Here is a 72,089-nt window from a genome sequence, read left to right as displayed (position 1 = left end):
TGTGGAAGGCAGTCTGTGGCCGGGGCAGCCTGTGTGACCTTTCTGTGTTTGTGTCTCTCAGATATAAGCTCAGCTTTGCTACTGGTTGAACATGCAGAGAGGATGGTGACAGCCACGTTCCTCATCCTGGGCAGAGACCCTGAGTCCAGGGGCACCAGGCTGGGCCACAGCAGCCTGGCAGAGTGGTCCTGGGCTGGAGCGGCTGGAGGAGGTGGCTGCACTCTTCACTCTTCACCTCACTTAACATTTACTTAACAGCAAAATCTGTAGCTCACTTAGATAATACATATAAAGCATATTGGTTTGCTATACATGTGCAAGCTGAGCATAGAAAAATACAGCCATGGAAAATGGTTAGTTATGGAATTAATTTTTTTAATTAAGTTTTTGACTTACTATTTGGCAGTAGTACTTGGAACAATGGAGTTTGCTATAAAGCTTGTTTTAGATTTTCATATTTGAAATTACCCCTCTCCAAAATTTATTTTTCTATTACAGAATACATCACATTCCTCTTAAAATCATTCAAGGGCTTTTGACCATGGGTGGCTGAGCTATTATTTTCTAGTTAATTTTAGATCCCTTACGACCTTATCCAAAGATTGGAATATTACTTTATTTTTGTAATAGTTGCGCCTTCACTAGAAGAGTGTTTATTTGTTTTTATATAGACACACACTAATAGAGTTAATTTGGGGGATAAAATAGGGACTTCTTAAAATTGATCAATACTTGATATTAACATGGTTATTGTGATCTTTAATGCATAATTTTTGTGGGCTAAATCATCAGTGCTGAAGGCAAAAACAGAAAGAATACTGTGATTCACTCTAAGAAATACTCACAGTGTTGTTATAAACCATGGCACTGACTGTTTTGAGACAAACCTACCAATTACTTTCAGACAGACAGGCTGGCTACAAAACTGTAAAATAAAAGAGCAAAGATTGAATAAAAAATGTGTCCCAATGTTAGGTTAGGTAGACAGTAGAAAGCTAGGAGTGAGTCAAAGACCCTGGAGAAAAGAGAGAACAGAGAGAGCAGTGCCGAGGAAAGCTGAGCAGTAAGCTGACACCAAAAGGACTAATCCACCCCTTCTGCATCCAGCTTTTCAATACCAATTTCTTCTCTTGTGTCAGCATCAATGGCCGTCTTACCCCCACAGTACACTGATACAGACAACTAAACGAGCAGAAAACAATTCTTCACTATTACATTGCCAGTTCTCAGCTGAACTGTCTCACTTGAAACTATGAATGCAAGCTTTTGAATTATCAGCAGGTAGACTTCTTATCAGCAGGAGGGAGACTGCTTCTTTCAGTGACAGATGCCTATCATGTTAGATAGAGGCTTAGCCTAAAAGGACACGCCTTTGGATGCAGCAGATATATATATATATATATATATATATATATATATATATATATAAAATATATATATAATATATGTATTTTTTTTTCCTCCAACACTAATCTCTGCTAAGATAACAGATGTAAAAATGGCCATGTTTAGTGCTGTCAGAGACTCGATGACAAGAGCTGTGATTGCTCACTTCTCAGGGTCAGATGAATCAGGGCTAACAGTGTCCTATCTCAAGGCCTACTTTAAGGCTGAGGAAAGAATAGTGTAATACAATCTCATGCAAAGTAAATTAATGATGTCTGAGACTCGAGAGAGGGAAATTAAGGGGGACAGAAAAAAATGTGTCTGTGTAACCCAGCTAAGAACATTTAGCTTTAAAAGACTTTACTGAAGTGCATGTGCTGACTTTAGACAACTCATAGAAAGTGTTAAACAATTTCTGCATAGAGAACATTTATATTGAATATCTTATATCTTTTTGAACATTTGTTTCTATGAGGAAAAAAAAAAAAAAAAAAAGATAAAATGTATTTGTGCCTGCCTCCTAAAGGAGATACTACAGCAGTAGAAATCTCTACAAGGAAGTACAAGAGACTTCTAAAGTGAGTTTGCAGGTCTCTGTATGCACTAAAACAGGTGCTAGCAAGAAATATGATGGATGCCATTCCAAAGCATATATAAAACTGAGATATATCAATGTGGTTTTGGAACAGAGAAGGAAAAAAATAAAAGTTTATAGGAAAGCCTGTGCCTGATGGCTGAGTCAATAAAATAGCTTTGAGGTGATATATGAATTTCCTTGTGTGTGACAAAGCCTTTTTCTGGATCCTAGTCCTAGCCCAAAGTCTGTCTGGTCTGTACCTCAGTCATAGGAGACAGGACTCAAAGGTCAATGAGTGTCAAGTCTCTGTACGTGTATGGAGTCAACTAACATATGACCATGATGCACACTGAACTCTCATTCTTGGAAGCAGGTTCTCTAATAGAGTTGTTCATTCTACAGGAAAGAACATTTTAATAAAGACTGGAGTCTGGGACAAAAAACAAAAACAACAGCAACAACAAAAACTCCAAGCAGGACAATTCTGTTAGATACAGAATTAGTGATAAGACTTTGTCAAGTAATGAAAAGTCTCTCAGGCCATCCTAGGGCCTGTGAGCAGCCAGAATCAGTCTGTTTATCACTGAGATTCTTAATATCATGTAAAAAAGAGCTGTAGGCCATAGCTAAATCTGAACCCAAAGTCAGAAAACAGTACACACAGCTACTTACAGTGTGACAATCAATTCTAGCAAGAAAACACAAAACAAAACAAAACAAAAACAAAAATAACAACAAAAACAACACAACAAACCACAACCCACCCTCGATAAATATGCACGAGTACATTGTTTTCCAAAGTTCTGAAGGCAGCAACAGTATGCACAGAATAAACAAAGACAGTGATAACAGAACTCTCTGTGCAGAATTTCCTCCTTTGGGGAGAACTGGCTGAGAACTGCAGCAGAAAAGGGAGAGAACATCAAGATGAAAACAAACCGGGCATTGTTTTGTCTAAATTGGACACTGTCCTGCAGTCACTGCCAGAAATATTGTTAGTAACCCTAAAATAAAAGCTGTTAATAGAGAAAGCAAATAGATAATTCCAGGGAATGTAGTGCTGGATTGTCTCTTGTACAAAGAGTAACTGAATGTGTATATGAGTCAGATAGGGAAAAGAAAAAAAAAAAAAAAAAAAGGAATAAAAAGGTAATCATTCCAGAGAAATAAGCTATTTAAAATAAAAACAACAACAACAAACCCTTATGATGTTTTCAAGATGATGCACCCTGTAGAGAGGGAAAGGATAAAAATAACTGAAATAGATTTTAAAATATATATATCCTTCAGGTAGAGTAGAGATGAGGGGCTAATTTTCCATCCCTTTCTGATTTCTGAAAGAACAGAAGATTTCTTGAGTGGCAAACTGTTAGAGAAAGATCATGATGAATACAGCTTCCAGAGCAGCTTTCTGTATACAATTTTAAAATGTCCTTTACATACAGTATACACTTAGCAAATTTGAGTAATGGGACAAATTATTTTTGCAAGTGCTAATGCTAAGATACTATGATAGCAAATAAATTTGCATCAGAGATCTTATTTAATATATTTGTTGGAAACTTTGTGATGTTTTTCATCTATAGGGATTCTCTGACATCTAATAGGAGATAAGTAAATGTCTAATCTTTCCCTTGGTGGATTGCAGTAGCAGAACGTGTTAAAACAGTTTATCTGTTTTCAAGAAACACAATGTTTGTGAAACTTCTACTCCTTTCTTGTGTTTGACTGAAGACAGTTTTGTTGGACAAAGTATAAATGTGCACCTGCTGACAGAAGCAACATGGGCACAATTTCATATTCTTAAGAACATAGGCTAAAAATAATGTATTTCAGAAATGTTTTTCAGGGTACTAACAAACTCAAAACAATGCACTCAAAACAATGCAAGGCCACAGGATATTCTTCCTGAGTTAAGAGTGATACCAGCAGGCCCATATCTTTATTGGTGGTCATTCATAGAATCACAGAATCATAAAGATTGGAAAAAACCTCCAGGATCATCTGGTCCAAATATCACCCTACTGCCAATGTCACCCACTGAACCATGTCCCTAAGCACCATGTCTAACCTTTCCTTAAACACCCCCAGTGACGGTGATCCCACCACCTCCCTGGACAACCTTTTCCAATGCCTGACTACTCTTTCTGAGAAGAAATGTCTCCTAATTTCCAAACAGAACCTCCCCTGGTAAAACTTGAGGCCATTCCCTCTGGTACTATCACTTCTTAACAGTAAGAAGAGGCTGACCTCCAGCTCCCCACCACTTCTTTTCAGATAGCTGTAGAGAGCAATAAAGTTTCCCCTGAGCCTCCTCTTCTCCAGACTAAACAACCCCAGTTCCCTCAGCCTTGCTGCAATTGTAAAATATGTATCTTATTCCTTTTACTATGGAAAATGTACTTTTTTAATACACATACTTTATCTGACATCTGAATTTATACCTAGGAGAATCTTTGTGGCAGTAGACAAATCCTTAATAACATAGTGCAGCACAGCAAAGCAGAACTAAATGCTGTACATTTCATCTGAGTTCAATAATGCTACATGATCTCAGAAGAAACATGAAAACCTACAGAATAATGTTTCTCCAGGAGGAGCACAGATGATGGGTAGAGAATATAAGCCACATAATGGATACAGTTCTAGTTCCATCCAGTAAATCCAAGTCTGGCAATGATTACTGAAGTTATGATCCAAGATAAGACCCTGAGGAAAGTGATTAAAGCTGTTATCAGAGTGTGGCCAATACAGCAACTGTTACTAATTCAGAATGGATATTTTGATGCTGGAGGGAATTTCTTTTAAAGAACTAGATTATTTATACCAAACATATTACAAAAAGCATTTTAAAATGATTACGTGAAGGCCAATAGAAACTGCAAAATCAAAATTAAAAAATGAGAACTCCTTCACAATAGTCTCAAATAAATGATGATTATGAGGAAGATATAAAACCTTTCTTCAAGAAAGACAAATTAAGATAAAGAACTCCATGTCAACAGCAAATAAAAGCTCTTTCTGTGAAGTAAATTAAGTAATTAAGTTGTTTATTTTGACTAGGCATATGTAATCTGTTCTATGCTATATTTCTTGTTATGAAGTAACTTCCCTAGATATTATTAAAACTTAAAAGTGTGAAGTCACATTTCAAATCTGCTTTTGTTAAACTAGGAGATTTCTTATTATGGTCACTTCCTTGAAGGCATGTGATGATGAACATTGAGTGTAATGGGTTTTTTCTGTGTCTAGCAGAGAACATTGTAGTGTCCTTGCTTATCACAGTACATCAGTGTTGAGGACCGTAAGTGTTAATGGATTTGTAGAAAGATAGAAATGGGAAAATTTGGTATTGTATTCCTTGAATTAAACAAAATGAATTGGTCAGATCTTTATTACAGAAAGTAACAAAATGCCAAGGTTACCAGTTTGATACTAAATAAGCTAAACTTTTCTTTTTAACACAGATAACATACTTACCTGGCTAACCTTTTTCCAGCATTTAAGTTAGTACTTCTGTTCTTCTCAGAGTATGAATGTGGTCTCAATAAATCTGGCAGAAAACCAAGGGCTGGAGGAGAAAAAATTGTCCTTCTGGAGCAACACAATACTGACATGGAAGGTAACGAAAAGCTTTTATTGGGTATTTACTTTCAATGTACTTAAATCAGTGGTTTTATCTTGTTATCAGAATATAAATATATAGATTTCCAAGCCATAGTTAACTACTGTAAGCTGTAACAACCTACTTGTCTGTCCTTATGACAGACATCCTCCCTTCCCTCCCATCCTCCCAGACAGTCCCACCTTTCTGGGGAGGGACTCTTTGTCAGGATGTGTAGTGACAGGACAAGGAGGTTTAAATTAAAAGAGGGTAGGTTTAGATTAGATATTAGGAAGAAATTATTTACTATGATGGTGGTGAGGCACTTGAACAGGTTGCCCAGAGAAGCTGTGGAAGCCCCATCCCAGAACTGTTTAAGGCCTGGTTTTGATTAACCTGATCAAGGAAGGGCCCCCTGCCCATGGCAGGGGGGTTGGAACTAGATGATCTTTTAGATCCCTTCCAACCCAAACCATTCTGTGATTCTATGATTCTATGACTCTTATATGATGTCCAACGTTATGGTAGAGAAGAGCCTCCAGATTTTTTCTTTAAAAATATGTTGCTGAATTGCCATGAGTATTTACATGGATGAATGTAGTTTCAAAGCTCAGATAGTAATCTACATATTTAAATATGATTTTTCTTTGTGAAAAGACTTAATTTTAGTAAACAAACATTCAGTTTACCTGAGTAATTGGAAATGTTGTTGGCCTTCTACCTTGCTTTCAGTCCCACAGGAATTCAACATCTCTGGCTGGCACAGTGTAGCAACATTTTCAATTAATTTGCCAACCTGGGTTAATCTGTTTTTATTTCTTTTAGCAAAAAAATAAAAAATAAAACTGGGTTTCTAGCCATATATGTTAATTTAGATTTCATGACATTTTTCAACACATAAGGGCACTAATCCTTGCATTTTACACAAATTGCAACTCAGTTTCATCGGGTCTTCTTTAATTCTGGCAGCTTTAATTGATTATGTTATACAACTGGAATACAGGGGAGAGGAGGAGGAGGTCTGCAGCCTGTTGAACTTTGCTAGAGTGCTGCCACAAATGTTTAAAGAACAGTAAGGGGGATTAACTTCAGTGGGGAATGGGAGTTTGAACAAATTCCTATTATGTCCCTTATGTATATCACTTGCTGTTGTAAGGTGTGTTTCATTCAAGTTGAAAAGCACTTTGAGATCTTCAGATAAAAGGTGTAACAAAATGAAAAGTGATGGTGTTATTAGTTTATGTATTCCAAATCCCGCAAGGACAGCTGCAAAATCCACAAGCTAGAATCTCTGATCAGAGATAAATTCTCTGTCTTTGAATTACTGGATTAAAGAGACAAAAGAGAAACAGTCTTTTCTGTGTATTTAAGTCTTGTTTACACCCTCATGCATTATTTATAATAGCATGTATATGTTCTTGACACTCTAAGTTATTCATAATTAATGAATACTATAATAAAACCCATCACATCTTTGGTATTAGGATACTAAAGTGGTTTATGTACTTGAATAACATGACACCATGTTATGTTCCCATTTTAGGTACTTGAAACTGAGAGAAGCATAAACAAAAAAAAGTTTACGCTGCTTGAAAAAGAGCATAGCCTGGAATTACATACATGAATTAGATTTTATACAATACTCTCTGTTATTGAAGCATTAAGACTTAACCCATCTACTAATGCAGGTGGTGTCCCAGGTGTTTAATCTCTACTGCAGAAAAATACTGTGTTTGCTACTTCCATTATTTTATTGTTACAGTGCCCCTTAGGCCAGTACTTAGCTCCTTGCCCTACAACATAAATGGAAGGGGTTATAATTTTAATACTTCAGTTGCTCTCTATAGTATTCTCTCTCGAGTACATTTATACATACTGTATTGTAAATATTACACATAACAGAAAGTTGTATAAAAAAGTAAGTTGCAAGGTTTTTAGAGATATATTTGGGATCTAACAGTGGTAAATTAGTCACAAAATGCAGACAAGAACCCAAGTATGAAAAAATGGCATTCAAGTACACATTCTTTTTTTTTATTATTTTATTTTTTATTAAAGAATATTCTCTAAATTGGAGCATTAGCTGCACTTACAATCAGATTTACATTGTGCTTGCCATCTCACTTTAATATTTTTCTTTCAGTAATTTAAATGTCATTTCTCAGAAACAAATAACCAGAACAAAAAGAATGCATTGCATAGTTGGATGATGTTTAAAGGCATGCAGATAAACAAAGTCCATTGTAATTATGCCAGGGGCATAATTTTGACTGTTATGCTCTGCCTTCTATAATTAGTCTTGGAAGCAGATAGTGTTATATTCAGCCATGAAAAGAAATAGAAGAGCTAAGTTTACTGGAGATTAATAAAGTCTTCATGAACATTCCTAAAAAGCTTCTGAACCCTTAAATGGAGATTATAGGTCAGAGAACATGGCTAGTACTTGCTCAGAGGGCAAGAAGTTGCATACTCTATGTCTATTAACTACAAAGAGACTGAATAGACTGCTGTTGAATGTTAATGGGAGATTTTAACAAATTACACCACAGGAAACAAAAACAAAAACAAAAAAAAAAGTGTGGTATTTTTATTACAACATCAAAATGTGTTTTTAACAATATCTTATAACTGAGATGTTTTAAGGAAAAAAAAAATCCACAGCTCTCATTACTGAAATTCATTACAGCAATATGTACATGCTTAAGTTTAATTGCTCATTTTTAATACTTTTTCATGTATTTTTTTTCTGTAAAAAATTTTAAACTATATTACCAAACTATATAAAGCCCCTACATTTGAAATGACTACTTTTTACTCCCAGCTACCTTCTCAATGGAAGTGTCATCTAGTGAGAAAATGTTTTCACTTTTCATTTTATGAGTGGTAGACTGAATACAGAAAGTGGTAATGCTATTGTGTAACCTTCTCAGAATATACATTACTGCAAATCTTGATCGCTACCTCATAAAGAACAATATCAAAGAAAAATGGATACCTTACAGAAAGAAGGGAATTGAACAACATGCTTGCTTCTACAGAAGCTGGAAAAATGGATCTTAAAGGTATACCTCAAGGTCTGTTTCTGGTTCTGTTTCAGTCCTAGTTATTATGTTTCCCACAGTCCATTTCTCCCTGTTTACGCAACTTATTTCCATAAAACTGCTTAAAATTTTCAAAAGATTTTCCAATCATGTTAATCTTCTGATCCTTTCTGTTTCATATTATGCACAATAAGCATGGAAATATTAAGAAATATTTGCAAATATCTTGCAAATCTGACATCACACAGACCTCATGGACAAAATCAAAGACTTGATGTCCAATTCTTTTACCTACTCTACTCTGTTATCTCAATTAACTTTATGATCCTGTGCTGATCACACAGCTCAAATGATAATTCATTTGATTTGTCAAGTCTGAAAGTTTCTATTGCAAACCTACTAAATCACTGTTGCTCTGAACAAAGCAATAGTTCTGAAAAGACAAAATGGATATGATGGATGGAGGATAAAAGAGATTTATTTCTGCTCTGAGAGAGACCTATCTATGAGTATGTTCTTGTGATGTGACTGAAGAGATCTTATTAAGTATACAATTAGAGAGTATGAGTATCATTCACTGCTATGTCCAAAGAGTCTGTTTAAATGAATATTTGATTATGTTTTTGTCAACTTGTTCAATTCATTCTGTACATATATTGACTTTCACTGACTGTAGAGACCAAGAAATATTGTTTTTCTTTTATTTATGTTTCACCACTCATTTAGTTATTGGAAACCAGACATGACTAGAAACAGGTATTGGATGGGAGTTCTCTCATGCTTCCTGCTGATTTAGGCTATGTCTGCACAGGTAAAAGTATTCAGGTATGGGCTTTCTCCTTGGTTCATAGGGTAGCAAAATGATTTCCATATACATTGCTCAAGACTATTCTTCCTTTTAAAGGACAGAGCCTCATCCATGAAGCATATAATTTGACTCATTATGTATCTCATGGGATGAATAATTTACTCACGTGCATCTCTTCAAAATAATGTTTTCTTGACTTTATTTATGCCAATAAATAAATATTTCTAAAATATTTCTATAAGTGAGGCTTCTCCTCACTTACAGAAAATGATGACTTCCTTTAAATCCATCATTCTTGAGGCTGCCATTGATCCTCCTACTTTATTTGCTTTTTTTTTTTTTGAGGCAGACAAACTATCTCAGCCATTTCATGGAACAGCCTCATTCCAAAGATGAGAGGAAGGGAACTCAGTAAATGCACCACTCCCAAGAAGTAAGACAGTGTTTCAATGAAACCACTGTGAACTAGAGAATGGGTTGATGCTGAAAATACAGAGTGGCAGTTCAGATCTATAGTTTTTTCCTAGAAAGATTTTACCATCTCCATCCCTAAAGGTTTTCAAGATCAAATTATATAAAGCCTTGAGTAACATGATTTGACCTCAGAACTGACCCTGTTTTGAACTGGGATATGGATTAGAAACCTCCTAAGGTCCATTCCAGCCTGAATTATTTTATTATCCTATAGACATGGTATGTTGCAGTACTTGTTCTTTTGGACAGTGTGTTTACCATGGATGTAAATTCTTTCAATGCTTCACAGAAGGTAATATATATATTTAAAAAATAATAATAAACAAAAATAAAAAAATAGGGGAAGTTTTAACTTCCAGATGTAGAGAGGTACCTTTCAGGCTCTAAATAACTGGTGGATATGGCCACCCAGCACCAGGAACACTCCATTTTAGTAGTCTTCTTTATTGTTGTAGCACTGAGGTTTTGCAAAATACAAAGGGAAGTAGTGGGCAACTTGAATATATTAATGCACAATGTTCTGGTTAGTACAAAAGAGAGAAAGAATTTGGTTACTCAACTACAGGAGCATTAGGTCCTTGATGTAATGGTACTAGTGTTGCGTTAAAGGGTAAGGAAGTTTGGCAGGACCTAAAGCCCCTTGTGTTCCAGCTTGTGCTTAGGTATCAGAGGGGCTAGATGTGGCTGGGCTTAGATTCTAAGTGATGCCCAGTTTGGCACTGTAAATCTGGTCTTATTCAATATACTAAATTATATAAAGTTATTACAATCACAGATGCACAAATAGTGCAATTGGCAGTATAATCCAATTGCATTAATCACTATCATGGATTTGCAAATAGTGCAATGCACTTTCAGTATTGTAAATGACTAGTGTAGTTTATTGAAGCAAGAGGAATACATGTTCTTTTGAATTGCCAGTGATAAATACACTCTCTGCAAAGCACATGCAAATACCAAGATTATGACAAACACAACCAACTACACGTGCTAACTAATGAAACAACACTATAGAGAAAATTATGTTTCTCAGGGAAGCACTCAGTATAAATGAGTTTGAATCTCAGACAACAGGCATCCCTATGGGGGTTCAACCCATCAACTGATCACAGAAGTCAGCAATGTCCTTCAAACTTGTCTGAGCTGGTGTCTTCTGATGACATTTTCCTCTCTTGCGCGATTTTTTTTACTGTTTTCTTACTTGACTGACTCATATATGTATTTGCTGTGACTGGTATAGATTTTCTTGCTTCTGTTTGAAGGTATAGGCTTAGAGTAATTCAGAGTTCATGCTCAGAGAGGGGTGGTCACATCTTGGAGGCAGGAAGCCTTTAGGGTGGTGTTCTGCTTTGGCATTATCATGAAATTATACAAGCAAAGTTCACCCAGAGGACATGACTTGGTTATCCGTTAAGAGTCAGGGCTGGCCATGCAGTCTGTCAGTTCCGCAATACCATCCAGTTCCCCATCCTCTTTAATATCTTCATTGATGATCTGGATGAGGGCATTGAGTGCACCCTCTCTGTAAGTTCGCAGATGACACCAAGCTATGCGCGTGTGTCGATCTGCTTGAGGGTAGGAAGGCTCTGCAGGAGGATCTGGATAGGCTGCACCGATGGGCTGAGGTCAACTGCATGAAGTTCAACAAGGCCAAGTGCCGGGTCCTGCACCTGGGGTGCAATAACACCAAGCAGAGCTACAGGCTGGGAGATGAGTGGTTGGAGAGCTGCCAGGCAGAGAAGGACCTGGGAGTGATGGTTGATAGTTGGCTGAATATGAGCCAGCAGTGTGGCCAAGAAGGCCAACAGCATCCTGGTTTGCATAAGAAACAGTGTGACCAGCAGGGCTAGGGAGGTGATTGTCCCCCTGTACTCGGCTCTGATGAGGCCGCACCTCAAGTACTGTGTTCAGTTTTGGGCCCCTTGCTACAAGAAGGACATCGAGGTGCTTGAGCAGGTCCAGAAAAGGGCGATGAAGCTAGTGGGGGCCTGGAGAACAAGTCCTACGAGGAGCAGCTGAGGGAGCTGGGCTTGTTCAGCCTGGAGAAAAGGAGGCTCAGGGGTGACCTTATTGCTCTTTACAGATACCTTAAAGGAGGCTGTAGCAAGGTGGGGGGTTGGTCTATTCTCCCAAGTGCCTGGTGACAGGACGAGGGGGAATGGGCTAAAGTTGCACCAGGGGAGTTTTAGGTTGGATGTTAGGAAGAACTTCTTTACCAAAAGGGTTGTTAGACATTGGAACAGGCTGCCCAGGGAAGTGGTGGAGTCACCATCCCTGGAAGTCTTTAAAAGATATTTAGATGTAGAGCTTAGGGATATGGTTTAGTGGGGACTGTTAGTGTTAGGTTAGAGGTTGGACTCGATGATCTTGAGGTCTCTTCCAACCTAGAAATTCTGTGATTCTGTGATCCCTGAAGTAATAGCATAGCTGCGGTGTCTTCACTCTGCTCAACCCTCTGTGCTATAACCTTTAGAGTCAGCACACCAAGCTCACCTGGTATCACCAATAACTAAGGCTGCAGGCTAGGTTGCCAAGGGGACTATCATGGAACAGATTCCTTGCATATCTGCTGCATCTCACCCTGAAAGTTTCCTCAACAATGAACATCCTCTTAAGATATGGACAAATGTTTAGCCTCAATAAGTCACCTCCAGCAATTATTCCACAATGAGGCAATTTACATCACTCATTATTATGCCTTGAAAGGGAGCAGGTCCCCGATTTGCTATATTTTAGGAGATTTTTGAAAGAAAATTAGAAATAACAAAAACAAAACAAAACAAACAAACAAACAACAACAACAAAAAAAACACAGCCAATTCATATAGCTCAGACATTCAGTTTATGACTTACTTCACATACTTTGTGAAGGTTAGATGCACATGAATCCAGTGACTCTGTATCACATTTACAACAGGACTACAGGCACTACTATTTAAGCTAATTCACCTTACCTGCATCAGATAGTGCTGAAATGTCCAGATGAACACAAAGCATAAATTTCTGATTGTGGAGGGGTACCATCTCCAAATTCTTTTGATTTGATATAACTGGAATGATTGAAATAACTATCACTTTTCCTAGCCATCAAAGAAATCATCAACTGACTCAGGTTAATAAGAAAAAAAATGCCCTCATTTACTTGCTACAGTGTCACCTACTACAGAATAAAAGCTGTATAATATGCATTCAGTGACATATACTTTTATGCAGTAATATTTACTCATTTCTTACCACCAGACTGTGTACTTTGTGCTGATACACTGAAGTCAGTATGGATGAATTGCATATACCAGAGTAAACAGATCTCATTTTGAAAGATTCAGACTTCTGTTTGTAAATTCTTTTTGTTCTGCTTGGATACAGGTGAACTTTAAAATGTGAAATCAATTTTGGAACAACAACAACAAAAAATTGCTGAAGTGAAAAAGAAACATTCCCCATTCCCCAACTCTTGATATCTCTAATGATAGCTTTAAAAAGATTGTAACAAGATATTAGAATAAGCAGTATAAATTAAACTGTGGTAAGGAAGAATATCTCCTCTTGCTGCTTAAACAATTACAACTCTAGTTTACCACGGTGTTATCAATATTTACCTCTGTGAATATACCTTACTTCTAAGAAATTTTATTAAAAGTGAGGTGAAGATCACAGCGGGACATATATCAATGTAGCAGCTCCACTGACTCCAGCTGAATTCACCATGTTATGTCACCTTAACCACACTGACATTCTGAAAGATATCAGTTCTTTAAGACTGAAGTTATGAAATAATGGTTATCAGATATATTATTTTTATGAATGTCCTACTTTGCAGTGTTAAGTTATCATTATTCTTTTTCAGTAGTGACTGAGTGGTACATGAAAGTAACACTACTGTATGTAGCCTGAATGCTGTGGCTACCAAAGAAAAGTGGACAAAACGCTGCAATCTGTATCTTGATGGTATCTCTTCATAACTCAGAGATTTTATTATACTTCCTCCTGAAAGAATAATTCTGCATTTAACACGTGATTTAAAAATAGTGTCTCTTTATATCATTTTATACATACATATATACATACCATAATTTCTCAGACACTATAATACATAGCAGAACAGTTAGCTATAGCTCTTTTCCCAGAGGACCAATATTTTTCTTTGTGTATATATGTGGCTATTACTTCATTAATTTCTGTCAATCACTTTGAAGTAACTGGAGGAATTATTCTCATTTAGATTTTTCTGCCTCACAGCTGAGTACTTGATATGCAACATACTTAACTTTCATCTGTGGAAAATACAGGTTTTCTTTTTTTCTGCTGATTTTTGCAACCAGTGTTTGATTTAATTCTCAGAAGTTGCCTGCAACCTTACCTACTATACACCAAATTGATTACAGATAGACATTTTGAAACATAATCAAATTTATTGCTAATTTTAAAATCCCACTTTATGTTGAAATCGAAAGCTTGAAAAGCTATAAGTACATATATACAAACAATTATTTCATTTAAATGGAAAAAAAAAAAATTTTTTTTGACACAATTATTACCTTTGTATCTAAAGCCAAGCAAATGCAATTTCCTGGTTTCTAATGGCTTCTTTCTCTGCTCTTCCTCCATGCTCAAGATGTAAAACTATGACAGCGTTCTTTCGTATGCATATCTAGATGCAGCTCGTGTCTGTGGATCTCCTGGGTTTGCTTTATCACAACAATTTTCTATGTTGTTTTTGTGTTTTGTTTTTACTTCCCAGTCTATAACAGAACCATCTAATGAATTAGAGGTAGGCAAATGTAGTCAAAATCTCACTTGTGTGTACAGTGCTTCTGGATAGGTGTCACCTTGTGACATCAGTTAACTACAGGATGTCAAAAAGTGTTGCTAATGTGGCAGAGACGAGATTTAAATCAGGTGTGGAGAACAGGAAATAGGTTGCCAGATTTGGTCCTGATTGGTTCTAGCCAAAATGCATAACTTTACCCTAGAAACATCTGATTTAAAGAATCTGCTAGTTCTCTTCCCAGCTACAACTTGCAGCATAACCACTAATGTCTTTAAGTACTCTGCTTGCTTGGTGGTTATTTGATTCTCAGAAGCTTGAAAGAATTAAAAGAGGAAGGAATCATTAAATTCAGTAAATTATAATGGTTCACAGTGGTTTTATAACAAGCATAGATTTACTTCTTGAATGCAAACAGTCTACACTGGTCTTAAAAAAAAAAAAAAAAAAGGTGATTTAACACAGAAGATCAGTTATACCCTGCTCCTGACAACTTTCATCATAAGTTCCTCCCTTCACCTATCATTACCCTTAGTACCAGAGACTCACAGATCTATCACTACACTTTCCATTCTGCTCTCAAATATAAATGAAAAATTATTTATTTTTACACAACACATCCCAATTTTAATGGGGGGGGGAAATGAAAACAAAGTCTCAGGCACCTTTATTAAAACAAACAAACAGACAGACAAAAAAAAAATTACTTTGTTGTAAGAGTTAATATAGGTATTTAGCTGGGTTATCATAACTTTCTTCCCTTAATGGTAAATATCCACTGTTTTCTCTGTGCTTGACTGGATATTGGACAGATACCACTACTTCTGAAATGGTGGATGACAGTTAATACATTTTATTTTTTGTTTCTGTCACAATAATTCTGCCTCTGGACATACCTGGAGATAAACCAAACTCATGAAATAAGAAAATCTGTTAAATAGGCACCTGCACTCCTACATACAAGACTTCAGCCAAATTTGATGCTATTCCCAGCCATTAATTAAACAGTAGTATTCCAATATTTGGGACAAAAATTCTGTGCCAGAGCATCTGTTCACTTGTCTTGAAATGCATAATTTGTAATTTCTAATATAGATTTCAGTACAATAGTAAGAGTTTGAAAAACAGATTGAACCCAAAAACCACAATTGTACATAAAGGAAGCAGGCCATATTGGACTAGCTTGTCCATGCTGGAATAGCTAGTATATTTCATAGTATTCCATGGTGTGCAAATTTGATTGATGCCTGGTTTAAAGCCAAAAAAAAAAAAAAAAAAAAATTATATGGGATGGGAGGTGGGTCTTGAGTGGGAGGAAGGAAAGAAATTGTAAAATCTAAATGTTATTTTAATGGCTGCTTTTTAACCAGCAATCTTCTATCTTTGAAACTCTGGCAAAGAAGTTGGTGTCTATCTTAAAATGAAACTGCAATAAGCTTTCTGAGTTCATTCTCAGCTCAGGGTATAAAGTGGAGGAACATAAAAGGCCAGCAGAATATTTTGTTATACTGACTCTCCCTCTTAAGTAACAAAAAATAGTACAGTAGAATGCCATAGTGACTTTATTTCTTCTGTTTATTCAGCATACATGTAGTAAACTCCCAGTTAAACTCTGAACTACCTTTTCAAGTTACCCTTCCTGTGCGCTCTTCCATCAGAGCATGAAAAATTCAGAGTTTATTTCAACTGAATTCTCAGAACATGTATTACTTCTTTTTTCTTCTCTGTAAAATGTCTTTCTGTTCTGTTCAACTTTGGGGTTGGTCTGTTACTCAGAAGAAGTTGCAGTGTTCCATATAAAATTTGTTCTTAAACATGGGATTTTAGCTTTTATCATGGAATCCTAGAATAGCCTGGGTTGAAAAGATCTTAAAGATCACCTAGTTTCAACCCACCTCCCAGCTCTGGGCAGGGTTGCCAACCACTCAGGCTGCCCAGAGATTCGTCCAGCCTGGCCTTGAATGCCTTCAGGGATGGGGCATCCACAACCTCTCTGGGAAACCAGGTCCAGTGCCTCACCACCATCTGAGTGAAAAACTTTCTCCTAATTTCTAACCTAAATCTGTCTTAGTTTAAAACCTCCCCCTTCCCCTTCCCTTTTGTCCTATCCCTATGAACACATGTAAACAGGCATTCCCCCTCCTGTTTAAATGCTCCCTTCAAGTACTGTAAGGCCGCAATGAGGTCTCCCTGGAGCTTTTTCTTCTCCAAGCTAAACAAACCCAGTTCCCTCAACTTTTCCTCATAGGAGAGGTGCTCCAGCCCTCTGATCATCTTAGTGGCCCTCCTCTGGACTCGTTCCAAGAGCTCCATATCCTTCTTGTGCTGGGGGACCCAGGCCTGCACACAGTATTCCAGGTGCGGTCTCACAAGCAGAAGGGACAATCACCTCCCTCTCCCTGCTGGCCACCCCTTTTTTGATGCAGACCAGGACATAGCTGGCCTTCTGGGATACAAGTGCACACTACTGGCTCATGTCCAGCTTCTCGTCCATCAGAATCTCCAAGTCCTTCTCCACAGGGCTGCTCTCAAGTTATTCTTCTCCCAGTCTATATAAATACCTGGGATTGCCCCAGCCCAAGTGCAACACCTTGCACTTGGCCTTGTTGAACTTCATTAGGTTCTCATAGGCCCACTTCTCCAGCCTGTCCAGGTCCGTTTGGATGGCATCCCTTCCCCCTATTGGCAGAATTCCATATTTTATATGGAATATTCTATTTGTATTTAATTATGTGAGGCAGTACAGAATCTCCACAACACAATTTTTTCAAGATGAAGGAGCTCTTTTGCCCATTCATTATTAGTTAATTAACTGTTCAGTTTTCTAACTAATTGAGTCTTTGCAATTACTAAGAACTCATAGTTGATAAACCTTCTTGGCTTCCAGCGAACTCAGTACTTTGATCCTGAAATCCTGTCTAAACCAGTGTGGAGCAAATCAAATGTAAGTTAATGAAATTCTGCATTGGTTTCAATGGATTTTGTATGAGTGCACAGAGAGAAAAAAAACTCCAGGTCCATGCAACAATGGGACATGGAAGCTTAGTCTTGACTTCGGCAAGTCTAGCCTAAAGACTAGCACGCGCATACACACACACACACACACACACACACACACAACGTACTACTTGTTTAAGCAAACTTTTTCTGTGTAAGATTTTTTTTTTTCCTTAGTGCAATTCTAGTCCATCATTTCCAGTCATAATGAGCTATTTTACTTTGTATCTTGTTGTTGAATCTTTTTTATGAGTGTCTTTGCTCTTCCATATCAATAGGTACTTTGTGATTTTCATTCTTCATTGGCTTAAAGGTCATTATCAGTTCTAGTTATTTCCCCCATAGCTCTTTTTTGTTGTCATGCAACTTTCCAGCCCTTCACTGACCTTTGAAAAACTTATAAAAGTTACGGTAATTTTTATCTCAATTCATAGGCTTTGAAGCATAACCGTCTTCCATCATACACTCATAACTTAGCCTTTAGGAACTGTGAATCAAACATATTCATGTTTAAAACAAGTTTAATGCAGAAATGCAATTATTAAAGAAATGTGAACTAATTTAAACCTAGTTTGAGGCATTAACCTTCCCATTCATTCAGCCACTTTGACTGGATAAGTGCTGACTTCGTTTTTTGTTGCCTGTGAGTAGAAAAGTATCCCATCAATATGCAATAACTTTAAGAAAAGAATTGATGTAATATGCTGTTGGGCAGAAACAATAGAGATTGCTGTCTCTGAATTCAAATTACTGAGCAGTTTCTGTGTTGTGCTGCCCAATAACGTAAATGAGAACATTTTGTAGTGCCAAGTATGTAACAATATCAGCTTCATTATTCTCAATGTGTGATGGCTTATGTATATTTTTTTCTTAATATTGTTGTATTTTTGAATTTCTAATCAGAGATGCTACGCATTTTAGGATGCTTTCATTGATATTCCATTAGGTTGGCAGGTCAGCATTTAGTTGCAGTGATGTCAGAGCAAAGGTGTAATCCAGAGTGATATGTAACTGTAGTTTGTTTATGTATCAGAAGGAAAGAAAAAGACAAAAACTAATAAGCTAATAGCTTAAGAATACCTGAGACATTATGACAAAAAGTAAAAATAAAATAATTTAAAAAAAATCTGCATTCACCTTCTAAATCCACAGGACTTTGATGCATCACAAATGAGATTCTACCTTTGCTTACTTGTTGAAAATGTGAAGTAAATATATTGGCTAAAAAGGGGGAGCTTAACTGAAACTTTGTCAGGGAAGGCATAATGATGTTAGGTTCTCTTTCATCTCCTCCCTCTCCCTCTAATGTTGAATGCTCACTTGGGAAATCCAGCTGATCTACAGAAGATTATTTCAAGTAACAACAAAAATGCTATATGTCACTTTCTGCTGTGCTGACAAAAATAAATTCCAGCCAGAAAGGTAAAGTGAAGGAAAGGCCAGCCACATGATCAAAGGGTTAGTGCAGTTAAATTAATTTTACTCACTTCTATTACAGTGCAATATAGTACAAGTCCACTTTTAATGTCCAACAAACAGGGCAAACGTCCCCTGCCAGTACAACTCAGGGGAAAGAAAAAAAGATATTACTGTAGAAATAGCATCTATTTCTGTGGGTATGTGGGACTACAGAGAAAAAAAAAAAAAAAAAAGTGGTAGGGAAAAAAAAAGCCTTTTTTTTGTTGAATATTTTCTTTGGTCTAGAAGGATTTCTGAAATTTCCAGCTTGGCAAATATTACACGATTCCCATTAATATAATCCTCTTTTATTCTCACCTCTTCAAGTAGAGCTTTTGAGCAGCTATCACAAGGGGACAAGAAATTGGCAAATATAAGATGAATCATATCTAAGTCATGCTTTTGTAATGGTGCTCACAATCTTTTTGACCTTCATATATTGGCAGTTAGTCTATTTTCATCACCTCCCAGCAAGAGCTTTTGTTGTCAAAAATTGTCAATGATATGTTAGTCATAACAGGTTTTGAAGAAGTAGGAAAACTTATTCCAGTAGATTACCAAAGGGAAAGAAAGGATACTCCTAACTCATTTTCTAAATAATATCATGCCAAAGAATTGGCTCTTGAGTATCATTGTGGCTTACAAAATCACAGCTAAGTACTTAGCCATTAGACTAAACAGAAATTAAAATCTTCATAAAGACATCATATGTAAACAGATCTATTAAATTTCCTTTTGCTATTAACATTGTAATAATACTAAACCTGTCAATTTAGATATTCAGAATTGAGAAAAATATGTGTTTTAGTCATTGGAATGTTAAAATATATTTTTGTTGAGGGAATCTGGAAACAGCACAGATCCCACGGCCTGCTGCAGCTGAGCAAACCAAGATACCAGGGTAACGGTGAGAAGCTCCTATGACAGTGTTCCCACATCGCACAACTGAGGAGTGCAGAAAAATATTGCTGCCAGCAGCTGATACCAAAACAAGGTCTACGTGACTGCTAATCACAAGGGGACTGTTTTCTTGCAGGTGGGGTTGTTTTCTTGCAGTTGTTTGTCTGAGTGCTTTTGACCAATAATCTTGTGTGAAACACTGTCCACCCCTGTTAAGTTCTCTATAAAAGTTAGGCTATTCGGGCAATAAAATGGAGCATGATCTGACTCTACTGTGTGTCTGTCGTGCTTTCGGCCGTGCTTCCTGCAACATATTTTGTCTTCTCTTTTTCTAATTTTCAACAAGTTTGTTAATTTTTCAGTAATTTATGCAGAAATAAATTATTTTCTAGTATTAGTGCTACTAGCCACATGAAATTAAAAAAAAAAAAAAAAAAAAGAAGTAACACATTTTAACAATTTTACTAACAATATTTCTGATTCAAACTTTTTCAAGTGAAATGTGATTCTTTTTTTTTTTTTTTTATACACTGGGAAGAGGGAGATAAGGAAGGGAAGCACTGATAGAGGCACTGATCTCTTCTCTTTAGTGACCAGCAATAGGACCTGAGAGAACATCATGAAGCTGCATCAGGAGAGGTTCTGGCTGGATGTTAGGAAAAGGTTCTTCACCAAGAGGATGGCAGGGCACTGGAACAGGCTCCGTAAGGTAATGGCACCAAGCACTCTAGAGTTCAAGAAGTGTTTGGTCAATGCTCTCAGACAAATGGTCTTATTTTGTGGTGGTTCTGTGTGGAGGCAGAAGTTGGACTTCATGATCCTTGTGGGTCCCTTTCAACTCAGGATATCCTATGATTCTATGATTATATAAATTTAAAATATAAAAAATATTATTATTTCTAATATGTATGGAATCATCAAGGAATAAGGGGAAGTACAGTCTCTCCTTCTGTGTTTTGTCATGGACATGTATGAGAGTGAGAGTACAAGAAAAGTTGCAGCTTTAATTGCTTTACACTGAGTATCAGGCCAAGAAAAAGAGTGGATGTAAAAGTACTGTCAGATTGTAACTTGAAATTCATTCTCTACCCCATTTTCATCACATATCTGTATGTGTACTGGGAAGGAGTTAAATTTCTTCATAGCAGGCCACATGGTGCTGTACTTTGGATTTATTGGTTTGTTGTGGATTTGTTTCTCCCTCTGCTCTGCAGTTAGTAGACTGGGGTGGGCAAGAGACCAGGAGGTGATACACTTGGGACAGTTGACCCCAGTGAACCAAAGGGGTACTCTGTGCCATACAATGTTGTGCTCAACAATAAGACTGAGAGAGAGTTTTTCTGAAGCAAACATAGCTTAGAGACTGCTTGGTCATTGATCTGTTGAAAGGAGATGGCGTGTAATTGCATTTGCAACATTTTTTCTTCTTTTTTTCTTTTCTATATCTGAAAGAATTGTCATCCAAGCCATTATTTTACTCACATCTGCCTACAGAAAAGACAGGCTCACAAATGACAAAGCTCCTATAAGTTGAATCAGATCAGTCACATGGGAAACAAACATCAAAGCTGCTACAAGCAAAGTGTTTCTTACTCTGAGAGATGAAAGTTGCATTGAAGAGAAGAAGGTGAGAAAAGATTTCCTAAACAATAGATTTATCACCATACTGGAGATATTCATTGGAACTGATGTAAATGACACTGGGTCAGCAGGAAACATTACACTGGAGTGCCAGATCCTTCTAAAATGCTTCTAAGATGGTTTGGTACACATACTTTTTGGCACTTTAATCACTTCTTAAATGTTCAGGACTTCCAAAAAATTAAACACGTCCGTCCCACAAAAGGTTAAGAGAAGGGACATTAAAATATGCCAGGCTGAGAAGACAGTTGGCTTTTATAGAATAAAGATTTACTCTTTGAATTCAGCTTTGGAGTTCTGGTGAAATACCACATTACAAAGCAAAATTAGCTGAAGGATTAACTTTGTGGCGTTATCATTGTGAAGTGACAGAAAGGGAAAGATCAAGGTAAGAAACACTCTCTGCTTGGATTTCCATTAACAGGATAAAGAGAAGCACATCTCTTCAGAAATTCTACATGTCTTTTCACATGCAACAAGGAGAGACAAAACTGTAAAAGGGAACTCAAAAAACACAATTTCATTCTTGAAGTTCCACATTCACTCCACATTTACATCCCTCAGTGAGACAATGCCCTGCCTCTTCCATTAGAGCTTACAGAACAGCTATAAGTGAATGCACATCTTGAAAATATATATATGGTCACAACTAATATTTCCTCAGTCTCAGAAAGCTTCTGCTGCATTACTAATTACACAATATTTTATTATGTATTAATGAGCATTAAAATACTTGACATACTTTAGGAAAGTTCTATTTTCAAGAAAAATTTATGAAGATAAATTCTTAATATAAATATTATTTACAGTATGAAGTACAGAGATTTGTAGTCATATATATTGCTACAGGACCAGGAAAATTATGTTTTCATTGTAATTTACATAAGTACAGAGCCACTGCCTCAAGAAAACCTGAAAAAGAACACATAAAGTATTCATATTTTTACTTAACATTAAAAATAAATGCGTCTCATTACATTGGCTCATTAAGATTTTCAATTTATTCACACTGTATTCTCTCTCTTATTTTTAGCTTACATTTTATTATTTAATAATTTCATACCAAACCTGAAGTTTCCTTTTAACAATCTAAAATTTGATATAGTTGATGAGTAGATGAACTTTATAATATTTTCACAGTGTGCCTCTCCCATGATTTCCACGCAGAGATATACATTAAAATAAATCAATTTTTAACATACTGAAATTGGATGTGAAAATTGGATTAATTCTACATATCCTTCAACAAAGTATAGCTTATTTTGCTGTTTGCCAGACAGAAGTAGGCATAGCATGGATATACAGATAGTTTAAATCAGGTAGTGTATGGTGTGGCTCATTCCCTGGAGATGTGACATTTTATGCTGGTTAGGTAAAACAATCTAAAAGCAATGTGTCTCTGTAGGCAGCTCTGCCATGTAGCTGACCTGGAATGTACAAAATAAGTAAAGAGGAAAGCTATGAGATTTGGGCCTCACTTTGCTTTCAAAAGTGAAAACATGCCATATTCTGCATCAGAATAGCATAAATGAGATCTTTCTTAGGGAAATCCAGTGGAGATTTTCTTCCTTAGAATTTAATGGTAGAAGCCTACTGTTATGGTCTTGCAGATTAAATTTTTACACAGGTCTGATATATCAGCAATTTAAGATTTATTATTTCATTTCAAGCTTGGAGGATTTGTGGACTCGAATGAGGGTGGAAAGGCCTTTGCAGGGGGATCTGGATAGGTTGGAGAGCTGGGCAATCACCAACCGCATGAAGTTCAATAAGAGCAAGTGCCGGCTCCTGCACCTGGGACGGGGAAACCCTGGCTGCACGTACAGACTGGGCGATGAGACGCTGGAGAGCAGCCTAGAAGAGAGGGATCTGGGGGTCATGGTAGACAGCAAGTTGAATATGAGCCGGCAGTGTGCCCTGGCAGCCAGGAGGGCCAACCGTGTCCTGGGGTGCATCAAGCACGGCATCGCTAGTAGGTCAAGGGAGGTGATTGTCCCGCTCTACTCCGCGCTGGTGCGGCCTCACCTCGAGTACTGTGTGCAGTTCTGGGCACCACAGTATAAAAAGGACATGAAACTGTTGGAGAGTGTCCAGAGGAGGGCTACGAAGATGGTGAAAGGCCTGGAGGGGAAGACGTACGAGGAACGGCTGAGGGCACTGGGCCTGTTCAGCCTGGAGAAGAGGAGGCTGAGGGGAGACCTCATCGCAGTCTACAACTTCCTCGTAAGGGGGTGTCGAGAGGCAGGAGACCTTTTCTCCATTAACACCAGTGACAGGACCCGCGGGAATGGGGTTAAGCTGAGGCAGGGGAAATTTAGGCTTGACATCAGGAGGGGGTTCTTCACAGAGAGGGTGGTTGCACACTGGAACAGGCTCCCCAGGGAAGTGGTCACTGCACCGAGCCTGTCTGAATTTAAGAAGAGATTGGACTGTGCACTTAGTCACATGGTCTGAACTTTTGGGTAGACCTGTGTGGTGTCAAGAGTTGGACTTGATGATCCTTAAGGGTCCCTTCCAACTCAGGATATTCTATGATTCTATGATTTATGGTTATTGACAGAATAATTGCATTTTTTTTGTGTGTGGGTGTTGTTTTTTTTTTTGTTTGTTTGTTTTGGCATCACTTGATCATCATTTAATCATTACCTGATTTAATGATTCAATATTGTTTGCTACAATCAAGGCAGTGATTTAGTTAAAGATTCGTAAATGGCAAGGTTCATACACAAGACTTATGGTAAGGTATTAGCAATTTCTGTGCAGCGGGATGTTAGAGATTTATGTACAAAAGTGGTATTGGGGACCTCTAAACTCAGTTGCATGCTCAAGAACTTTTCCTTTTTTGGGGAATTACCCTCCTATACATCAACATAAAAAGCAGACAATTGTATCTCAGGAAGTCTTGCCGTGAGAGGCATCCCACCTCAGGGGGAGATCCTAGGTCATAGCTCACTGTGAAAAGCTCAAAGAAGCTCTTCACTGAATATTGCTCAAAGTGGCAATATTTAGAGCATCACAAGATGACTAGCTTTACTCTGTATTTTTCCATCCTGGCCACAATTCAGGTTGGATAATTCTGATGTTTACCATCTGTACAATTCTAGTACCTTGCAGGTTGTACAGTTCTGGTACCTTCTGGGTAGAATTACAGTTTGAGTAGCAAAAGTTCCAGCTACAGTTAGGGAGTGCCTAATCGTCCCAATTCACTGCACTTGTAACAATAACAAAAATATAATGTTAGTTTATCCTAAGATTGTGGATTGGCTTGGTGAGGGAGGGGTTGCACAACCACATAGAGCTCTTGTAAAATGCAAGCTAAATATGCAGGCAAAGTTATACTCAGTTCATTTGTAGAATAATAAATTATTATAATAAATTACTTTAGGTAAGTTTAATTTCAATTCCATTTAAAATGTTCAATTTAAAATGTTTAAAGGAAAAAAAATAATATATACATATTTGGTCAGTATTTAGTGAAAATTATATTAAATATCTCTCTATTTCTTTTTAATGACATTCTAGCTTGTGGTGTGCTTTAGAATGGACAATTTCTTCATTCCATGCAGGTGATATGTTATGCAGAATCTTGTTCATATAATTAAATGGACATGGCCTAAATGGTGCTTAAAGCTTTCATTTTCTATTAAATATCCACCCTATATATATGTATTTATTTATTTATTTATAAATATATATATTTGATTTATAATATATGTGTATATATATATATATATATACACATATATACACATATATATACATATATATTTCCACCATATATATATGCGTGTATTTTAATGCAAATAAATCTGTCTAGGTATTCTCTGCTTTTTCTGATTTTAGGATATATTTGGATGTCATTCGGGACAATTCAGCACTTTGCAAATTCAGGATCATACAGATTTACACAAACTATATTTTATGTTTTAAATCTGCAGCCATCTCAGATATTTCAGACCAAGATACGCTCTCCAAATGGATTTTCAGCTAAGTATATTTTTTTAATATATGGGATATAGAAAGCTATACAAAGAAATCCTGATATAAGCTATATCATGTAACTTGAAGAATTAGGTAATACCTAATACATATATAGTGATCCTTTATCTGCCCATATCTGCCCTTTATTTATTATATAACTAGGGTCACAGGCACAGAGAAGTTTGTTTGGACCTGAGAGATGAATTTCTGGGCTTAGGATGCTCACTGGGGGGTGCATAGAATACGTTACTCCCTGGGATTGATAGAGTCTCAGAACTACTCCTTTTGTCTATTTTTCATTACATCTCATTCACAGGATGTACAAGGACATGTTCTTGCAACTGTATATCAGTGTTCTATGTGTGTTAATACATACTTAGAATATACTTCAAAGAAATACTGATATTAAAGTACTTCAATTAGTTGATATCTTTTAAAATGCATTGCTATTTCTGTTTTGGTCTCCACGATTAATTACATTTTCACTACAAAATAGTTCCCTTCAATCAGTAAAAGCACACCTCCCTTCGCTAGGTATATGATAGCTCTTATTAGTTGTTATGTCATGCCAACATTTCTTCCCTCTTTAGTTTCCCTTTTTGCCTGCAGCACTGATTTTCATAGGTATGGTCTCCTGGATTTTCTGGTTTCGTTTGATTTATTCTCACTGATTGATTTCCAGCTGTTTCCATATTTCATATGCCATTGGTATTTTTGATAGCTGTCTTCAGAGCTTACCTTTTTTTATTATTTATTTATTTATTTATTTTCCCCATTTTACTGCATGTGCCTCTCTCCTAGATATTAGTATGCCTCCTTGCTCTTTCCTTTGGAGCAGCTTTAAGCTAACTATTTGATTCCAGATTCACAGATTTAGAGATTCATAGATTTAGAGAGCATTTGAAATACAGTGTTTTGTTTTCTTTAATTACTGTGGTGGTTTTACTCAGGTGGGCAGCCGAGCTCCACCACAACCGCTCTCTCACTCCCCCTCTCCTCAAAAAGGAAGGGGGAGAAAATACAACACAGAGAACTCGAGGTTTGAGATGAGAAAAGTTTAATTAAAGGGAAAGGGAATGGGGAGGAAAAACAGAAACAAAAGAAACAATCAGTCCACGCGGAAGCACAGAGAGAGCAAAAATTATTCTCTACTGCCCATCAGCGAGCAGTGTTCGGCCACGTCCAGGGAAGCAGGGCCTCAAACGCATAGTGGTTGTTCAGGAGGAACAGCCCCCTACCCCACGAGAGCCCCCCCTTTTATTGCTGAGTGTGACATCAGGTGTTATGGAATATCCCTTTGGTTGGTTTAGGTCAGCTGCCCCAGCAATGTCCCCTCCCCATCACTTGCCCACCCCCAGCCTGCTGGCTCTTGGGGGCTTGGAAGGAGTCCTGATACTGTGCCAGCACTACGCAGCAATAGACACAACACTGGAGTGATAACAGTGCTGTTCCAGCTATGAGTGCAGAGTACAGCACTGTGTGGGCTGCTGCAGGGAAAAGGTGACTCCAACTCAGACAGACCCAACACAATTACTCTTAGAAATTAGTTAAAACATAGAGAAATATATAAGAATTTTGTTTCCTTTCTCCTAACATTCTGTCTCTTTGTGACAGTTTATAGTTAACATCTTACAAACATTACACAGGGCTTTTTATATAAATTTCATTCAAATTCTGTACTGTTGATTATTTTAACCCATTGTCATTCACTTAAATCCACATCATAGCAATGCATAGAATTTCTGAAATTGGTACTTTGTGAAATAGGCTATGGTGTTTTCCTAGGAAAGATAACATTTTATACCAAGACCTGACTTTCAATAGAAATTGGAAATCATTGTTGTCAAAGAAGTTTTCCTGATTTTCTGCAACAATTTATTTCTGAATTTATATCAGTGTTTAGCGCTTATATTTTGGGAACTGGACTGCAATGTTCCACCATTGTTAAATATAGAGCTACTCAATTGCTATAGGAGGAAACAAAACAAAACAAACCCAGCAGCAACAACAAAAAAGCATTTTTTTGTATATACCTGTTCTTAAAGAAACAGATGACCAGTACTTCAAATCCCAGTAGTTTCTTGGAGTTATAACGTCATATATATATTTCTTTTCTGTGCGTTTATTATACCATGTATTCCATGTGTATGAGTAAACTTTACAGTGACCAAAAAGAACACTTTACATTCTTAACATATTATACATTCTGGGATAATGATAAACATTTTTATGGAGGCAAATAATGCAGTAAGTGGCTTGAAAATTGGCAGAGAGAAAATAAGTTATGAAATTTTAATATAAAGTTATGAAATTACAAATAAAACAGAGAGGGAAAAAAAAAAAAAAAGCTCACTCTGTGTGTGTGTGTGCCATTCTTGTGTCAAGCGTTGAGTTACAAGGAGCCATGGTTTTCAGTCTGTGGTCTTCCCAGTTATCATATTGCAGTGTGAAGCAGTATGACTCTGCCTTTTTTTCTGTTGTTGTAGGGGTCCCTTGTGACAGTTCTTCTCTGGGTAAGGACTAATGTGGAGACTGTACCCACTTCTCAAATGATGAGCATGCCAGCTATTGAACTCTTATATCTGATGAAAACAGTATAAGAGTAATGCACCGAAAGTATATTGTTGGATGATATAAGTGCAACAGTCCAATAGATAGAGAAGAGAAAAGATTAATTTTAGTCAGGTCATGTTTTGTCTGTATTGCTACACAGTGAAATTATAAAAAGAGAGAAAAGTTAACTTCTCAGTACTGCAATGGGAGAATGTTCAGGCAATTTAAGCAGTATTCTTCATTTACTCAATCTTTGAATGCAGGATGAGTCAAGCAATCAATGTGTTTGGAAAGAACATACCTCTTTGCACAAAATCTAAATGAATGACACATTTCAGATGCTTGAAATAAGATGAGATGGGCAAAACTTACCAAGCTGTGATTCTATAGGCTTTTTTTGAAGGCAATGTTAAACTATTTTTAGAACTAAATCATTTGTTGTAGCACAATAAAAAAAAGGTGTACAAAGGTAGCACAATCCAATGTAAAGAAGACTTTTTTAAAGTAATACAAGTAATGCCTTTGTCTTCAAGGAACATAAGGACTTCACTGGACTGGAACATTGGTTTGGTTCTTCCAGCATTACTCTAAGGCTTATCAAATACAACAGTGTTAACAAGATAACATTTTTTTTTTCTTTACAATTCACTTTTTTTTTTTTTTTTTTTTTTTTTTTTTTTTGTCATCAGTAAGTAAGATTTCACTTATCTTGAGCTCTCTAAAAGTTATGTATGTTTTCTAATGGGAGCAACTGTTCATCTAAAGTAAAACAATGGTGCTTGTGAAACCTTGATATCTTTATCTTAAAATTCTCCCTCTCAAATACAGAAGGTCTCTATTTGCATGTTATCTGACACTTTCCCAGGTAATTAAATGACCATTCATTATGTTTTATTATTTTTCCCTATTTAACTGGTGTCAGAACTGATGTAACCAAGAAGAAAACTAATTTGAAGAAGTCACAGCTTTTTGTTAAACCATCTGAAGTTCCTGATTCAATTAGATTGTCTTTTGCTAGCTTATTTAACAGAGATATTACAGCTAGAAAAGATCCATTAGATAGTGTACATGTTTCAGTATTTTCTTACATTAATCCACAGTACACTTGGTGTAGTCCTTAATACCCCATCCCCCCTCCCCCCCATGTTGTTCACACAAGATAATTATTAATATATATATTTATTTTTCAAATGAGAAAATGAAGATGCTCTGTGTGTGATAAATATTTGATAAATTACACTTAGGTTTTGACTAATTAAAATCTAGTGTCAATATGGCTTCTAGTGCCTACAAGTAATAGCAAACAAAGCTCAAAGCTCAAAGTACATGAAGTGGAACTTAAGTTATGGCCTCACAACCATGAGTAGGCCTCACAAATTAGTGCTTGTTGTCATATTTGGAGCTTCATTACTATATTGTCAGGCTTTTTTATCTAGACGTTTGTCTAGATAACACCTGTTAGGCAGAGAAATGCTGGTTTAATTCTATTTAAATAATAAGAAGTAAATGAGCAAGAACAACGTGAGTAGCAAAAGTTCATATTAGAAGCTTCTTAGGGTGAAGAAGAGTATAATTCTGTTCGCTCTTATGCTTGTGCCCTGATTAAATTTTTTTGTATCTTTCAGTTATGTTCAAAGGATGACTCGGGTGAGAAGGAAGTTCAAGTCTTCAGTCCAACCTCCTTCTCACAACATGGCCAACTTTGAGGTCAGACCTGTTTGCTCAAGGATAGGTCTTGAAAGCCTCCAAGGACAGAGACCTCACAGCCCCTCTGGGCAACACTGTCCTCAGGGAGAAAAAGGTTTTGCTTTATATCCTTTATATCCAGCCTGAACAACTCTTGTCTCAGTGTATGCCCATTGTCCCTCTTCCTCCCACCATGCACAGATGTGAAGAGCTTGGTTCCATCTCCTCAATAACCCCACTGCAGGCCCTGGGGGACTGCTGTTAGGTGCCTCTAAAGACATCCCTGCTTCAGAGTGAACCAGCCCTCAGCCTCTTCACACAGGGCAAGTGTTCAAGTCCCGCACTGTCCTGGGGTCCTCTGCTAATCTCATGTCATTTTAACAATACTGTTATTGCATTAGTAACCCAAAACCAGATACTCGTCATTTACCGAAACATCTAGGTCCTTTCCTGCAGAGCTTCTTCCCAGTTAATCTTTCCCCAGCCTGTATTGTAGTAGGGGGCTGTTCCTTCCCTGCTACAGAATTTGACCCGAGGGAAGAACTCTGTGCTTATTGAATGTTATGAGGTCCCTGTTGCTCGTTCCTTTAGCCTGCCTAGCAGACCTGGAGGTTGCAATAGCAGACTTGTCATATAATATATAAACATCACAGCAATTATCTTTATTACAGGCCCATATCTGTCCAGTCAGGCTGAAGATGGATTTATGTTTCCTGTGTGCATAATTTTCGGGTTTCATGAAAAGTGAGTAAAGGTGATTCTCTGATTTGGAGAATTGTCAAATTTCTCTCTGCTAGTGTTGTTATTTCCTTTCCCTTGATAAAGATCTTCCTTCTTAGTTGTATTAAGACTTTAATTTATTTTTTCTTTATCCTTAGATTCCTTCTATGGGGTGACAGAATGGAAGCTGAAGGACATATGCCAGACACCAGTATTAAGAAGTTGCGGACTTTTTGAAATAAACAACTTTCTTCTAGCTCTTTTGGGCCAACATATGAGGATTGCAAAGCTGTAATTAGGACATGACTTCAAATTTCACCTCAATTACTGTTTGGTGACATTTCTTTCTCTCTTGTATATTTACAGAAATTATAAAACCTTAGTTCAACAAAAATCTTTTGTTCCCTTCCACACACACCCCAGCTAAGGGAGGGTCATGCTTGTAATTCTTACTTCATGCTTTAAACTCAGAGGTTAAAATATGATGTTTAAATGGTGACAGAGAAGTCTCAATGAAGAAATTGGGGTCTTTGACCTCAATCTCTGCTGTTTCGGGCAGCGGGGGTGGGGGATCATTCTGTGTTTGCTAGCTGAACCACAGTAACCTGCACCTGACAATTTAACCTATTGGGTTTTAAGCATTTTCAGATCAGATCAAAAGCATCAAAGTCTGTGTAAATAATGCATTACAGTAATTTTTTTCTCATTTTAAACTAATACCAGAAAAACAACTACTTAATTACAAAAATAATATATTGCTGGCAGTGATGTCTAATATATATTTTAATAGTATATATTAGATATATACCACCTCCTAGATAAGTCTCCTTGTATTAGATTTGGGTTTAGCTTGTGTGTGGTCATAGGAGACTGGGCAGAGCACTGACTGTTATCAGAGGAGTACACATGCATAAGACGAGATGAAGTAAGAAAATGATTACATGAAAGTCACGTGTAAAGTAACAATAAATATTGTCTGGAAAACTATTTGAAATACCATTAAAAGCATGGAAAGGTTTGGGTTTTTTTAATACTGTTGTTCAGCAAAAATTCTCTTCTGAAGTGTAAATTGTGGAAACATTGAAATAAATGTATAGCTAAGACAATAGTTACACATGTATAGTTATATATGATACCTGCCTGATTTTGCAACCTGACTAGATAAGTTTTCCATTGGGAAAAGAAGGAGGAGGTAGGAACACATTAATAGACAGCTTTGCCTTTTAATACATTGAAATATATTGAAATACATACTATTGTGTCAGTGATATGTTTTATATATTTATTTATTTTTAGGGAAAAATAAGTGTTAATTTAAAGATGCTTACTTATTTCAGAAAATAGCTTCAATGTTTTCTGAATTGTCGGTTTAAAGAGATTTCCTTTACAAGCCTTTATGACATGCTTATAAAATCAGGTTTGGATGATGAGTTAGACAAACAGTAGCTCCCACAGCAAATAAAGGACTTGTTGGAGTTCTTTTGCTGTTCCTCAGTGAAAAGCAAATGAAAATCTGTAAAAAAAGATGAACCTGATTGTTCTTACGTAGTTTTTCTCAGTAAGGTCAGTATTAAATATTTAGGGTGACACAATAAAAAGTTAATTTTGATTACTACTAAATGATCATTAAATACTAATGGGACTTCTCCAGAAAGAAATGGGAGACCTGGTTACTTGGGATATGGAGAAGGCTGAGGTACTCAGTGACTTTTATACCTCAGTCTTCACCAACAAGAGCTCTAGCCACACAGCCCAAGTCTGAGAAAACAAACTGGGACTGGGACTGGGACTGGAAGAATGATGAACTGTAGATCAGGTTTGAGCCCAGCTAAGGCACCTAAAGGTGCACAAGTCCATTGAACCTGATGAGGTACATCTGCAGGTCCTGAGGAAACTGGTAGATGAAGTTGCTAAGTCACTATCTCTTGCAATAGAGAAATCATGTCAATCCAGTGAAGTCTCAACTAACTGGAAGAGGGGAAACATAACCCCATTTTTAAAAGGGGAAAAAACAAGACCCAGAGAACGACAGGCCAGTCTCAACTCTGTGGCTGGCCAGATCATGAAGCAGATCCTCTGGGAAACTGTGCTAAGGCACATGGAAAATAAGGAGGTGATTGGTGACAGACAGCCTTCACTGAGTGCATATTGTGCCTGACAAATCTGGTAGCCTTCTGTGACTTAGAGCATTGATGGAAAGGGGAAGAGCAACTGACAACATCTACTTGGACGTATGGAAACATTTCATGCTGTTGCCCATGACATGCTTCTCTCTAAATTGGAGAGGTATGGGTTTGATAAATGGACTTCTTGGTGAGCAAGGTATTGGCTGGATGGTCGCAGTCAAAGTGTTGTGATCAACAGACTATAATGTCCAAGCAGACAACAGTGGTGTTCCTCAGGAGCTGGTATCAGGAACAGTACCGTTTAACATCTTGTTGGTGACATGAACAGTGGGATCAAGTGCATCCTTAGGAAATTTGCTGATGATACCAAGCTGTGTGGTGTGGTCAACATGCTGGAGGGAAGGGATGCTTTCCAGAGGGACCTTGACAGGTTTGAGAGGCGGGCCTGTGTGAACCTCATGAAATTGAGCAAGGCCAAGTGCAAGAGCAGCTCTGATGAGGACTTAGGGGTTTTGATTGACAAGAAGCTCAACATGAACTGGCAATGTGCAACACAGAAAGCTATCCTTGGCTGCATCAGAAGAAGTAAGGTCAGCAGGTCAAGGGTGATGATTCTACCCCTCTACTTTGCTCTCGTGAGACCTCACCTGGAGTACTGTGGTGAGACACTCAAACAGAGAAGCTGTGGATGCCCCTTCCATGGAAGAGTTCAAGGCCAGGTGGGATGGGGCTTTGAGCAACCTGGTACAGTGGAAGGTGTCTCTACCTATGGCATGGGGATTGGAATTAGATGATCTTTAAGGTCCCTTCCAACCCAAATCATTCTATGACTCTATGATTCTAAACCGTGCTTCAAGTCTTTCTGTGGCTTCAATTTAGTATTTTTGTGTATATATATCACAGAATCACAGAATCACAGAACTTCAAGGTTGGAAGAGACCTCAAGATCATTGAGTCCAACCTCTGACCTAACAGTAACAGTCCCTACTAAACCATATCCCTAAACTCTACATCTAAACGTCTTTTAAAGACCTCCAGGGATGGTGACTGCACCACTTCCCTGGGCAGCCTGTTCCAAACAGACCTTTCCTGAATAATAAAGTTAAGGGAACATAGCACTTAGCAACAACTGCAATAGAAGCAATCAGGGATTGATGTTCCGCATACAAGTTTCTCGAGCTGTAGGTTCATAGTGATAGTCTATATTTTCTCTAAAGTACACTAAGATATCATGGCTGCAAAGGTAAAAAGGGATTAGGGCATTTGGAGATCACAGAATCACAGAATCACAGAATTTCTAGGTTGGAAGAGACCTCAAGATCATCGAGTCCAACCTCTAACCTAACACTAACAGTCCCCACTAAACCATATCCCTAAGCTCTACATCTAAACGTCTTTTGAAGACTTCCAGGGATGGTGACTCCACCACCTCCCTGGGCAGCCCGTTCCAGTGCCTAACAACCCTTTCAGTAAAGAAATTCTTCCTAACATCTAACCTAAAACTCCCCTGGTGTAACTTTAGCCCATTCCCCCTCGTCCTGTCACCAGGCACATGGGAGAACAGGCCAACCCCCACCTCTCTACAGCCTCCTTTAATGTAGTTATACAGAGCAATAAGGTCACCCCTGAGCCTCCTCTTCTCTAGGCTGAACAAGCCCAGCTCCTTCAGCCACTCCTCATAGGACTTGCTCTCCAGGCCCCTCACCAGCTTCGTCGCCCTTCTTTGGACCCGCTCAAGCACCTCGATGTCCTTCTTGTAGCGAGGGGCCCAAAACTGAACACAGTACTCGAGGTGCGGCCTCACCAGAGCCGAGTACAGGGGGACAATCACCTCCCTAGCCCTGCTGGTCACAGTGTTTCTGATACAAGCCAGGATGCCGTTGGCCTTCTTGGCCACCTGAGCACACTTCTGGCTCATATTCAGCCGATTTCTGGGTGTGCCTGATTCCAATAATCTTTTGTGAACAGCATTTTATTTTTCCTGTGCTTTGACAGCTTTGTTCCTGCTCTCTATAGAACCCAGAAGGTTATTTTTGTTTTTGTTTTGTTTTGTTTTCCCCAGCACATATTCAGTTTTGCAGCTGAAGATTTCTGTCACAAGTCTCCTTATAATCAATCTGATCTACTTACTTTTTATTTCCAACAGTTCATAAATGTTTTCTGAAGAGCTTAGAGTCTTCTAGACAGGGACGCAGTAGTTTATGAGACAAGAAAGAATAGCTGGGAATTATTGGGGGAGGACACCTTAAGAAAGTTCTGTCACTGAAGTACTGGCAAAGTAAAAACCGTAGCCAAAAAGTTTCTTTGTTTGTTTGTTAGTTAGTTTGTTTTTTCCACTAGTACAACTGTTGATTATATAGGATATGTTAATATTTTTCATTCTGGTTCCAAATTAAAACTTGTTATAAATATGAAAGTATTATGAGTCTTATTCATCATTCTAATGCCTTAAAAAATATATCATCACTGTTCTGTTTGTCTCCTTATCTTATATAAACAAGTTCTTTTGAACTTTCAGTGTCCTTGTGCTGTCTTGAAAATAAAGCTTTAGGAGTTTTTATCGTAAAAAAAATATATAAAAAAAATCTAAAAGCAGTTTATGAGATTTTTTTAAGTTACTTTGCTAGCTTCAAGCATAATTAGCAAGTAATCTACGTGAACACATACTTATTTTGCTCAAAAAGTCATTAATAATGCAGACCCATATTCTGCAAGGTTATGCATAGGACTTGCAAAATGTGGTATCATGGGTTTTATTTAACAAATGAAAATAGAGAGAAGGGTCACAGTTCAAATCCAGTTAGACAAATATTAATATGATCAGCATTTGTTTTAATGTAATTTTTTCTCACTGAAGGGACAAGTAGAAAGGACAGTGTAAACAAGAACAGGATAAAGCTGAAGAATAAAATAGGCAGTGTAACATTTCAAAAGAAAAGTACACGTGAGAGAAGTACACGAGAGAAGGGAAGCATTGAAAATGAAGTTGGAGAACATAAAAAAAAAAAAAAAAAGATGTGAGAAGGAGAAAAGGAAACAGGAAAGGGAAAAGGAATGGTAACAAAGGAGAAAGTGTCTAAAATAAAGATGGAATAGTTGAAAAAGGGTGGAAGGGGTGAAAGAAACATTGGTAAATATAAGAATTATCAAAGAAATATCAAGAAAAGGAGATGTATGAAATCATGTCATTTTTTTCCATTCAAAATTTTATGCAATTACAAAATTCTCATTGTTGTTTTTCAACTGTTTCCATTTCCCAGGAGTATTTATCAGTTCTGCCATGGTTCATCTAATTGATCATGTTAGTCACTGAGAGTGTTAGAAGGTATTATATAATGTTATCTTCCCATTCCTAATAAAATAAAATAAAATAAAATAAAATAAAATAAAATAAAATAAAATAAAATAAAATAAAATAAAATAAAATAAAATACTAAATCTATCCTTTATCACAGGCAATAAAATAGGAGATATAAGGCTGCTCCATGCAGGAGACAGTTCAAGATATATATTTCAAATTCACAATTCCACATTTCAGAGCTGATCTTTGGCTGGAATTTTTGTTAGCTCTTCTATTAGAGAATAGAAATAAGAGTGCAATTTGAAACTTGGTACCCTGGGGCTGGCATAGAAGAGATGGATTTGATTTATCATTTTCTACTGTTAGCATAGTTTACCTTTGAATAAATAGAATTTTTTCAAATTTCAAAAATTCAATTAAATAAATTGAATACAAGAGGGAAAGGAATCTGAGATGTAAAGATTAGAGTATTACCAGTATTATATCAATCTGCTTTGGCAGGGGGCTTGGACTCGATGATCTTTCAAGGTCCCTTCCAACCCCTTCAATTCCATGATACTGTGATTCTGTGCTCTCTGAGTAGCTGCATATCTAATTTTTTGAGTATTTCAAAGCTTTGTTTAGAAAAATGAAGGACAATGACCTCTATTTAAATATCTATTTATATTTTAGTACTGTTTACAAAATCTTTAGTGTTTACAAAGTGAGAATACTGATGCAAGATTTTTTTTTTGGTGGCTTCTTTTTATGTATATTTGTAGGATGAATGATAATTTTTACATATTAGGAGTAAATAGGTAAAAACAAACAAACGAACAATCAAATGAAAACAGTAAGACCCTGAGAAAAAGATCAATGAAGTCAAGAGTTCCCTGTAGACATCTTTTCTTTGACCAAGTGTACTATCTGAACAAGTAGTGAACACTGACAGCTCTATACAGAGTAACTGGTGCACTGGCTGTATTATATAGCAAGTTCCCTCAAAGACTGGCAGAGATGATTATTTGATCCACCTAGGTAAGCTGAACAGAATGTTATGCACTCATTCCATATTCCATGAGACATCATACTGATATGTAATTTGTTTTTCACATGTTCCTCTTTGACAACAGAAATTCAGAAAGGACATTTTTGGCTCTACAAAATTGCTCTAGTGAGTTGCACTTGTACTAATTGGAGATGCTTAATTAGTGCTGAGAATGTGGAAACAAGAATCACTATTGTTACAGAAGCTATATTTGGAGTCGACATTATACATATTTTATTAACCATTTAGAGCCTTGCAAAACTGTTTATCAATATTACCAATTATTGACAAAATTGGTTGTGATCATCAGGTAAGAGCATCCAATGTGTTGATTTGGAAATCCTTTTTGAATAAATACCATCCATTATCCAAAGAAACAGCACTTGAATAAAATGAAACCAAGGTTATTATTTCCAAATATATTCAACTTTGCAGATTATATTCTGTTGCATTTTGGAGACTAGGTGAAAAGGAAACATTTGACTATCTCAAGGATTTATTAGTGAATTACTACTAGATTATGATAGATTTGATTATAGAGGAGGCTGATAAAAGCTGTGACTTTTGAAGTTTTAGGTCTCTACTCAAAATGAGATAGGAAGAGGCTTTAAATCAGTTACAGAAGTGTGGCATTGTTGCAGAAAAAATAAAATATGGAAACAGGGAATGGAAAAAGCACTGATTAGCTAGGATCATGTTAAGATGTTAAGAAATATGTATGTATATATATATAGATGAGATGATGCTTTATCTAAAGAAGAAATGAAGCTGACAATTTGAAAAGTCCCTTCCAGTCTTATGTTCTTGTTTTGTCAACAGCTTCATACTGGGCTCTCCTACTATTTATTTCATTACTAAACGATTGTTATCATCATTAACTCTGAAAGATCATTTTCCTACATTTCTTGCATCTATTTTATAAGCAAAACTAGTATGTTATTTAAGTATAGTCCATCACCATAATTCTGTCTGCTTTTGAAGGTATGTTTTAAATTAAAACTCCCTTTTCTTAAATCCTGCATTGTCAAATATGAACCGTCTCTGTTAATCCCATCTTTCAAATTTTGTTACATGTCATTCTCCTTTTACAAAGAGGTTCAGACTTCCCAATAATATGGTAAATATGAATGTTAAAACCAATTTCATTTAAAATAACTTAATTTTCTGTCTTCACTTTCATGATGTTGGGAGTATATTTCAAATCTCACTGAGGAAATCAGCATTTGTCTATTTCATGACATTTTAAAAATTATAATTGTTCTTCTTGCTAATTCATTTTCTGAAAACCTTGCTATGTATGTACAGTCTTAAAAATCATAGGCATTTTTATGCATTATTTCATTTAAGCATTCATATGGGGATTATTGAATGTAGTGCAACACATCAGTTTGTGTCTATTGCAAGTTCTAGCAATGTGTCTGGAATGAGTTAAATAAATCTATTATACTGGGTGGAACATTCAGAAATTGTATGCTTCAAATTTTATTTTACACTGCAAATTAAACTCAGCAGTTAATATTTTTGTAGTAGATAATTTCTGAATGCAAATTCAGGAACAACAACTGTTGTTCCTTATTAGTGTCACTTTAAAATACAGAGAATGAGTCCACTAAATATTGCCTATTCCCAATCAAAAGTCAATCTTACTCTATTTTTATTTTTTAATTCTTGACCCACACCTGTAATTCCATTATTCTCCTTACATTAAATGTCCCTCTTATCTAATATCACTCACATAAAATTCCCTAAGACTTTCCTTCTAATTTAAATATGCTAGTAGTCAGTAATAGCATTTAAGGAATAAACTTTATGATTTCTATAACATGAATTGTTAACTACGCATATTCATTCACTCCCTGTGAGATTTGTTTTGTAGAGACATAGGTGGTTGAAATTTATAAGAGAAATATTTAAAAGAGAAATATTTAAAAGAGAAATAAATACCTTCCTACAGACTGTTCTTCTATAACAGGCGAAAAAGAACATCTTAAATGGTTAGTACTGAAGGTTATCAGATCAATATCACTATATTCAAACACTCCAGAGGACTGCAGGCAGGGGGGTCTTCTCCTGCACGGGTAGAATACATCAGGAAGTCCCATTTGTTCACACAGCTAAAGCAGACATTTACTGGACAGAAAGCAAAGAGAGAACAAAGTGATCAAAGAAACAAACTGGATAGCTAAAGGCATAAAAATACTGAGGGAAAAGGGTGGATTCTCAAGGCAGGCAGCCCAGCACAGCTCACAACATTGGCTTAAGGCAATTGACATTATCTGGACCCCAAATTAGATGACAAGGAGAGGAAAGCAATTTCCAGATTTAAAGAGAAAAAATCTTTAATTAGATGCTAATTAATCTGCAGTTCTTCTCTATGAGGGTTAAAATCATGTGTTAATGTATTTCATTGTTGATCATATTTGATGCTGCTTATGTGGCTCTAATGTTATTTTTTTTCCCTTAGACAAGGCAGCAACAAGGTTTGTTCAAGAAAAAAATATTTTTGTCTCATAAGAAAATTGTTCTGCTATCCCAATGGCTATTACTGACTACTAGCATATTTAATTTAGAAGGAAAGTCTCAGAGTCTTCTCATTAACTACTATCAACTTAAAATACTAACATATGTATATATATATATGTAATGAAGGCGTTATGTTAGCTATATTATGAAACTAGAATCTCTTTCTCGTTATGAATTTGGTGCTTTCAATCTGGAAGCCCTGATATTATTTTGGAGAGGGTGAAGCAAGCCAATTGCATTAAGAAAGGAATATTTATCTTCCTTGCTCAATCAATTTTGCTTAAGCATCAGCAAAAAATAGAATTGTTCAGTGTACAATGAATATTTGATAGGCAGTTCTACTTTTACTGAGCCCTAAGTGGAAATGAACTAGTGAGGAAGAAAATTATCAGATTTTACATATCTAAATTATATCATCTAAGTGCCCCTTTCTGCACAAGCCATTTGATTCTAGGTTCAAAAAAAGAAAGTTAATGAGCTTGAGTACTCTCTGAAACTTGTGAACATTAAGGAAAAATCTTGAGTTTATTTCCAGAATTTCACAGTCATTTGCTCCTTTCTTTCCAACACAACTACATTGGCATTAGCAACTCTTTTCTTTCCTTTTTTTTTTTTTTTTTAATGAACTAAAAGTTAATAATAAAACTTAGTTAATATGCAGAGACTGCCATATTACTGCCTAATGCTGTATTAGGATTTGAGCAAACCTCTATAGTCTCTACTGAAATAGATGAAGAATAGGAAACTTTTATTCTGTGTGTTTGAAAACATCACTCCCTGAGATGCCACAAACTGTGCTATGCTTTTCCAAAATTAAAACTGCTGGCTTTGTTAGCACAAATCTTTTTCCAAGGACATTTCTATGCTAAAATTCCTTTGCAGAAATATATAGTAAGAATCTTTATGTCAATAACCAGACACAAAACACAGGGCAGTATCATATCAAAGCAAGTGGATCATTAACCAGAAATATAGAAAACCTGATATGTTCTTTAATTATAATAATAGTATTTTTTTCTAACTGCACATAAACTCAAATGAATTCTTCACACAAACTCAAATAAATACTTACACTCTATAATGCAACCAAACAAAATGACACTAAATATAGATTTATATCAGGACAAAGTTTATCAATATTGTCTCACCACCACATAATATTATTTTAACAAATCAACTCAAATATTTGAGTTGGTGCTTTCCCTCTTCATTTCTTCTTTCTTCCTTCAGTTTAATTGTATTAAAAACACTTCCAGTATGACTTGGAAACAAGTGAGAAACAGCAGAGTATAAGCCTTTTGTCAAGACAGGGGAGGAGACAGCACAGTACCTGTACCCAGACTGCTTTCTGCACTGCTCATTGAGTAGCCACATGCCTGCTGTCTTCCTTGAGTGTTTACGGTGCCACAGCCTTTTTTTTTTTTTTTCCCAAGGAGACTTCTAGCTTTTCAGAGTAGGAACCCTCACAGATGCTCCTGTTAACAGTGAGAAAATACAGAGTAAGCGCTTGTTAGAGGGAACCTGAAATGGACAGCCCAAACATACAGGGAATGGAAAATGCATGGAATGTAAGAGTCACAGCACTAAGAGGCAGAAATATTTTGGAGGATGTGCAACTTTGCTAGGAGCCTGACTCTCCAGTTCCACATCTGTAGCTACCAGGGTTGTCATAAAACCTGACAACTGGCCTCTCTACTGCAGGGTACCCAACAACTGAGACTATGAGACCACTTAGAATAGCTTAGTGATAGAAGGAAAAAATAACATCTATCCAATGGCTACTGAAATGAATGCTCCATCACACAGTTGTCCTAGCCCATCAGTTCCATATTTCTTCTCTACCCTATAGAAAGGGTTGCAACATATTATTCATCCTCTGTTTTGAAGATGATGGGATGAAAACTTAAATGAAATCTGAGAAATTATTTCATTCTTCTTTCAACATTTGTAAAATACTAAAGGATATGATTTTACTGTTAACAGGAGACTTGTCTGTAAATAATCAATGTCATGAGGTAAGAGTGACTTTCTTCATATAAATAAATCATTCTCAAAATAGATAATAGATAATGTAATTACATCTCTGCATTCTGCAAAAGAAGGTAAACAATCGTGGGTAGATCATTGCAGAATCAACAGGAACATGTAGGAATTATATATGCTACAACATATATGCATATATATGTATAATATGTATAATAATATATGTGTAATGTATAATAACATAATAATGTATAATAATATATATGTAACATATGTAGCATATATATATGCTACAACAATATATGCTACATATAATATACTACTAGAAATGGTGGTGCAAGATAATATTACCCTCTAGAAGGAAGTTACTTCTGCTCAGCTGAGATGTTTTAATTAAATATGTTCTTATTAGTGTTTCAAATATATTTCACATCTTAAAATGTTAATACAGTTGAAGGCTATCGAAGAATTTTTGAGAATTTTAGTGATTGTGTTCTCTGCTGTCAACCATTAATATATTTTAATGGTTTATGTAAAAATATGTTTACTTTGCAATAAAGTAGTAACATGTATGCTACCAATTTTTTTTTTTTTCAAAACCAAATCACTAGGTATAATAATAATGGAAATGGTAACAATAGTTTAGACTGATTTTGTTGTTGTTGTTGTTTCCCATTGATATTATTCATGTGATCAAACTTAAATTTTACAAACAATCTGTTTTAAAAACACTATATATATATAAACTATGAGATGGAAAAGATGGAAGTAAAAATATGGATTTTCTTTTTAGTGTCAAACTTTCAATTTCAGACTTTTTTTTTCCAAATAAACTAATGAAATTAATGTAAAATTAGTGTAACAAAAAGATTTTAAATAATGTTGAAAACATCAGAATGTTGGTTTTGTTTTTGTTTTTTTTTTTTTCTTTTTTTTTTTTAATTTAGAACTATTGAATTTGAATGGGAATTATTTAAATTATTATTTTCTATTACGACTCCACGCAGCAATACAAAATAATCATCAAAACTATAAACAAATTGAAGGAGTAAAAAAAAAAAAAAAAAAAAGACCTCTGAAGACCTGTGTGCACTCTGATAAACTTTTTTCAACTTTCTTTCATAAAACAATAGAATGGTAGCTTATTTAGTGTTTCCACATCTTACTGAACACTCAAACATGTTGGCATAGGACACAGAACCTGAAAAAAAAACACACATGTATGATGTTATAGGAAGAACAAAGTATATCAGAAATACATTAAAGTCACAGTTTCCATTTGCTTATAGCTCTGACCTTATATATAATATTATTATTAGATATATATTTCTATATAATGTATATATATATGATTTTATATATAATATATAAATATTTCATTTATCTTAGGAATTAAAAAGATGTGAGAGAACACTTCCAACAATAATTATTCATTCCATCCACCAAAATTTCTTACTGGTTCCACACCATGGTTGAGTCTGGCTGGGTGAGGAAAGTGCAGAAATGAAAAGCCCAAAATATTTTTAATGTTATGTAACTTGATTCACCGACGTCCCACTTTAGCTATAAAGAAGCTACCATGCTTCAGAGTAAATGAAAACAAGAAACAGAAACAAGGGGAGAGAAATCTGGGCATGAAGTAAATTCCTAAATATTGTTTTAAAGGCAAACAGGTGAAGTCTCTAAACACTCTAAAGAAATTCCATGCAGACATGATAACTGCTCTCCTTTTCTGTGAGTAACTCTAGAAATGTACTCATTTTTAAAGTGTGGTATTGTTTTCTTCCTTGAAGAAACTGTAATATTCTTTCTTGATGGCATCTTAATATTGTTTAGATAGAAAATAACTCATATAAAATAAAAAAAAATTCTTTCTTATTTCTTGTAGGGAAAGAATGCTGGTTGTCCTTTAATATCTTTTCTAGGTGTTGAAAGCTATGGATGTACAGTTGGTAACACAGGCAACACTTTTAATGTAAATAAATATCCAAAAAATATTTAATGGCTTTATATAGGTCTTCACCTTTCACAAATGGAAACAGCTTCATTGTTTATGAACACCATGGTTTTTAAACATTATTTGGAACCAGAAATTTATTATAAATATATACAAATATATAAACATATATATGCATATATGTAAAAATATATAACTCTGAACATTTCAATGACACTTTTCCTTGAGCAAAACACCAGTAGTCATTTAGATGACATTTGATATGTAGGTGAGTTTTGGCAGATTGAGATAATTTATTATCATAATAATGCCAATAATTATTATTGGCAAATTGGGATAGCATAGAATTTAGAACCTTCTTTAAAGAAGATTTAACCTTTGAACCAAGGCAACAACCCCCCTTTCCCTTACAGAACTAATGCTCTGTGCATGCAAACCTAAAGTATCATTCTGTTTTGACTGGTATCATTATAATGCTGAAATGCAGTCCTCTGATGCATGGTCCACTTGTATTCTGCTCTGGTGAGGCCTCATCTTGAGTACAGTGTTCAGTTTTAGGCTCCTTACTACAAAAAGGTAATTGAGGCCCTGGAACATGTCCAGAGAAGGGCAACAAAACTGGTGAAGGGTCTGGTACCCAAGTCCTATGAGGAACAGCTGAGGGAACTGGGGTTGTTTAGTCTGGAGAAGAGAAGGCTCAGGGGAAACCTTATTGTTCTCTAAAACTGCCTGAAATCAAGTGGCAGGGAGCTGGGGGTCAGCCTCTTCTCACAGATAACCAGAGATAGTACTAGAAGGAATGGCCTCAAGTTTCACTAGGGGAGGTTCCATTTGGAAATTACGACACATTTCTTCTCAGACAGAGTAGTCAGGCATTGGAATGGGTTGCCCAGGAAGTAGTGGAGTCACTGTCCCTGGGGGTGTTCCAAAGTTACCCAAGAACTGACACAAAGTTACTTTCATCAAGCTATAGGTTTTATTATTATTGGGATTGGTGCTTAGGGACACCATTTAGTGGGTGATATTGGTAGTAAGGGGATGGTTGGACCAGATGATCTTGGAGGTCTTTTTCAAACTTAATTATTCTATGATTCTATGACACCTATATGGGTGTAGGGAATGGAACATGAATGGCTATAGGGCCATAGAAGAATAAAAGACTTGAAGATGAATGCCATTAGTAAAAGTATCTGAGATGTTATTTGAAATATCTAGATTACCTTAGCCTATTTTGACATAATTTTTAAAACACAGTTTTAAAAATTTTCCTTCACTCCCTATTTAGTAATGAAACTTAGAAAATGTAATCATTGATTTTCTTCAACATCCCACTTTAGGAGAATCTTGTAGCAATTAGTAAATTTACATAAGAGTCTGTTTTGATTTTGTAATCCCATTACAGGAGACATTCCTTTTTATATTCTCTTATCTTTCATATTTCTTCATGCATAGCACAGTGTCATACTGTGCACTGAAAGATAATAGGTAAACTATAATTATATTTCAGAATTTAATTTTTGGCAACAAATGCTTCTTAAAGCTACATTTTGTCATGCTGTTAAATATATCTGAATAAAGTCCTTGGAAAACACTCGTGAGAGAAACTGATTAAAAACATAATTTTCCAAACACTGGAATCAAAATTAAAAAGGAAAACTGGTACACAGCATGTTTATTTTTATAGCATTCCTAAGCATAAAACAAATATGTCACATGTAGCTTCTGTCATAATCTTTCTGTATCTCTGAGCAGGATGTATTGTAAACAATGAACATAACAAGCAGATATTAGAAACAGTATCTGCATTTTATTGAATAATATTCAGCAACTGCTGCAGGCTACATGACTGGTAATTTTATGTCTATCACATTAAAAATAAAGCAATGTGGTCACTGTAAAAAGTGAGTAGTATTAGCTACTAAGTTTTATCCCATTTATTCATGCTATTACCTGAATTTTGAAATATTGAATATTGAAAATTGCCATAACTATGATAATTGCCTGGCATCTGTTAGCAAATGTTGACTTTACTAATAGTAACTATTAAAACAAACAAACAAACAGACGTCTGTTGTCCTCCTTGATTAATAATGCTATCAGTACAAAGTGAATGCAACGCAAATGGAAAACGCTACTAAAACTGAAAGTTAGTGGTTTATGTTTACCTTTCAGTTATTTGCAATAGTACAACACAAATGGCGCATGATAACATATAAAGATGAACTAAACTTACTTAGCCATATTTTAATTCTCTCTAAACTCTGTGTGACCAACCTTCCCTTCCCAGTCTGTATGAACTGCATGCTAAAACTTTCCCTCTACCAAAAGCTGTAGTACCTTAACAGAAGGGACAGTTTTAGAAGTATCTGGGAAATAAATGAACCTCCTCCTTCTTTACTGACACATTGGTAAGGAACCTGGGCTGGGCACAAAACTGGATTTTTAACTGAGCCCAACAATATTAGTTCCAGCAGTTCTTTCTAACTAACTTAAGTTAAGGATATGTAAGGATATGTAAGGATGAGTAAGTAAGTAAGCCTGTAAGTAAGGATATGGGCTGCACAACCTCCCTGCTGTTTATCCACATATGCCTCTAGCAGCACAGGTAGGCCATATCATTCCTTCTTCACAATCTTTGTTACCCAAGAATTGACACAAAGTTACTTTCATCAAGCTATAGGTTTTATTATTATTGTCATTATTCTTATGTGTGTTTTGTTCTGTGTTTCTAATTCAGCTAATTTTAAATGCTATGCTATACTCACTCTCCTGAAAGTTACATGCACAGAACCAAACAAGAAACAAATCTTCTAATCTTCAATCTAATATGTTGTGTAGAGTTAGTTGATTCAAAAAGGAAGTGCAAACAAACAACAATTCCCAGTACTGTTTTATTTGCATGTTAGGAGTCTGAGAATAAGAGATATTTATGATAGAATCTTAAAATAACTTAAGTTGGAAAGGACCTCCAGAAGCTATCTGGTCTGGTCACCTGATTAAACAGGTCTAATCCAAACAGGTTATTCAGATTTGTGTCCAGGTCAGACCTGAAGAATTCCAGAGTTGAAGACACACCCTGTCTAGGCCCCTGTGACAATATTTGATCACGTTCATGTAAGTAAGTAAGTAAATAAATAAATAAATATTAGTGCAATTGAAATTTTCCATGTTTCAATTTGTACCCACTGCTTTTTATCCTATGGTTTGACATTCCAATAAGAGTCTGTTCTGATCCTGTCTGTATACATGGATGCTGACAGTAATAAAGACTACCCAGAGCAGTCTCTCTTCCAGGCCAAACTTCTACAGCTCTCTCAGACTCTACTTGCAAGACATATACTTGTCTTGGTATCCCTCAGCTGAGCTCACTCAGCTGAAGAAGCTGTGTCTTGTGTTGTTTTCTTGCTTGTGGTGGGGAGCCCAAAACTGGAGGGATCTCTAGAGATAACATTCTCAAATGAAATATGATATGCATTAATTTAATAAATCAAATTTATGGAACTAAAAATAATCTTGAAATACCTTCAGTTTGGATTTGAAAAGCATAATGTTTCCAGTATTGTAGATGTCAAAGCAATTTCATTTGCTTATTCAGTTTCAATTTTGGCACAGTTAGCAGACTGGAGTCTTGTATGTTTAGAACTCAACTATAGTAAAAGGAACAAACAACTTGTTAAGCAAAGAGAATTCAAGGGTAAACAAGGTTTTATAAGGCAAGAAATGTTTTAAAATTATTACCAAACCTGCACGGATAACAACAGAGTGAGCTAAAAAGCTAGAAAATCAAAATTAATTGAGTGTGTAGAAAATAAATTGTTCTTAATGGCACTATGAGACCATTAAGTATTTATAATAAAAGATGGTCCTGATCTAGTGATATGACTATATGTTGTGTTTAGACATATGAAAAGATATATTTATATCTTTTTATCTATTTTTTATTTCTATTTTTATCTATTTATATGGCTAAAGATTAATATGTTGTTTCATTGTGATCCATCAAAGCAATTTAAGTCATAAAAGAGATAGCAGGAAACTAACTAGGCAAATATATCAATTAGTGTTAAAACTATTATATGCTACTGTTCCTTATCCTAGCAGGTATTTTTTTTTCCTTTTTTTTTTTTTTTTTTCTTTTTTGTCCTTGTCATCAGAAGGTTCCTATTCCTGTGTATAGTTAATTCATCACTAATTAGAAACTCTTTGATAGTAGTGCTAACATGAGTGGAATAATTTCATTTCATTTAGTCTTGTTCTTAATTTATCTATTCCAACTAGTACTACTGGACTTAGAATAGAAATAGAACGAACTTAGGATAACACTAGAGTTTCTATATCTTGAAAAGCTGAGTAAATCAGCATTTTTTCTGGACAGAAATGAAAACCTGGATTACCTAGTCAATCCAGAGCACCTAAAGACAGCACACAGATAACAAACGACAGAACCCCGGGACTCCTTGGTGCCTTTTGCAACATAGCATAGAAAAGCAAAAATACAAACTCTCAGTATATGCCAAGATTTAAACCATTTTGAATCACTGCTCAAGAAAAATCACCTCCACTGGTGACCTCTAGAATTGGTCAGGGAATCCTGTTGAGAAAAGATGGGACCTGAAAATGTTCATCATTTTACTGCAGATTGCAGTAAAATTGCAGTAATTTCAGTTATTTTAAATAATTATTTTCTTCAGGAGGATTGCCCAAAAATAAGGTAGTAAAAACAGGTCAGATGATTAAAATGCTTTGACATTCCAAAGAAAATTAAGACAGTAAAATAAAATGCACTTTCACTAGCCATACTGAATTTAAACAAATGAACAACTAAAACAACAACAAAACCAACACATTTGCATTATTTCCATAATACAAGTAGCATGAAATAGCTTAACTAAGCTAAACATTCTGTTACCTACCAAACATGTCATTCAAATTTTATGTTGAAATAGTAATACCATGTCAAGTAGTAATGAAATGGAAACTTTTCTTTTTGAGTTTAAGAAAAGTAACAATTAAATTGAATACAATTGAACTGTGGGAGCAAAGGGAAGAATAAACTGTGGATGTTGAACAAAGTGAAAGATAATACTATAGATCTGGCAAAGAACAGGTCCATGGAACTCAAGATTATGGGAGGTTTTTGACCTTACCTAACCTAGCATTGGTTTGGAATGATATATTAATTGTAATTTCTCAGAAAAACAAAACAAACCTGCAACATGAGGAGAGTTCAGAAAGAGACACAGCAAAAAATAAGTCTATCCCCACCCCCCCAAAAAAAAAAAAAAAAAAAGTTTATATATGTATGTAAGTAGAGATCCTTAGAGAAGGAAAACATTACACCTCCTCTATTGTTCTCTGTGTGATATCTCAGAGTAAGATTAGAACTGTAAGAAAAAATCTTGTTGGTGCACAGAAAAATTCAAATCAGCAGTTCAGGTGAAACTATAAGGTTTGTCCATTTTGGGCTTAAATTCTAAAGTTAGCACTGTAGATAACATGCAGGTACCTCCAAAATAGTTTTACTTTCGTCAGTGATTACAAAACAGTTAAACAAAGGATGGCCCATAATGGAAGGTTCTGTAGAGAAAAATCTGTGAAAACAGAAAAAGGTCTGATTTATAAAGGTCATTTAGATTTAAATGCTTTAAATAAATAGATTAGCATAAATTGATTAGTTAGCCAAGTTATGTACACTATGTTGAAGATATATAAGCATTGTACTTGTTCCTAAATGGTCTCCATAAGTAATGCAGAAAATATTTTTCTCTGGGTCAGTTAACTAATGAAATATGTTTCCATTCTTGGGTACCAAATAATTTTGATTTGGCTGTTATATGAATTTTGGGTCTGTATGTGCATAAGTGCATACGTCTGCTTCTATGTGGTGGTTTTATATTTATATAATCTATAAATATATATAATTTATATATATATATATATATCTTTATATAATACATTCTTCTCCAATTATCACTATCTTGGTCTGCTGATGTTTTCTAACAGATAACAAAACAAAAGTCTATAAATTAATGAGAACATCTTTAGCAATTCATTTTTATGACTCTTTCAATTAGAATGATTCCTCTGGATAGCTGGGAATATCCAACTTCTTACACGTATTGGATTTTTTTATATATATATCACTCACTAATAATATGATAATATAATATAAAAGGATGAGATGTTTCAAAAAATTATACATAAGAATTAAGAATGATTTCTGGGTACCTCAAAATATTCTACAGAAAAGGAGCAGCGTTCCCAAGAAGTTACTCAAGAAGTTAATAAGATTGAGACCAAAAAACTGAATACTGTAGCAAAGTTTTCCAAATGCAAGAACATATTTAGCAGAAAATCTTAAAGCAATACATTGTCTGTGTATCCAGTTTTCATTTTATGTTTCCTATGCCATTTACTTTGACCTTGTAACTAGTAATAATACATGTAAATGCCACAGTCTACTTTGACTGCATCATATTTAGGGATATAATTGCTGAGAGCACTTCTCAGAATCATGTTACTAGTCCATCATATAGTCCATACTGTTATGACTGTTATGTTATTAGAGATGAGAATTAAATCAGATGCTTGAGCACAGTTAAACCTTTGTCTCATGACAACACAAGCTGAAGATATTGTACTACAGTGTTGAAACCTTGTATGTGCATAGAGCTTCATGGTGAGTGGACACAGCATGTAGGAGACAATAATGTGACATTGTGCAAGAATATAAACGCTTTTACATCAGTGATGATGCTTTTAAAGTTTACTAGTTACATTTCTGCATAATATTCCTCTGTTTTTTTTTTAATCATATATTATTAGTGTGCCTCTTTCTGATGATATGTTACAGTGATAAATCATCAGTGTGCTGAAGCTCTGATGAGCTGTTGCTTCAGCATGCCATTGGAGCTGTCATGTAAATGATGTATTAGTAAGGCATAATGATGGTATGTTATGCAAAAGATGTCACTGCCCAGAAAACCAAAGGTTTAAGAACGGATTCAATATAATTACGAAATAAAAAGTCAGTCAGCATACAGATTACTAGGGGCTGGTTTCCCCGCTACACTATAACATCTTATTTTTCCAAACTATTCCTAGCATTATGCATTTACAACCCTATTTTTCAGGAAAGAAGCTGGGATAAAACAATTAAAATTAAAACACCTGCTTACTTTATAACTTTTACCAAGTAAGAGTGTGTTTTTTTTTGTTTGTTTGTTTCTTTGTTTGTTTGTTTTTGTTTTTTAAGTTCAGTATACAAACAGGGCAAAAGAGAAAATATAAAAGTACATACATTTATTCTGTGACGTAAGTAAATGAAGGAGTAAAATGTTGCTTTTATAAATACGAATTTTATGTATGTATTTAACATTGTCCATGAGCAACCATGAAATCTGTAACTATGACTTTAAAGTTAGGTTCATAATCTAGGTAATAAGAAATTTTATTTTAAATGATCACATTTCCAGCCCAGTTTTTTATTTTAATATAGATGGAATAAAAGAAAACATTGTAAATAACAGCAAAACAAATCAGTTGTCTGATAAAAATAAGTATTTTGCTGAATATTAATTTGTGATTACAGATTGAATGCCAAAGAATTTTCCAGTTTTAAACTTTTTATTTGTTTGTTTATTTTTACATTTCAAAGAATATTTGGATACCAGATTACTTTGAATCCTAAAGACTTTGAAATACATTGCAATAAACCTTACTACAAGAATCATACCTCTGTAGCAGTAACACTAGTTTCCAAAATCATTAATCTTGAAAATTAGGCATAATTTCAAACAGTTTTAGCTCATAGAATCATAGAATCATAGAATCATAGAATATCCCGAGTTGGAAGGGACCCACAAGGATCATTGAGTCCAACTCCTGGCACCACACAGGTCTACCCAAAATTTCAGACCATGGGACTAAGTGCACAGTCCAAACGCTTCTTAAACTCCAACAGGCTTGGTGCAGTGACCGCTTCACTGGGGAGCCCGTTCCAGTATGCCACAACCCTCTCAGTGAAAAACCTCTTCCTGATGTCTAGCCTAAACCTCCCCTGCCTCAGCTTGACACCATTCCCGCGGGTCCTATCACTGGTGACTAAAGAGAATACATAGGTGCCTGCCCCTCCACTCCACCTCATGAGGAAGCTGTAGACCACAATGAGGTCTCCCCTCAGCCTCCTCTTTTCCAGGCTGAACAGGCCAGGTGACCTCAGCCGCACCTCTTACGTCTTCCCCTCTAGGCCCTTCACCATCTTTGTAGCCCTTCTCTGGACACTCTCCAACAGTTTTTCATCCTTTTTGTACTGCGGTGCCCAAAACTGCACACAGTACTCGAGGTGAGGCTGCTCCAGTGCAGAGTGAGACAATCACTTCTCTTGACCAACTAGCAATGCTGTGCTTGATGCACCCCAGGACACGGTTGGCCCTCCTGGCTGCCAGGACACACTGCTGGTTCATATTCAACTTGCTGTCAACCACAAACCCCAGATCCCTCTCCATGGGGTTACTCTCCAGCATCTTATCACTCAGTCTGTACGTATACAGAGGTACAGACTGAGTGATGACAGACTGGGTTGCCCTGTCCCAGGTGCAGGACCCAGCACTTGCTCCTGTTAAACTTCTTGCGGTTTGTGATCGCCCAGCTCTCCAGTCTGTCCAGATCTCTCTGCAAGGCATTTCCACCCTCAACAGAGTCCACAGCTACTTCAAGCTTAGTATCATCAACAAATTTGCTCAAAACACCTTTTAGTCCTACATCCAAACTATTTATAAAAACAGTGAAGAGGACTGGCCCTAAAATGGAGCCTTGGGGGACCCCACTGGTGACCATCCACCAGCCTGATGTGGCCCCATTTACCACAACCTTTTGAGCCCTGCCCATCAACCAATTGCTCACCCATTGTGTGATATTTTTGTTTAGCTGTATGCTGGATATTTTGTCCCACAGAATCATATGGGAAACCATGTAAAAAACTACTGAAATCCAAAAAGATCACATCAGCTGGTTTCCCTTGATCAACTAGATGGGTGATCTTATCATAAAAGGAAATCAAATTTGTTAATCAGGACCTATCCCTCATGAACCCATGTTGGCTGAGATCAGTGACTGCATTGTCCCCCAGGTGTGCTTCAATAACTTGAAGGATCACCTTCTCCATAATTTTACCCATCACTGATGTGAGACTGACAGGCCAGGGACTGAAATTGCCAGGGTCTTCTTTCTTGCCCTTGAACATTGGTACAGTATTTGCCAGCTTCCAGTCTACTGGGACCTCTCCAGATTTCCAAGACCATTGAAAAATAATTTAGAGAGGTCCCACAATGACATCAGCCAGCTCTTTAAGCACCCTGGGATGAATCCCATCCAGACCCATGGACTTGTATGGATCCAGGTGGAGCAGCAAATCCCGCAAACATTCAGGGTCAGTTGGGCGTTTATCGTTCCCACTGTCATGGTCCTCCAGCTCAGAGCACCCTGGGTCCTGAAGCCCATCGTCAGTATTGAAGACAGAGGTGAAGAAGGCACTAAATGTCTCTGCTTTGCCTATGTCCTTGTCTGTGAGGTGACCTTCCCCATCAAGTCGTGGATCTATGTTTTCTTTGGTCCTTTTTCTGTTCACATATCTAAAAATCCCTTTCTATTGTCTCCAACAGACATGGCCAGCTTCAACTCTAATTGAGCTTTGGTCACATGAATTTTCTCCCTACAAATGCAAACAGTGTCCCTGTATTCCTTCCATGTTGCCTGAGCCTGCTTCCAGCAGCAGTAGACTTTATTTTTTCACCTAAGCTCCAGTAGTTGATCCCTGGTCAGCCAGGCCGGCCTTCTGCCCTGCCTGCTTGACTTCTGATATTTTGGAATTGCCTGATGCTGTGCTTTTAGGAGGCTGTGCGTAAAGACTGTGCTTAAAGACTGATCAGCACTGATGGATGCCAGTGCCTTCAAAAGCAGTTTCCCAGAGGACCTCGCTAACTAGTTCCCTGAGCAGCCTGAAGTCTGCTTTCCCCATATCTAGGGCTGAAGTTTTCGTGGCACTTTTACTTCTATCACCAAAAATTTTAAACTCAACCACTTCATGGTCACTATGACTAAGATGGCCGCCAATTGCCATGTCCCCCACAAGACCCTCTCAGTTCTCCAGCAATAGATCTAGGAGGGCACCTTTCCTAGTTGGCTCCCTTAGCACCTGCACCAAGAAGTCATCATCTAGGTGTTTTACGAAACTCCTGGACTTGCTCATGTCAGCAATGTGGTGATCCCAGTTGATGTATGGCAAGTTGAAGTCCCCCATAAGGAAAAGGGGAGTTGGTCTCGAGGCATCTCTTAGTTCCACAAAGAATAATTCATCGGCGTTGTCATCTTGTCCGGATGGTCTGTAATAGATTCCCACAACGACATCCCCTTTATTTGTTTGTCCCTTAATCCTTACCCAGAGGCTCTCGACTTTGCTACTGTCAACTTGAAGTTCCACACAGTCCAGCCCCTGCTTCACATACATCGCCCCGCCCCCATCTCGCCTACCCTGCCTGTCCCTCCTGAAGAGCCTGTAACCATCTCTTGTGACACACCAGTCACAGAATCACAGAATCACAGAATTTCTAGGTTGGAAGAGACCTCAAGATCATCGAGTCCAACCTCTGACCTAACACTAACAGTCCCCACTAAACCATATCCCTAAGCTCTACATCTAAACGTCTTTTAAAGACTTCCAGGGATGGTGACTCCACCACTTCCCTGGGCACCCTGTTCCAGTGTCTAACAACCCTTTCAGTAAAGAAGTTCTTCCTAACATCCAACCTAAAACTCCCCTGGCGCAACTTAAGCCCATTCCCCCTCGTCCTGTCACCAGGCACGTGGGAGAACACCAGGTTTCGCTTATGCTGATGATGTCATAACTGTGGGACTGGGCCAACAATTCTAGCTCATCCATTTTATTCCTCATACTGTGTGCATTTGTGTAGAAGCACTTCAAATGTGCCTCCATATACACAGCACCTTTTAGAGCAGACCGAAGGACCTCACTAGCAAACAGTCCCTCTGATTCTAGTATACCATCCCTTAGCTTATCATCGGTGGGCCTGTTTTTATCCCTTCCCCCCTTTGGCTCTAGTTTAAAGCCTTATCTATCAGCCCTGCTAACTCGTGAGCAAAAATCCTTTTCCCCCTCTGAGAAAGGCACATCCCATCTGGTGCCAGCAGGCCTGGTGTCGCATAGACCTTCCCATGATCAACAAACCCAAAGTTCTGCTGGTTGAACCAGTTCCAAAGCCACGTATTAATATGACAAGTCTGCTTATCAGCATCGATCCCCCCAAACACAACCTGTGCCCCTGAACCTTTAACTAGTCACCCCAAAGCCCTAAAGTCCCTTTTGATTGCTCTCAGACTTGCTACTTCATCATTACCAGCCTGAAAGAAAACAGTAGCGGGTGGGCCGTACCAGGCAAGTGGCTTTCCTAGCAATGTCTCTCACCCGAGCCCCAGGAAGGCAACAGACTTCCCTATGGATTGGGTCCAGTAGACATATTGGGCCCTCTGTCCCTTTCAGAAGGGAGTCCCCCATGACGATAACCTTTCTTTCTTAACAGAAGTTGTAGCAATGCAGGGGGTAGGTTGCCTTGCTTTAGGCACCCTCTCCAACTGGGATGGGCTTTCACCTGTGTCGTTATTTTGACTGTCATGTTCTAGAGAGTCATACCTGTTGTATAAGGGTAGATGGGAAGGTGAGGTCGGCAGGGACAGGGCTCACCTACCACCCTGAGCAGGAACCTCCCTCCATTCCCCCCCTTGGCCTAGGTGCCTACTAGGTGTACTGACTCCTACTGCCTGGCGGGATGAGGGAACTTTTGTCTTCTGTGTAGCAGGAGACACTTTTGCTGTGGCAGGCTCATGAACCTGTCTCAGAGAAGACAGAGCACATCTCCTCCAGTCAATTTCCCTCTCTAACTCCTTGATGCTCCTGAGCCTACTCGCCTTCTCCCAAAGCTCCACTACCTGGCTGAGCAGCTCTTCAAACTGGGCACACCTCCCACAGGCATACTCACTGCTGTCACATACCGACAAAAGACCCAGACACACCCTGCAGCCCAAGACCTGGACAGCTGCATGTTTCCCCGAGACCTCTGTCTGAGTAGCCACATTGGTGACTGGCTGGAAAGGCCACAAGAGATGCAGAGGCCATGTTTTTTCTGCCTGGTGGATACTGTGGCTGGGCTCTTCACGAGCAGATTACAAGTATCGATGGGAAAGACTGCTGCAAAAGAGCAGTGAGGATGCCCTCCTTTCCCACCCTGCCTGCACGAACTGCTGCGCCACACCCTCTTTGCCTGTCCTGGTCACCCAGCTCCCTAGGGGCTGCCTTTGAACGGCAGGGGAGGGGGTGCTGTTGGCTCCACCCGCACCTTGTCAGCCTCCCTCGCAAGGTCTGCCAGGTCCTGGAGGCTCCCTTAATTGCCTCAAGTGGCCTCGATGCCTGAAAAAAAGCCCTGCCCACCTTGATCCCCCACTCTGCTGCAGAACGTGTCTGCCCTAGAGCCGATAGCCTCAGCTTATTTGAAAAAGCACAATGTAGATATTTTAACTAACCCAAGTTTATGTGAGGCTATTTCAGTAGCTTTTACATGTTGGAATTCACAAAATCTTCCAAGAGTATTATAATATGAGTAAAAAGCAACAATTTTGGATTACACATAACATGAAATCTGAAGATAAGATATAGTGATAAGATTTTTCATACCAAGCCTGAAAAAGTGATGTTGCCAGAATGGTGCTTCATTATATTGTTGCAAATATGGAAAAGGTTTACATACTGGTAAGATTGTGAATACATATAGTAAAACGTATGTAAAAATAAATAGAAGATGAAGTGTTAAAAAAAGGAAAAACAAACAAACAAAAAGCTTTCCTTGAAATAACTTTGGGAAATACTTTCTTATATATATATATTTTTTTTTTCAGTAATATTTCAGTAATATTTAGTAGTAATATTTACAATATTTTCCTTAAATGAAAATAGATTTTAAGAGCTTTTTTGTTTTGGTTTGTTTGTTTGTTTGTTTTCTGGAACTTGCCAACTCCCTTTTTTTACATTCTACTAAGTCTGTTTACTTATTTTTTTCTGTTCCTCCCAAGCTCAGGCATTTATAGAAAAGACGAAAGAGTAAAGATCTATCATAAGACACCTGTGTATCCAGGTGTTGCTATAGCACCAATTTTTGTACTTTTTCAGTGGAACTAAATATAAAGAAAATGAGAAAGACAATTAAAATAAAATAAATACTCAATCCTACATGTTATAAAGTAGTTCCTGAAAAATATTTTAATTATTAAATAGATTATTTATTATCCAAAAGGTGAACTGTGCTTTCTATCAACATTAAACATTATCTGTCTGAATGCTGAATATAAATACTTTGAAAATAAGTAAGTTTGACCATTTTTAATTTTCCTGTGATAGAAATCAATATCCTATTAGAACAAAGATGTCAAACCTGAAGGATAAAATGGCTCTGCTTGACCAGGGACTAGATTACTCACTCATAAACATTATAACATAGAACTACCTTTGCAATACAAGATCTACCATAAATAAATAAATAACATATGTAAATAAAAATACAGATATCAATATTCAATATTGATTTTCTGAAATCATCCAGACCTACTGTGTTTTTTTCTAAGGATCTCTCTCCCATTTTACTCTTTTTCATGTTCAGTACATTTTACTTTTTATCTTTTTGCAAATATAACAATACAAATAAACGATAGTGTGCAGGAGAGTTTATCCCCAAAGTAAATAATTAATCTTTCCTTCATACATAAATTAGTAAACCAAAGGGAATAAGAAATATCAGGAATATAAAAATGATAACAATGAGAATAGTTTATAATTTTGAATATAGAGATGTTATCATCTGAAACAAACATTATAGATTAATAGTCTTCTACAAATTAATATAGAAGTTTCCTACTTAAAGAAAGTGGGAAGTTGAATGATTTGACAATTTTAAATTTGCTCACTCTCTCTCTCTATATATATATATATGTATATATATATTTATTTTTTTTGAGAATTTAATCTGACCAATCTGACTGAGAATTTAATCAAGACCATACTTTTGTGGGAATGATTTCAATTTTGACAATTCATTTATTGTCAGAAACATTTCAGAGGAAAAATTACAATCAATTACTTCATGAGTTCTCTTTAAAATGCTAGCATCTAATTTCCCCATAAAGATTGTGTCCATCAAAAATGTGTCTGGTTTCTCTCTTTAGCTAAAAAAGCAATATTTTTCTTCCTTTTTATTTATTTATTTATTTATTTTTTTATTTTTAATGAAAGTTTCATTAGTAGGCATGGTATCTCTAAAAGAAGATAGCTTACTTATTCTTCAAAGCTTACTGACTCCTTCCAAGATTTTCTTTGATGGTTTGCCTAAATGTCAGGAAGCAGCAAGAGCTGGTGACTCCATAAGGGAGGCAATCCAGAAACCAGGAACAATTAAATGGCTGTCAGAGCAGGAACCTCACAGATGTGCAATGTTGTCCCACAGATATTTTTTATTCACATAGATCTATTCCATGTCTCTTAGTTATTACTGGCTTTGCCAGAGAACGTATTTCAAAAACACCTTAAAGAGAAGCCGTAATTACAGCACAGTTGTGGGTGACTAGCAATAAGTCTGGGATTTGTTACTGATAGCGTGCTATCTTACTAGTCCCTGTGACAGATTTCCCAAAATTCCCTCTTCAGAAAAATCTGATGTCATTCAATTTTTCCTTCTACATTTGAAAGGAAGTAAAATGTGCAAAAACTTTATGCAAAATTTAAATATTTTCTTTGTTCTGTAATCATTGGAGTGACAGCTAATATTATTATTATTATTTTTAATGGATAAACAAATTCAGTGTGAATATTTCTATTCTTCTATAAACTGATGAAATGGGTACTTGAGAAGGATCATAGCTTCCTTTGTAGCCCTCCTTTGGACACTCTCTAATAGTTTTTAGTCTTTCTAATGCTGTGACACCCCAAACTACACACTACTCAAGGTGAGGTCACACCAGCTCCAAGTAGAGCAGGCACTTCTGTCTGCTGGCTAACAATGACTGGTAACAGTAACTAACAATAACAAATGCTGGCTCCCACAAAGCTGCTGTCTACCCTCCTCATATATCCAGGCTTGCCCTGTCCCAGGTGCAGAGTCCATCATTTGCTCTTGTTCAACTACATGACGTTGGTGATTGCCCAGCCTGCTAATGTGTCGAGATCTCTCTGCAAAGTCTCTCTACCCTTGATGGAGTCTCCCAGTTCAATGTTATCTGTAAACTTAATTTGTATTTATTTGAGTCTTGCATTCAGATCATCTACAAAAAACATTCAAGAGAACTAGCCCTGGGGAACACCACCAGTGACTGGTTGCTAGCTGAATATAACCACCTTTTGAGCCTAACTCATCAGCCAATTGTTCACCCATCGCATTATGTTTTTGTCTAGCTGTATGATGGACTTTTCATTCAGAAGGATTCTGTGAGAAACAGTATTGAAAATTTTGCTAAAATCCAAAAAGATTGCATCAGCTGGCGTTCCTTGGTCAGCTAGGTGGATGACCTTGTTATAATTGGAAATTAAGTTTGTTAAAGAGGACTTTCTGCTTTCCACATGAACCTGTGTTGATTCTGACCAAGGACTGCATTGTCTTTCAGATCTTTTTCAATAACTCCCAGAATAAGCTCCACAATTTTACAAGACACTGAAGTGAGGCCTTTAATTACCAGGGTCCTGGTTAAGGGGTTCTTACCCCTCTTGAAACTTGGAACAACATTTGCGAGCTTTTGGTTGACTGGGACTTCAGATTCCCAAGACTACTGAAAAATAATTGAGATAGGTCTTGCAATGATATCAGCCAGCTCTCTGAGTACCGTGCCAACTCAGGGCACCTTGGGTCCCGGGGCTCATCATTGATGTTGAAGACAGAGGTGAAAACATTAAACATTTCTGTTTTGTCTACATCCTTATTTGTGAGGTGACTGCCCTCACCAAGTAATGGACCAATGTTATCTCCTATTTTTGCTGTTAACATACTTAAAGCAGAACTTTTTATTGTCCCCCACAGTACTGTCCAGCTTCAACTCTCATTGAGCCTCACATTTTTTTCCCTACAATGGCAAGGACCAGTTCTGTAGCCCTCCTGAACTTGCTTCCAGAGGCCATACAATTTCTTCTTCTACATAAGATCTAGAAGATCCCTGCTCAGCCTAACTGAACTTCTGTCATACCTGCTTGATTTCTGACGTTTTTGAATTACTTGTTCCTGTGTTCTTAAGTGGTTCTTAAAAATTGACCAGCACTGGACCCCCAATATCTTCAAAAGCAGTTTCTGAGGGTAGCTTACTAAATTGCCCCCTGACAGCCTGAAGTCTGCTCTCCCCATATCCAGGATTGAAGTTTTTCTGGCAGTTTCCATCCTATCACCAAACATTTTGTGCTTTTTTGTTTGTTTGTTTGTTTTTTGTTTGTTTGTTTGTTTTTGTTTTTTTTTTTCTTTTCAGCCTAAAGAGGAGTCTACTAAAATATGAAAAGATTTCCTTTTTGAGTGCATAAAGGAACAAGAAAGGTTGGTGGAGTTTGCTAATTTTACATGTATGACAGCCATTTTTTTCTTTTTATGAAAATGTTTTTATTTCTCTTTTGATAAACAATTTTCACATGGAGAACATAGGAATCGTGGATGACATCTCTGCAGAGATGAAATATATAAATGCATTTTGTAAGTGTAAATGAAAAAACGAACAAACAAACAAACAAACAAAAAAGGAAATTTTGATAAAGTATTACTATTTCTGGGGTGATTTTTCCTTTCCTAGTATAAGCCTAACTAATAGCAGAATCAGAACACAAAGGTTTACACATAGTCTCTCTTTTCCCCCCCTTTTTCTCTCACATTTTATCACTCATTTTATCTAGTCACTCTGTTTCTCACCATTTAAATGTCAGTGTTTGGTAATATGATACTAACTAGTAGGTAATAACAAACTATGGTATGTTTCCATGATAAGATCTGCTTGCATTTTATAGCTAAACATTATATGAATGTTCTCTGCAGTACAAACATATGATTTTATTTAGCATACTTAAAAATATGATTTTCATGTATTTATTTATTTATTAACATCCTCTTTAGCCTACAAGTGTCCCTCAGTCGAAAATACATTTCTTTTGATTGATCACTATTGCAAGGCTGGAATTTATGCTTCAAAATCTGTGTCTGTACTAATCTTTTTTTTTATATATATGTATTCCAGTGAAGTTAAAATTATTAGCATGATGCTGGCAGAGATGCTGACATGAGGTGTTGAAAACAAAAGTTTTTGAATTATTAACGAAACTAGAAAGGCAAAATCAGATGATTCAATGGAAATTGAGATCTTGAAAATACTAATAACAGGTACTAAATTTTAATGAACTTCCAAAGTAACACTGAAACGCACCATTTCATTTGCTGTTAACCTCTTTGATATGTTGTTCTTTGGACTTTAACTTCTTTAAGACAGGGTGCCTCTTAATGACAAGGACAGGTGACCCTTACATTTAAGTTAACAAGTTCAACAGGAACATCACAGGAAAGGTACAGTCAACAGGGGCTAAACATGAAGCAATATAGCACATTGTTGTGGTTAGCTGTAGGCAGTTAAACAGACAGCTGTTTGCTCACTCCCCCACAGTGGAATAGGGGATGGATGAGAGAACAGGGGTAGGAGAGAGAACGGGGAGGGGGAGGAGAGGAGGGAGGGAGGCAGCTGAAGCAGAACTCTTGGCTGGGTTAAAGACAGTTTAATAGGACAGAAAAGGAATGGAAATAATAATAACAACAACAACACTAATATTAATATATTAATATTAATATAGAAACCAAGTGTTGCACAATGAAAATGCTCAGCACCCGCCAAATGATGCCCGGCCAGTACTGAGCAGTGCCCTCTCCCCTCCATCCAACTCCTTCCAGATTTTATTGTTCTGCATGCTGCCATATGGTATGGAATATCCCTTTGGACAGTTTGTGTCAGCTGTCCTGGTTCTGTCCCAGCTTCTTGTGCACCCCCAGCCTCCTTGCTGGCAGGGAAGCAAGAGAAACTGAAAAGTCCTTGACTCCATTTAAGCACTAATCTGCAACAATTAAAACATCAGTATGTTATTTTTCTCCTAAATCCAAAACACCGCACCATACCAGTCCCCATGAAGAAAATTATCTCAACGGAAACCAGGACATGGGTTTAGACGATATCACTAAAGACAGAAAGGTGAAGGAAGAGACATGTAGAAATAGATAACACTGGCTTTCCTGAAAGAAATATATATATATATATATATATATATATATAACACAAGTGAAGTGCTCTCCTACAAACTTGGTTAATTTTTAACAAAGGTATAAGCATCTTTATGAAGTTTATAATGGCAGTGAAATTACAAAGTTCTTTTCAACAATTGGCATGAAAACAGAGTCCTCACTTCCTGATATTTTTTTCTGAAAAACACAACAAAACAAAACAAACCCCTACAGTTTCTACTGCTCCTAAAGAGCTGTTTCATAGTGCACTAGTTTCTATCAGGAAATTTGTTGAGTCTGTGATTTCAGGAACCTTTGGGAAAGGCAATTTTCTTTATGGAAAAGGCAAGAAGGAATCATGACAGACTAGTGAGATGAAAAGCTTTACCTGAGACTAACCTCTATCCTCCAAAATTTTACTTGTTACAGGATAGTTACTGCTCTTCCTTTGAACTGTAGGCATGTATCTGTAATCAGCAGCCCCAGAGGCAGATGCTTTCACTGATTAATCACTGACTTCAAAAACTGCCATATCCTCATGTTGGATTATCTCCAGCCCTTCACAGATGATCATTTGTATTCATTCATGTTTTATCTGGGTCACCAGCTTCCAGACATTTTTATCTGGGGCCTTTGGGAGAAGATTCTAATGTTTACACCATTTTTTTATTCCCTCTGACAATGTCCTAACAAATGTTATCATTTCTTCTTTATTTTTCATTTTTTTCTCTTGATTCTTCTTTTATGCATAATTCCTTTCCCCCTTTCATTACTTTTTTTTTTTTTTTTTTTTTTTTTGCATAATTCTTTAATGACACAGAAGAAGAAATCTATTAGAAAGCTATCTCTCTAATCTGCTAAGGATTTGCATTCAATTTTTATTATCTATTTATTTATTTATTTTCATTCAATAATTCCAGTTTTTCTGTCTTTGGAGAGTCATAAAGTCTTGATCTATACTGTTTATACACTTCCAAATCTACAGGTTTGGAAATCCTAATTCAAACTCTAACTCAATCTAACTCAAAAGGGACAAATTACATTTTCTACAGCAGATGTAATTAACAAGAATCTCAATTTTTATGTGGGGATAATTTCTTATATAATATGAATGAGCAGCAATAAGAACAGCTAGTCAAAAAGTCTCTGCTGGAGCTGTGTGCAGTAACTGAAAGACAAATGACTATGAGATTCATTTGGAAACAGAAAGGAGTGAACAAAGTATTTATTTCCTATGGTCTTCTTTCCTTTGTGATTCCTTTTTTTAATAGCTATAGCGCACATGGAAATGTGAAGTTTCCTGCTTTGTGTTACCATATGTATGGACTAGTTCAAAATTTCCATATAAAATCAAATAATTATTTAACAAATTATTTTAAAAGTTACTTATCTTTCTAAGAACACAATCAGAACATTTGCACTTTCTGACCAGAAACTACTATAAGTGATACAGGAAGGAATAATGATAATTGAGGAGAGGTTATGAGTCTAGAAGAATAGAGGAGGGATTCAATCACAAATGTGGATTTAACTTGGCTTATAATTACGACCCACTAGGTTCAAAATACATCTTCAAAATGATTTTGAAAATTAATCAGAACAGTTGTTAAGCAGGGGAGATTAATAGAAAATCTGTAAAATTCTCAGCTCAAGACCTACTTTTAACACTTACAGTATGTATTTTTAATCAATAGACACATACATATCCCTTGCTGGAATTTGTTACAGTACCCAGATAAAGGAAAATTAATTACTGTTTTAAAAGCTGATACTACCTGATAAGAACATTTATCTACTAATCATTTGTACAAGGCATCAATATTTAACTATTTGGATAGTGTTAACTATTTGCATGGTGTTCTTTCTGCTCACGTAAGTCTTACCTAGAAATCCTCCATTTTTGTTCACTGACAATGAACACAGGAGCTGCAGGGAGCTGTTAAGAAAAAATGTAAGATTTCTACACCTTTGGAAGGGAACAGTCTTCTAAGATTAGAAATCCAAGCAAATGCGGCAATTTTCTCTCTAAAACATGACTATAGTCAAACACAAGAACCACAAGAATTTTTTTTTTTTTTAATATTTACTAAAGTTATTTAATAACTTGTAGGCATACCAAATTAACATGAATAGTGAATTATCTACAGCAGCTAACTAACACAAGGTCATAAGCAACAGTAAATCAGGTGGGATTATACCTATTAAAAAGCCCAGCAGGTGGTTCTCTCTCTCTCCATATGTACATACTGCATCTTGCACATGAACAGCAAAAAAAAAAAAAAAAAAAAAAAAAAAAAAAAGGAAAAAAAAATAAAGAACATGACTCACTGCACTAGCATTCAGAATCCTACATCATTTTATTGTTTGCACCAAAAAAAAATAAAAAAATAAGTGGCCTTTCTTGCCAGCCTTAAGTTACTTGAACTACTATTTGGGCAAGGTTTGGGCAAGGTGCACTCTGCACCTGCAGATGTTGCCAACACAAATTACTGCCTTAGTTCATGTAACTAAGGACGTCTCATGTAAGAGGACGGTTACTTGTTAAAGGCATAGATACCTGTAAAACTCATGCAGAAATAAATGCACAAAGAAAAGGATTTGCAATGTTGGTGTCTTGTCTGTATTTACTGTCCCAAGTAACTTTTTATTTACAGTATTTACTGTAGCCTTCTTTCCAGAAGTTTTGATCATTCATTGGATCCCAAAGATTTTACTGGGAAGTGAAAGAATCATCTGAATCATCCTAATATTCACTGAAGACCGGTATTCATTTTATACTTTTTACTGTAAATTAAACCCAACATTAATTTCTGCTTATTCTGTTCTCATTGAGTGCTTCTTCTAACCCAGACCACCTTACATGTTATGAAGAGCACAGTGAAACATTCAATAGTTATGTGTTTTGTATGATAGAGGTAACTTAAAAATCTTGTTTGGGGAAAAAAAAAAGTAATGAACTCTATTTGTCATTGTTTCCCCCTTAACCTCGTTCTGTAGCATATTTTATCTAATTTTCAAGAGCTTTCAATAGTATCTATGATTTCTAGGTGCATCCTAAAAGAAGACAGTAATGTTCTTTCAGTACTTCTGGAGCTTTTATGCTAATCCATTCAAAGAAGACTTGGTTGCTTGGCAAAGATAGTGTTAAAAAAAAGAGCTGAAAGATGCACAGAAACATAAAAATTGAATAGTAAAAGGAGAAATCTGTCATAAAAAAATACCTACTGCATAGCTTACCTAGTTATGATAAGTATTTTCAAAGTGTGAAGCTATTATGTCTGATGTGGAGAGAAAAGCACAATAAAATCTATAGCTTGATAAGAAAATTGTCAAGTTGTAGATCAGTTCCCCAAAGGACAATTCTTTATGAAATTAAATATGTGAATGAAAGCTACTCCTGTCACCAGTAACAGACGAAATTGAGGTAACTGCATACAGTAATTGCACTGTGAGGGTCAAGAGAAGAAACACGACAAAATGCAGAAGTAATATAATGGAAATCATAAGAAAGAAGAAGAAAAAAAAAAAAGTAAATGTACTAATTACTGCTTCAGGTCTTCCTATGCTTTGGTTACTTTTAAAGAATAAATAAAATAATATCTCAGATGAAATATCAGATTAAAAATTCAGTAACTTTAAGGGAGTTGTTTAAAATTTGAGATACAAAATAAATTTAAAATAGCAACATCGCAGGGCTTTGAGAATAAGCATTAAATTCACTACTGAACAGAGGCCTGTCCTAATCATGTTCATTATAATTCCCTGCCCTGTAATTCACAGTAGTATAGATGGGTTATGTTTAAAGTAAGCTCTGAAGCTTACCTAGTTCAGTCTTATGCTAAAGGAAGGTTAAAATTCAACCTGAGATGAAGTTGTCCAGCTGAGTTCTGAAAATTTGTCAATGATGAAAGCAGATATTGGGAAAACTGGAAACATAAATTTTAACAGTTTGAGCTAAAAGGACAATATTTTAGCAACTCTTATGTACCTGTATATATTCATATTTTTCCTGAATTGAGAAAGATGTGTGCTTAACCCACGTTCACCAGTCTGCTACACTTGTAATTCATCTTTAAAAGAGATTAAGTTAGTTCCAGCCTGTACTATGTAATAAAAAATCTTGTGCCATACAACTAGGTCTTGTAATTCTGAGAGTTATGCTGACAAGGGCAACTTTATAAATGTCTGTACCTGGCATTAGTTAAAAAAGAAACATAAGCCCAGCAGCATACCAGCTGATTGAAGGAAAAGACTCAAATTCAGAATGAAGTTTGGGAAATAAATTACAGGAATCAAAGGACAGTAGAAAGTAGTTTACATTTTTAAAGTGAGGAAGACCTGATGAGACAGCAAGTATCCAGTACAGAAAATTCATTGCATACACATCTAAAAAAGCAAGACATAAAGGATAAGCTACTGCCAAGTTGTGCTCCACATTTTGTTGCCAGCACAAGCATAACAGTAGCAATAGCAACTGGGGAAAGGTATTGACTATAGAAGAAAACTGAGAAATCTGGAAAACAACAACAACAAGGAAACAAAGTGAAAAAAGAAGCCCTAAGCCCCCTCCCCCCCCCCCCCCCTCCCCCCCCAATATTAAAAGTCAAAGACTCAACAAGATTATTCTTTTTATACTATATGCATTTCCCCCATCTTTTTTTTTTTTTTTTTTTTTTTAATGGAGATAGAGATCCCTGTGTTGAGATGAACACCACAATCTGCTGTCATTGTAGCTCCTGAGTGCTGGGACAGACTGCCTTTGAAGTCCAGGACCTCAACAGGGAGAAGAGAGAAAATGGGAAAGGGGGACTCCAAATCACACCTTCCTGAAAGAGGTCCTGAAAGAGCCCTTCTTAACGCTCTTAAAAATTTAAACTAAGGGGACACCCTGGATCAACCTTGTCCCACCCCAATCCCCACAGCCCTGCCTTTCCTGGCCTTGGGCCCACCCACAGGCCCATGTCCTGTCCTGGCTTTGGCTCATCCCTGTCTCTGGGGGCAGTCCAGTGCTGGGGCTGCTTTACTATCCCCCGCTACCCTGTTCCTGGTGGAGTGGTGGGACTGGCCTAACTACAAGGGCCTGCTCTGATGGACTAGGGGAGTCCCTGTGGTCCCTGGACCCTACAGCACCCTGACAGGCTGCTGCCAAGGATCATGAACAAAACAGCAGACCACTGGCCCTGACAGCTTTTCACCTGTTTTCAATCTGTGCTTTGGCTTGCTGTAGTAGCAATATCAAAATTACGTAAACACCAAAGAGGAACAAGAAGATAGGAGTTACTTAATTATTTTCACTTAAGTTTAATTGTCAACATTTTGAATGGTAATTTAGTTTTCTGAGTTCTCCCCATCCCTCTTTCTTCATAATGTTGGGACTCCTGCCAGATTTTTTTTTTATTTTTATTTTTATTGCTTTAGGTTCTCTCTGTGCTGTTTGGAAATGAAGAGTTTTAATATCTGAAAAGTTTAAAATCCATTTTAGTCAAGAGACTACATGGATTGAGGATACCATTTGAAAGCTTAGCACTTTATTTGGAGAAGGGAGGAGTGATAAAAGGACCCAGTTCATCTCAGTACACTGAAATCCACCTTGACAGATTTGCATATTTATGCTACATAGAGCCACTGCAATAAACACATTGTGCAATATACAAAAAATAAATAAAAATAAATAAATTAATAAAAAGCCTTCAGGGCCATTTGGACTATTAAAAGGAAAGATATTGGAAGGAAAACCATAAAAAGGGGTTGGTTGTTTTTCTTCTCTGCTGTTGCTGATCTTTTGTTAAAACTGGACCAAAATAAATAAATAAATAAATAAAGTAAATCTTATTAGACAAGATGGTAGAAAACCAGCAGACAGAACTGACAAGAAAGAGCATGTGGAGTTTTAGATACCATAATCCATTTATAGGTATAGTCATTTTCAGATGAATATTTCTTAAGAAGCCACCTGCAAACATTTGCAAAACTCCCTGCAGTTGTCAGCTGTATTGGTCTAAGGAAGTCTCTTACCTTTCACTGCATAAATGCTGACACCCTGCTTTTTTCTTAAATCCACAAGCCATTCATTACTGACAACTTGCCTTCAGCCTCTGAGGTACCTTGGTGACTAGAAGATCTATTCTAAGTTCAGAGTTAACCATCTAATGTTGTGACAGGTTTTTGCTGCTGCTGTGTTTGTTTGCAGAAAAAATAAATAAATAATAATAATAATATAAATCTTCCAACTATCTCATTTGAATCGATGTCTCTATTTTATTCATCTGGTACAGCTCCATACCACTCATAGATTTCTTAGTGCCAGTGTTTTCAGCATTATAGCTAGCATAGTTAATGACTTTGCATATCATCATGATCAAAAACTTTTGAATCTGCTCTTTTCCTGTTATATCATATCACTGAATACAAACAACAACAACAAAAGACAACACACCAAAACACAAAAACACAACTCATGGTGAAAAACTGCTAAATGATTTGTGATGGGTTGAGTGAAAATGATTCGTATTGATTTTCCTGGAAGGCAGCATTTTTCTGCATTAAAAATTAATGAACAAATTACTGGCCATTCCTATAACTTAATCCTGCATTTTAACAGTTAAAAACACTTCTACCAACTGCCCATATTAATAGAAATGGTCACACATTTTACTTAGATAAAAGCACAGCTGGATATTTATGAGACACCATTTTTTTATAAATGTAGAAATTCAGTAATTATCACTTTTGTGCAGTAGTAATAAGCACAGCTGGGGAATGCTTCTGCTGCTGCTGTTTCATTGGCTACAAACCTAAACTTCAGACTTATAGGTCCTTGCTTGTTCTCATCTGTTTCTTTATTCTACATAGAAAAACACATACACACATACAAAACTAAAAAACTAAAATGTCAGAACATCACAGTGAAGTCTATGCCTGATCCATACAACTAGTGGTTGATGACATGTTCCAAGGCTAGTGGAGTAAGCATAACTGTCTTTCTGCCTTGGGATAAAACCATGAACATTTTTCAGAACTGAATCACTGAAAAGGCTAAGTAAAAAGCTGAAACTAAAAAAATAAAATATGTATTCTGTCCACACACACGCATATTTAATTTTTCTAGCTCTCATAATAAAAACCTGGAATTATCTCAGAGCTCTTAAGTACTGCTTGTATGCTCATTTCCTTCCTTCCTTCCTTCCTTCCTTCCTTCCTTCCTTCCTTCCTTCCTTCCTTCCTTCCTTCCTTCCTTCCTTCCTTCCTTCCTTCCTTCCTTTCTCCCTCCCTCCCTCCCTCCCTCCCTCCCTCCCTCCCTCCCTCCTTCCCTCCCTCCCTCCCTCCTTCCCTCCCTCCCTCCTCTGTCTTTCTTTTATCAAATACCAGCGCTGTTTAAAACAAAGTGCAGTATAGCATGGAAGAACAGTATCTATCTAGTGATAAACAGCTATCCTGAACTACTATTCAGGAGTCTCTAATTACTTTGAAATTAGTTGGGTACATAAGCATCTGGTGGCTAACATTCCAAACTGTCACCTACAAACTAAATGTGAGATATGCATGGTTAGACTTTATTTATAGCTGACAGAGCTTGGAACTACTTGACTAGATAGAAATTGTAGAATGGTTAAAAATAAATAAATAATATTTTTTAAAAATTGCCTGAGGTATTTCTTTCCTGTCATTTCCTGTCACTTTGCACTCCCTGAACTGATGTAGGGTTGGTGTCTTTTGTCTACTCCCTTCAGCATGTTTGAATCCTTGAAAGGGTCAGATAGTCCTGTTTTTCCAGTACTTCCTTCATGATACAATTGTCCTTAAATTCAGAATTTACTTATGCATTTCCTCTTCAAAAACAAGATGTCTCCAAATACTGACTGGAAGAATTGCCCCTTTGCATTGGCCTTCCAAGCTGCCTGGCACAGGGGACAACTGAATATATGACACTGTGAAAGTTATTACACGTTTGTTTTTTAAAAATAATTCCACTTCCTTTTCCCCTTTTATTACCAATAAACATTTTTTCTTTCCTTTTTAGACAATTATATGGGCTCTAGATTTATATCTTTTACCCTTTTTAAATATTCTGTGAAATACATAGGTGGAAAAATCATGTAATCCCCAAGGCAAACTAACCACTGGACTATACTGGACTCTACATATTTTCAAGAGCCCTACAGGATCTATGAGGTACCAAAAACCAGACTAATTAGGATCCTCTTCAGGGAAGGCACCTTGTTTAATGGCTATTAAGGGAGATGTTTTTGGAATACATTCATAGTCTGGCTGTACCTCATGATTTCTTGTAAATCTCTGTGGCTAGAAAGTGTTATCTGAAACAAATATCTAGGGATCACATCTCAGCTGGTTATTGTAGGCGGTACTGCTGTTGGTAGTTTGTGGTTGGTTGTGTTTTCAGCTCCCATGCAGAAGGACTATATTAAAAAAAAAAAAAAAAAAAAACAAAAACAACAAGGAGAGAATGGATAAAGTAGTGTCAGAACATAGCAGCATCAACTTCACAAAACTCAGTACAGACCTTCTGGGATGGACAGGTCATTTTATTAAAATAAACATACAAAGCAAAAAGCTAATTGCACTCAGTAATGCTCACACCCATACTCACATAATCATAGTGGTGTGGTTTAACCCCAGCAGGCAGCCACTCACAGCTCCTGGTACACCCCCAGCCTCCTCGCTGCCAGGGCAGCATGAGGAACAGAAAGATCCTTCACCTGTGCAAAGACTGTTCTGCAACAACAAAAGCATTGTTGTGTTATCACCAGTATTTTCATCAAAAATCCCAAACATAGCATTGTGTGCACCTCTAAGAAAATTAACTCTATCCATGACACATAGTAACCAAGATCTGTGTGTGTTAGCAGTCTCTCCACTACGCTATTACCAAGGTGTTTGTACAATGGCTGTTGAATCAGAATGAAACAGAGTAAAACGAACACCACATACTCATCAGTATCCTCAGTTTTTCTTAGGTTGGTGACTGTGGACTAGTTTTGCATGTGTCTGTTTTACTCTTCAAAGGTTAATTTTTCCATCCTTTCCAACATTAATGATTACTCAAAATTTACTCACTTATTTGTCTGTTGATATGGATCGTCTGAGAATCAGCATAAAAGTGTGTGTGTAGGAGGGGTCTCGATGACCTGATAATCTAGGTACTATCAACACATGCTATTCTTACAAGCCTCTCTTTCTTCTCATTTTCCTTCTTTAATTTCTATAGCTGAAAAGTCCTAATGATTCTCCATTCACAGCAATCTTAATGATTTTACTGCATTTCCCAAAAAATGAATTTTGGAGAGCCATTTTCCTTTGTTTCTGATTGTTTCTCCTATATCAAAAAGCCATTAAGGCAACACTTAAAATGGATTAAAGCTATTTCATTAAATGCAGTGGTTTTTATGTTTTTTACATGTTTTATAAGCAAACCATGCAGATCAGTAATCATTATGTCTGGTCAGATCTGACAGCCAGGGAATGTGAGTGACCTTGTAATGGTTCACAGTTCTCTGATTAATATACTCATTAATATCAAAGAATAAAAAGTGTCTGATATGCATGATCTGCAGGATATTGACAGGCAGATTGACCCAAATCAGCAGCTTCAAGGAAACAAACAAACAAACAAACAAATAAATAAAGTATGTCTGGGTTAAAGGCAAGAAGAACGTATCTACCTAGAGATGTGAAAACACTTTTCACCCCGAACTTTTGTCTGGCTAGTACTGAAAAGGACAGATCAGCTGCTTTGGGTCCTGGAACTACAATTCCTATGTCAGGGCTGAGAAAGTCTTTTGACAACATTTCAGCACATCCTCTCCTTGCTAAGTTCCTTCTGTATTAATTTTTCACTTCTGATTACATGTCCTTTAGTCTGAACTATGGTCATTTTAATATTCTTATTGGTATTAGCATCTTGATCTCGTCCATATCCTAATATATATTTCAAAATATTCAAGGCTTCTTTTAGTAGCATAATATTTTTTTAATAATTAACATTCTAATGCAATATTAAAAATTATTCACATAAAAATATTTTAATTTCTCAAAAATACAGCAGAACATGGGTATTTTCTATTCTATGCAGTTTCACCTAGACTACGATATTTAATAAAAGATTAGAGCAAAACTGTGTGAGGAGTAAAGAGAACATAAATGACAGACAATTACTCTTGGTTATAGTGCTGAAAGGCAGTCAGTCATATCTCCCTTGACTGAAGTGCTCTATATTCAA

General features: G+C 36.5%; 1 long non-coding RNA gene across 3 annotated transcripts; it reads right to left on the bottom strand.

Moving 5' to 3' along the window:
• Window positions 1-29,406: 29,406 nt before the first annotated feature.
• On the bottom strand, window positions 29,407-63,887 carry LOC119716122 (uncharacterized). Of its 3 annotated transcripts, XR_005263845.2 has the most exons (4): window positions 63,736-63,887; window positions 47,034-47,158; window positions 40,902-41,046; window positions 29,407-32,107 (listed from the first exon to the last, which is right to left on the bottom strand). It is a non-coding gene; the product is annotated as an uncharacterized lncRNA (long non-coding RNA). The 3 variants fall into 3 exon arrangements; XR_005263844.2 differs by lacking the exon at window positions 29,407-32,107 and having other exon boundaries at window positions 36,707-41,046; XR_005263846.2 differs by lacking the exons at window positions 29,407-32,107; window positions 40,902-41,046 and adding an exon at window positions 42,627-42,755.
• Window positions 63,888-72,089: the final 8,202 nt, after the last annotated feature.

Source organism: Anas platyrhynchos, chromosome 2, assembly GCF_047663525.1.
Source record: "Anas platyrhynchos isolate ZD024472 breed Pekin duck chromosome 2, IASCAAS_PekinDuck_T2T, whole genome shotgun sequence".
Lineage (NCBI taxonomy): Eukaryota > Metazoa > Chordata > Aves > Anseriformes > Anatidae > Anas > Anas platyrhynchos.
This window is presented reverse-complemented; position numbering and strand designations above follow the sequence as displayed.